Source organism: Hevea brasiliensis, chromosome 18, assembly GCF_030052815.1.
Source record: "Hevea brasiliensis isolate MT/VB/25A 57/8 chromosome 18, ASM3005281v1, whole genome shotgun sequence".
Lineage (NCBI taxonomy): Eukaryota > Viridiplantae > Streptophyta > Magnoliopsida > Malpighiales > Euphorbiaceae > Hevea > Hevea brasiliensis.
The window spans coordinates 34,370,565-34,442,653 of NC_079510.1; the positions used below are offsets into that span (position 1 = coordinate 34,370,565).

Genomic DNA, 72,089 nt, shown 5'->3' on the forward strand with positions numbered 1-72,089 from the left:
AGCTAAGCTCCCATTTGATCATACTGTGATTTGTGGATGATTGAGAGGGTGAGCTGAGCTACCCAATGGATTGGATTTTTGTGTTTACAGGTCGAGTGAGTCATATTATGGCCGAACTCTGTCCGGCTGTTTCCTTGAAATAGGGCTAAATATGGGTTTATGTTTGGGTTGAAAGGTAATTGGGCTTACTATGGGCTTTGGGGGCCTTATACTGACCCAAGTCCTAGTGCCGGTCCGACTCAAGAATTCAGGTCGTGACACCTCCTCTCATCAGGGTAGGGAGTATGCATAGTTTTTATGTTTTATGGTGTGGGTTTACAGGTTTACAATCTTTAAAGACAGGGTATTTATGAGTGACATTTTTTTTTTTGTTACTCTTTGTTTTGGGCTTGTTCTATCATTTAATTTATGCAAGTGTTGAGCTCAGGTGATGCATGCTATGAGGATGCTCATGGGGATTTGGCAACATAGATGGCCCAGAAGGCATAAAAGAGATGCTAAAGAACACCATCGCCATTTGTCCTCTATGCTTATTAGTTCTATTTGGTTGCATCTACTGGCATTTCTAGAGTTTCTTTCCTAGTTGGACTTCCTTGAGGCTATTGGGATAAAATTGTAGGCAAAGCTTTCTCAAAGCATGGACAGGCACAATGACCTTGTATGGTTTGCCATTTTTCTCTTAGTGAACTTCTCTGGTGCTTCTCTCTGTGTTTATAATAGTCCCAATGGCTGAAGGACTAACTAATAGTAATGCAATGCTGTGTTAGGGACTGCTAAGTTTTTTGCTACTATTCAGGGAGGTGTTCTCCAGGTTGAACACTCATTGCTTACCCTAGGGTCTTGCTAAGTGGGCTACAACCTTTCTCTTGTTGTGGGCTTTGGGTTGTTAGGTTTTCTGCTGGGTTGAAATCTTGTAATTGGCCATGAGCCTTGTACTCAATCCTTTTAATCAATGGAACTACATCTCTATCTTTATATAGAAAAAAAACTATGTTTTTTATTATTTATTTTTTATTTACCTATTTTAGTAATAAAATAAATAACATAATATAATCAAATAAAGTAATAATAATATATTTATTTTAATAATAAAGTAAATAATTTAAAAAATAATAATAAACTAAATGTTATAATTATTATAATAAATTAATAATTATATATTTTTCAATAATAATATAAATTATATGTATAATCTTATTAGTTATTTTACCTGTCAATATCAATAATTATATATAGTTTTACCAAATACTTAATATAAATTAGTTAGCATCAGCCATCAGTTATTAGCTATCAGTTGACAATAGCCCTATCAATTATCAACCATCAGCTACATCCAACTATTAAACCAAACAAACTTTTAATTTTTTCAACATTTTTGTTTTGTGTAATTTATGATGTGAGGTATCTACAAGTATACGAGCCATATCAAATAATAAGTAATAAGTCAAGTATCATTCCTATGAGGGTTTGTGTTTGAATACCAAATTATGAATGAAGAGATTATTTGGGCTATTGATAATGGAAGTAAAGTGCAAATGTAAATAAACTTAATGAAATTAATAAATCTAAGCAAAATAAGCAAATAGCATAGCAAATAAACTCTTAAACTAGATGAAACTAAACTAAATTAACAATGAGTAATTAAAATCAAGGACTAATTAATAGTAAAAGTGATTCCATAGTTAGGGTGGTTTATGCATAAATTAATTGAAATTTGTCTTGATTCATCTAATTTTAAGAGAAAATAGAGTTTGAAGGTGATTGATTCTAAAATCTTTTGATATCTTTTTTAAGTAAATCAAATAGTATTTTAAAAAACTAAATCTACTTTCGTGCGATATTTTATTCTCTTAAAACTTATTAAGTTTTGTAATCAATCATGAATCCTCTTAAATTCCTAATTTATTTCTAAATCTAGGTATTTTTAAGTTCAAATCCTTTATTGTCTATCAATAATTTTCATATTTCAATCCTTCAATCCAAAATTAAAATAATACCCAATGGGTACCAACATTAGGCAAGTAAAATAGGCATACAAGGAGAAGAATCAAAACTCATATTTGTATAAAATCTAGAATAAAGCAGTCTAAATCCACAAATTAATCTAAAACATAGTCCCAACTCTCTAAAATCTAAAGATTCTACTCACTCATGGTAATATTTACAAGAAAAAATAATGAAGAAGAAGAGAGAAACATGAAAATAGGCTAAAAACAGAAAAATTCAAGTGGAAGAATCCAAGATTTCTAAATTTTGCAGCTCCAGACATCTCCAACAACCACACTTGCTCAGAAAATTAATGTCGTCCTTCTTTCCTTTTCTTTTCTTGTGATTTTTTTCTTTCTTTCTTCTTAGGGTAAAAACTAGAAAAAGATGTTTTTATATTTTCTTCAAAGTTGCCTTAAAGTAAGCCTAAAAGGGTTAAGAATCACTGAATGCACAGAAGATGAGATGTAAAAATTTCGAAGTCAGTGTGTATTTTCACACTTCTAAGGTGCCCGTTGACAAAGTTGCTTTACCCTAAGCAACATCTTAAGCAAGGTTCCAAGCACTGCACTGCCTAGCAGCACAGAGGTAAGCAAGTCCTTCAACAAATCTCGTCAAGTTTTATGTTACAATGAATTTTTTGCTATGCTTGACTTTCAGCTTAACCTATGTCACATCTTCAGCACCGCGACATGCCATAAGTAAGATTTTAAGCAACTTCTTAAACAATTCTCGACAAGTTTATGTTGGAAATTTTGAAGATGCTAAAATTTAGTTGCGCTTAACTTATGACTTAACCAACGTCATAGGCTAAGCAATGTGACATTCCATAAGTAACATCTCAAGTAATATCTTAAGCAAATCTCAGCAAGCTTGATTTCTAAAACTTCATTTCTTCAACTTTTTCCATTCTTCAAGATTTCAAATCTCTTTAAATTTGTCACACCTTACCCCTCTGTAAGGCATAACATGATCCCGTAGTATACCTAATGAATTATCGACTTCGTCTACCGATAACCCATAAAATATACTACAAGGGAATTTAAAACAATTTCCTTACTTTTTGAAAGTGGTGAGCATTTATAGCAGGCATTAAAAACATTTAATTGAAGTTTAAAAATTATGTAAAACTTTTGTCCATTTTTATTTTTCCGTAAATTTTAAAAAATTTCTGCAAAGTGCCGGCTGTTATTGAGAAAAACCAAAAATTTTACCTGTAAAAAATACTTCCAATATAACACTTCATCAAATCACAACTACCATTATAACTCAAATCAGCACAATTTCCTCCAAACTTCACAATTCAATCAATATTTCACAACTCAAAATTTCAATTCAATTATTTCCAAAAATAATAATAATTCATCTCAATTGCATTTCATTGAAGAAAAGTTTATTTACATTTATCAGTCTAAATTTACATCAGAAAACCCAAAATAATATTATTACAGAATCTGTACAACTGCTCATAACTAATTTATAAATGTACATACAGTTACATACATCAAAATAAATATGTACAATCAGGGTATAAAATTATACCCGTCAAAAGGTCCAAAAGTAGCACTGAAATCCTCAGCAGCTCACTCTGCTGCTCTACTAGTCTCTCTATCTGCAACAGCAATAAACAATCATTGCTGAGTACTATGACTCAGTGGTGCACAACATACTAAAATAAAATCCTATGCATAAATCAAATAACATTTATTCCAATATGGTACTGAAAATGAAAACAAATACAAAACACAATTTATAATTTTAGCCAAAACAGTCTCATTTCGGAAGTCCCAAAACAGATTTTATAAAACACACAGTTATATCATACCATCAGCACAATGTTCATCTCAATAGCCGGAGGCTTATGAGAAATCTCAAGGCTAGCTAGCTCAAACTATGGGTACCCATTCAACTTCTTCCTCTACTGGCACACACCTCAACACTTTAGCCAGAGAGGAAATTCAAAATTCAAAACTAATTCCTCCCACTAGGCATGCTAGTGAGGCATTCAGATATATGGTCATGACACTGTGGTTTCAAAACTATCTTAACATTTTACTAAATATTTATTGACAATTCAAACACATGCAATTAAATTTCCAATAATTTAAGTCAAAAGCATAATATTCATTTCATTCACAAATTTTCAATAAAAATAAATTACAATTTATTCATCAAAACAAATTGTCAAGAGAATTTACAGAAAAATTTTATGTTGTGCACAAACCTTGTGCGAGTCGCCTCTAGGCCTTAACTCGATGTCTCGGGTTCTTTTTCGGTATTCTTTTTAACTGAAATACACAATTTTACAGTGTTTCAGTATCATAATGTATAATAAATTCAATCATAAATTCACAATTACTTATGTTTAGTTCTAATATGCTTGATTTAACGTTCTTTGAATTTTGCATTTCGATGTTTACTATTCACGATACTATTCAAGTCAAATTGTTGACTTTTTATATTTAATAGGTATGAGAATTTCAATTTCACCCACATACCACATTTTGGTTGCTTAATTTATTGATTTTGGTTGCCCCTTCAATTTTTAGGTATTCTAGGCACAATTTCAAATTTTCAGATTTTGTGTCCTGTTTTGCATTGTTCCATTGATCAAGTTGCTGTGGAAATTTGACAAAGTGTTCTTCATAAAAGTTGTTCCTTATTTTCTTATCTTTAATTTCCTTTTTGAATTACTCTATTTTGAGTTTTGTAGCCCAATATATGGCCATTTGAACATGGCTGGCCGAATTGGCCTAACCCAAATTTATGGGCATCTACTTTGGTTCTGGCAGTTTTGAGTCTCTAATTTTGGGTAGCAAAATGACTTAATTATGGGCAGAATTTGGGTTAGTGTTCTTCATGAAAGTTGTAGTGCTATGTCATACCTTTCCAATTCCACAAAAATCAGGTTATTTGGACCTGTATAACCCAAGTTATGGCCAAATGAACAAACACTATTCATTTGGTCATTTTGGTATAGTGGCAGTGCATAACACCCGGGTTTGACCTAATTGTTCACTATGTTAATGTCATTTTCTAGGCATGATTTCTAAATGAAAAATGTGCCATTATGTGTCTGATTTTATTCACAATTGGCCTCACACTAATTAAGTTGGTAAATTTTCAATTTTAGTCCCTGAAAGGGACCTAGGTCAAGCTGCTAGAATAGTGACCCTAACCAATCCCAATTGCAATTTCATTCTAACAATTCAAACACACCACAAATGGTCCCAATTGACCATTTTCAACCTCAATTAAGGTCATTTGCATCATTTTACCATTTCCTCAAATTTTCAAGAGGGTTAAGAATGCTAATTTTTTAATTTGTTCAATTCACCTCAAATTCACTAAATAAATCACTTAATCCACCTTAATTAAGCTTAATTTCATGCCTAATTTAACTTGAGCATACCAAACCCTAGGGATCTTAACTTGATCGAAATTGGTGGGGGTTTTTAACATGGTATTTTTGTTTCAATTTCCACAATTAACTACTAAATCAAAGTACCTAATTATGAGTTTAAAGATAGAAAAAAAAGAAATCAAACTAACCTTTTGGTAGCTCTTTCACTCTTTCAATTTCAACTTTCTTTTTGAATTTTTCTTCCTCCACTCCTCTTGCCAAAGCTTGATTAGAGATTTTAACTAAGAAATTTAGGGATTTATGGGTTAATTTTTGGATTACTCAAGCTCAAAATTGAGCTTTACTGGAGGTTTTAGAGTGAGGAGAGAGAGATGGGAGGTGGACAGCATATGGGATGGGAGAAGAAGAAATGAAATTCTTTTAATTTTTTTATGTTTTTAAGTGTTTATTAATTGTATTTGACTTAGTCAAAAATTGAGAAAATTAAAATTGAATTATATGTTACATGTGAGGTAAGTGATGATGTAATAAAACTAATTTTCCTTTCTTTTTCTTTTTCCTTAATTTTTCAATAGTTATTTAATTTAATTCTCAATTCCGAAATTTTTATTTTTCCAATTTTATTAGACAGTTAGGTCAGGAGTAAGCTCTAGGGGATGAATTGACTAATTTGCCCCTCGCCGATTTGATTCGGTTTGTTAGTTATTCAATATTTCTTCCAGATCACTGACCTAATTATTTGACCTGCTTAACAATTATTTTCTGTGATTTTCTCTTTTTCACTGTATTCGCAATAGTCCTAAGGACTGCAGCGTCACATTTTCTAGTTCAGAATTAGGGTTATTATGGCCTTCGCAGTCACTTCCCGGGAAGATCACCCACCGCTGTGACTCTCGGCTCATTTAACCTTTTATGTTCTGTTTTTCTTATTTATATTTAACTATTTGGCAATTACTAATTATTTGTATTCAGAGTTTATCTAGGTGTCTTAGATATGGTTCTAATTCTCTTAATTGTCCGGACCGACACCTGTCACCGGAACAGTGAAATATACCAGGCTATGTATATAGGGGTGTTACAAAATCACCTCCTAATGCATCATTAACCTTCAATTCACCATAAAACCTATTAAAAATATCAAAATTTCAAAAATCAAATTTAAAGTTACTAAAATTAACAATTAAGCTAAAATAAAAACTAAAAACATAAAAAGTACTCAATTATAAGGGCAAAATGGATACAAAATTACCCTCAAATATCTATATGAAATGAGTGAAATAATTTACAAGTAAGTCTTTGAGGTATAGCAAAATTTACAAATTAGTTTCTAAAATATTTTTGTATGATAATTTAGTCCTCAAAGTTTCATTTTGTTAATAAATTAGTCACTGGCATTATCTATATTTCCATTTGAAACAAATTAATTCCTAAATTTTTATTTTATTCACAAATTAAAATAGTCCCTACATCAAAATTTATATTTAAGTAATTATTTATATTTGTAATTATTTATTTAAGTTATTCCCCCTCCCTCTTCATATCTAAATGAGAACGTTATTTTCTTGGGATATCTAGCTTTGGTCTTTTTACTATAAAGGATCTGTTCGGTAATATAAGCTACTCTAGTAATTGTTAGTTGTTCCAATAACTATCAGCTGTTTTACTAACTGTTAGCTATTAAATATTAGCTGTTAGTAAGTAGCTATTTACATAATAATTTAAAGCATAAATGTTCAGTAACAACAGATATTGGATTATTTGTTAAATGTAAAAATAGTGGTATTATCTTTTTGAACCTAGTTAAAACACTAAACACTATCTTAAAAATTAAGAGGGGTAATGTTTAATGATCCACTCCCTTAACCTTTAAACACTAGTATAAATATGTATACCAATGAATACTATGAATAAGAAATGTGTTTTAACTCTAGTCAAAATACTAAACACTGGCTTAACAGTTATTGCCGAATAGGGCCAAAGTCTGCTTATCACCAACTTATGAGCCACTTATAGAATGATAAAAGTTCTACTTGGAAGCTCGCATGGACTTAGAAATGTCCACAGGGGATATGTTTCTCCATTTGGTTCATGTTGCATGATAGACTACCCACCATTGTGGAAAGGAGGCATGCCACGTAATGTATCCCCTTTGCGTGATGCATGTGGAGACAATAATGCATGCAATGAGGGACTGCATTCATGCTAAAGTGATTTGAGGTAGCATTGTACCATCAGAACTATGGAATTACTTCTCTGTAGAGTACGTTTATATTGTTGTTTGGCTTTAGATTAGTTTAAGAAGTCTTCATATGGTTAGGGAAGACTTGTCGTGGCCTCTAGTGTTTGCGAGAGCCTATTGGAAAGTCTAGAAGAATAGAAATCAAATGGTCTTTGTGGAGGATTCACAAGTAACGAGTTTCATGGTGCAAGATGTTATAATAGCTTGTATGTTAGATGATTAAAGAAACATAGAATTCCTATATTTGTAAAATACTAGAAATTTAGTGAAATAAAACAGAAGAGAAGAAGTGAAGTGATAATTTAAATAAAATAGAAATTGGAGAGAAGAAATGAAGTGACAGTGAAAATTATAGAATTATATATATTTAAATAAATAATATAATTCTATGATGACACACATGTGTCTATTTGAATTTAAATAAACAGATATGCCTGTTTAGAAAGTTATTATGACCTTTCATTGTGTATAAATACATATGAATTATTCATTTCGTTTACACACTTCCTCTATTTCACACTTCCTCTATTTCTTCTTCTTGTCTTCTTATCTCCATAAATATTATTCATAAAATATTTTTAAGAGAAATCTTCAGAAATTGTTATCTATAGATTTCTTGTTTTATTGTATTCTAGAGATATATTATTATAATCTTATAATAATCTAGTAGGAGCAATTAATGCTTTAAAAAAGGTGATTTATCATACTTTAAAGTCTATTTTACGCTCACTGTCTTAACAGAGGAGATCTACAATGATGCTCGTGAGTTCTTGCATGCGTAATCCAACACAAAAAGAACTGTTGAAGCTTCACAGAAAGTTGAAGTCATGGTACAGTGGTCACTGTCTATTTATGGCTTCCTTAAGCTTAATACTGACGGCTCTCTAGTTGTGAAGGTAACTTGGCTTATGGAGAAGGACTACTTAGAGATGAAAGAGAGATTTGGTGCGGTGGTTTTACTGTTGGGATTGGCGTTTCTTTAGTGTTAGGAGCAGAGCTCTGATCAATTCTGGAGGGGCTTCGGCAAGCTTGGAGCAGAAAGTATTTATGTATCTTGATCAAATGCGCCTGTTGGTGGTAAATATTGTTAATGGTGCTCTTGGGACTCCTGGAGCCGTTTAGTCCCTAGTGTCACATATAAAATATTTCCTCAGCTGACTTGGGAAATTTGAGTTGTTCATGTTTACAAGGAAGCGAATTTCTATGCTGATTAGCTAGCTAGCTATACTGCTTTGTTGACTTTGGGTTTGCATTTCTTTAAGAAACCTCACAATGGCATTAATTCTAGGTTTTTACATGATTCTCATGGGTTAACTAACCTTCGTTGGTGTCTTAATTGTTTTCTTTGGATTCTTTCATTTATATTATTACAATAATAATAACAATTAAGTCTTAACTTCAAGTTAATTGAAATTTGCTACAGAAATCTTTTTTCGATATTTAACTTTGTTGAACATTAAACTCACATCAACATCTAAAACTTGTAAATCATTTGATACTATTTTTCTCTACATAGTCTTATGTTTTCATCTTTCCCTTTTCCTTCATCACCTACTAATTTATCACAGTTTCATACTGGAGCATTTGTTTCCTTATTATTTTATCTCTCTAAGTGTTACATATATTATTTAATGAATTTAGTCATTTTTAATTTTATTCATTTTCATGTTATCACATATTTATTTTAACATTTGCGTTTTTACCATACTCATCTTATGAGTATGTTATCTCTTAGATGTCTAATATTCACTTTCAAATAATATACCTAACCTTAATTATTTCTTTTTATGTAAACAAAATTACAAATTAATAAGTGATTTTTTTTAAGAAAAAAATCAAAATAATGCAAAATCCAATTTAGTAGAAGAGTATAAGAATTGCGGTGGCAGTGCAGTTATCACTCACGTGATTTTTTTTTTTCCTAATTAGGTAGTTATCTCCCATGTTACACGTGAGATCACATGCTACGCTATAGACACTTGTCAAAATTATCAATTACGGTGTTGGATTCAAAGCATGGGTCTTGAATTTGTTACTAATTTCAGCATAACTATTAAATCTTAATCAAAAAGAAATTATTTTTTTTAGAAAATTACTTTACTATTTTTATTAAATTTCAAAATATGTAAATTAAATTATTTTATGTGTTATTCTTAATTTAAATAAGAGATTTGGATATAAATTAATTTAATTTTTTTTTAAATTGACATAATATTGATTCATAAATATTAAATATTAGATTCGTGACTCATGATACTATTTAGAATTAGGAGAGACATTTTCTTAATTTAAATGAGAGAAATATAGAGGTTTATTTCTTTTCCTATAGTAGAATTCATATTATAATATTATAATTTTTAAACGAAGTCAGATTCTAATTAAATTAGAATTGAGGAGACAAACACTAGAAATAAGAGTTGTGGATAAATTATTTGGTTGTTACCTATTGAGGATAGTGTCTTTTGCATTACAATTGCATGAAGAAATAGTTATTTTAGTTTAAGATGAAGAAAGGATATAGAATTTAATATAAATAAATTCTTATATATTGATGAAGAGTTTTTGCTTATATAGTTCAAAACACTATTTGTAGTGTATAATATAGCTAAAATAGTAAATATATATTGAGTTATGAATTTTTCTTACTTAAATTGGGTCTACATGAATTCAAGACACATGATATATGGTGAGACCCACATATTAAATAGGTGGATTCCACATATTTGTGTCTTGAGTTCATAATAGACTAAGTTTAAGTAAAAATTTTTCATTAAATTATATATAGAGGAGATTGAAAGGAATTTATTGATTATTTTAGTAATGTTATTAGAAGAAAATATGTCCGTAAATATAGTGCTATATTAAAAGGGTGAACCACACATTTTGCAAGTTTAGTGGTATACAACATTAAATTTATAAATACAATTAAAAACAAATTTGAAGTTAATTAAAATAATATCTTCCTATGCAAGACATGTATATTAGAGTTGTGTATTATTCGGTTATAATCGAATAATCGAATCGAACCGATAAAATTCAGTTCTTTCGGTAAAAGTAAATTCAGTTCAGTTCGATTTTCGGTTGATAATAATAAAAATTTTTCAGTTTTCGGTTATTAGTTCGGTTATCTTTAATTTGGTAACCGAACTAATAAAATTTTAATTAATTAATATATTAATTATAATTTTATTAATATTATATTATTTATAATTATTATTTTTATAATTTTATAATAATATTTAACTTATAATTATTATCTTATTAATATTAAATTATATTTATTATTTTTTATAAATAAAAAGAATATAAATATATTTTTATTAATATTTTGTTAAATAACAAATAATATAAAATACTTTTTTTTTCAGTGAATTCAGTTGTAACCGATAACTGACCAAATATTTTTTATTTTGGTTCATTTTAATTTTCCCTCAATTTAGATTCGGTTCGGTTAATATTTTTAAAGTCAATTAATAATTCAATTGGTTAAAAATTCAGTTCAATTCGGTTAACCGAACGCTCACCCCTAAACATAAACACAACATCATTAGACCTTCTATAAGCTCTATTGATTGTTAAATAATTGCAAAATAATTGTTTTAAAAAATCAAAATATTTATCATTTCAGGCTTTGTTTGTTTCACAAACTTTTGAGAAAATTATTTTATGCGAATAATTAACTTTCTCCTATTTAGTTGTTATATTAAAAATAGAATAAATTTATTTTTAAAATTTTAGAGCTTAACATAAAATGTTAATTTTTTTAAAGGTTTGTATTATAAAAAATCATATTTTAATATTTCTTATTGTTTACTTTAAAAATAATTTTGGCTCTTCGAGCTTACTAAATACAGAGTATATTACTTAATTTACACTCCAACTTTTAAAATCAAATGACTGTAGAAATTGACTATACTATATGCAATTTTATTAATCTTATAAGTAATTAAACTAAAAAGGCTTAAAAATAATTAATAAATAAATTCATTATTTTGATTAAATAATTATTAAATATAAAAAATGTTGTCCCTTATTACAACTCAAGGAGATAAATTGTGTGTTAATTAAAAAATTTTAAAAATATATAAAAATTTTTAAGTGAGATATATAAAGAGAAAGAAGTAAAGAAAGAACATAATAGATTTTTTTGATATTAAAATATATATATATATATATATATATATATATATATATATATATATATATATATATATATATATATATATATATATGTTATTTCTGATTTGAACGTTAAGTTATAACTAAATTTTATTCAATATCGTACCATAGACATTTTTTAACTTTAATTTGTATTAAGAAAAATTTTAATATATAAATAAATAATTTTTAATACAAAATATATTCAATAATAATTTAAATTTGATATATTTATTTTGTTAATATAAGAAAGATAAATAAAAATTATATATAATACCAATCTACACAAAAAAGAAAATCATCCATGATTAATTAAAATTTGAATATCAGTAAAATAATAAATATTATAAAATTTTTCTTCTTATAAAATAAAATAAAAAAAATTAAGATAAATTAGCTGTGAATTATTTGGACATTAATCTAAAATCTAATTAACAAGTAATACAAATAAAAATGATAGTATTAATTTTTCTTTAAAAAAGTAATAATTACTTAATTTTTTAATAAGATAAATTAAATAAATAATTAATTACAAATTTTATAAAAAATATTAAACTATTTTTAAAAGTATAATTCTTATTTCAAATAAATCAAAATAAATAAAATCTTAAAATTTTACAAATTGTAAAAATTTGAAAGAAAAATTATATAATCATGATTTATGAGTTATTGTGAATATTCTTGTAAAAATTTTAAAAATAACTAAATTAAAGAAAAATTTAAAAATTTTTGCTATATAAATTAAAAATAAGAGACAATTATAATACATCCATTTGAATTAAAGAATAATAAATAAATTTTAATTATAAATTAATATGTAAATGGGTGATAACAAATCAAAGCACAGTGAAATTAACCCTTTTTCTTTCAGCAATGAAAAGTCTAACCTTTGAAAAAAAAAAGTTAATTGAATATAAAACATCAAATATTTGTGTGATTTTATAATTTTATTTAAATATTTGAATTTTATATTTTAAATTTCACTTTTGATGTAATTATGATCAAAATCTAAAATTAATTCAAAATTTTTAATTTTTTCCATCAAATTTATAATATAATAATCAAATATTTTAAACTTATAATTATGCTATATAAGTGCTCTAAAAAAATTTTATACATAAATAATTAAGTTGATTGATTATTTTAAAAAATTATGACTAGGTTAGCAAAAAAAAATTAGCTCATTTAAATATATATAGATAAATTTCTACATTTTTCAAGTATTATAATTATAAATTTAATAGATAAAATTTTAATTTTTTCAAATTAATTTTAAATTTTAACTATAATTATAATCAATATTAAAGATCAAAATACTTAAATCAAAATCAAAATTAAAATATTTAAATAAAATTACAAATTATGTAAGTACTTGATATCTTTTTATGTCCAATTGAAAAAACAAAAAGCAAATGAATATTTATTTATCTTCGGATTCCCAAGTTACGCACCCACAAGGTGACAGCGATATCTTGGAGAGTAGCAGTGCAGCAGCATATCATGTCATCAGTTTCCTTGCAAACTATACGATATTCTTCTCCGGTCTCCACTGCTCCATTTTCCAGGAATTTATTTAATCTTTTATGGGGTTTGCCCATTTCATTCCCAGGGCCTATTCTGCACCCTGCACTGCAAACTCCCTCCTTTGTCCCTCCTCCTTCTACCCAGGAAAATTATTATTATTTCTTCACAAAACCAATCCCTGTACCACTTCAGACTTTGGTTCACCCCCAAGTCTTTCTGTCATTATTTCAATTTTTTAGTTTAAGTGAGAAAACATATGAAATATTGTTTAGTTATAATTATAATTTAAATTTAAGAATTTATGAATTTGAAAATAATTTTGATATCCTCCCTTGATGGTCAATTAAACTTCATAATTTAATTAAATCCCATCAAACAAACAAGAGCTAAGAACTTAATGGATGGGCTAGGACTTCAACCCATATGACTTGCAGAAATAAAGACAGAGAGGGACCTATAATTCTTGTGCTTTTGTTTTTGTTTGATTAATGAATTATGAAATATGATGTTATTTTGTTCTGCATTGAAAGAATCCAAGAATCCATCCTTTCTGGATCCCTTATAAATTACAGCATTTTCCCCCTACAATTTCTACCTTTTTGGCTGGAGATGGACCTACAAGTTTGTTTATAACATGGAAAGCAAGGACCATCACAAGTTTATGCTTTGGATCAAGTGAATTTGACCACATCATCCTCAGATTTTTTTTTTATTTAAATTTGATCTACAGTAAAATTAGCATACAAAAGTTTCATTATATATTTCATATTTTAAATTTATAATAAAAGTAATTATTATATGTAATTTAATTTTATAAATATTTTCATAAAAATTACTAAATTTTAATTTTTTTCATAAAATTTATTGAAATTTTGATTTCATAAAAATTTAAATATTATTAATTATTTTATAAATAAAATTACCCAACTAGTGGTTACTGATAAAGAAAAAATAAAAAAGGAGAGGAGTTTGATGGCCAGAAATAATTTGGTACGTTTTGTGCAACTTTTTTTTAAGAAATTAATAAAATAAAATAATTTAATTTATAAAATAATTGACAAATCAACGAGTTAATTTAGAAAATTTATTTTGAGTCACAGTCATTTTTATAAAATTTAATTAAAATTTAATAAATTTTATGAAATAGAGTAAAATTTAGTTATTTTTATAAAAATACACATAAAATTAAATCATCTTATATAATATTTATAAAAATTATTAAATTTTAATTTTTTTTTAAATTCATTAAAGTTTAATTTAATTTCATAAAAATCTAAAAATTAGTAATTATTTTATAAATAAAATTACTTAACCAATTGTTATTAATAGATAAAAAAAAAAAAGAGGAGCTTGACAATGAGAAATAACTCGATGCATTTTATACAATTCATTTTTTAAAAAATTAATAAGATAAGATAAGATAATTTTATTTATAAAATAATTAATAAATCAATAAATTAACATAAAAATTTTATTTCGGATTACAATAATTTTTATAAAATTAAATTAAAATTTAATAAATTTTATAAAAAAAAATTAAATTTAATATTTTTTATAAAAAATACTCATAAAATCATGCCGCCGTGTATAATATTTACCCAAAAATTTTCCGTCATCATCATGATATGGCTTCAAGGTAGAGGGTGGGGCCAGCATGTTATCATTCCAGTATGTTATCATATCATCATTAGCATATTACTTTGAGTTAAAAGTTAAATCACTGCTATGATGATTTTATCCGTTTTCATTTGTTCTGTGTTCTTATCTTAGATGCTTCTCGTTTTGCTTGTGGATAAGAGAAATTATTATATAATTAGAATAATAGTAATTAATTAAGAAAAATACTAATTAGGTGATAGTAATGCATATCAAGAAATTGAATTCAACCAATACAAATGGGATAGCTTATTCATGGAATCCAATTTGTCTAATGCATAGAAAGTTGTTGGCTTTGTTTTAATTTCATTGCAAAAATAATCAAATTAAAATTTTTAGTGATTTTTTTGATAAATGTTCTAAAATAATTCCTCTTAAATATAAGAAAAAATATTTACAAGATTTGATTTTGAACTAAATTGAAAATAAAAAATAAAAAAAAATTAAATAATTTAATATGATTAACAAATCAAATCACCAATCATATAGAATTGAATCAAATTAAATAAAAATTTGTTATTCGATTCAATTTTTCAATTTTATTATGAGTACGAGCTTACTAGTTTAGGCTGGGTAATGAGCTTTTGGAAACGTTGGGCTTTCAAATGCTAAGCTTTAAGTTTAGACTAGCAGGCTAGACAAAAGAAAAGTTCTTTAAAAATTTAGTTTGATCTAATTGTTTTGATTAATTTGGTAAAATAATCGAACCGAGTTTAGTCAATCCATTAAGGGATTAACCGTTTTCAATGGATATCATCTTCATTTATAAAGATCGAACAATCAATCTCATTTTAAATATGAGAGTGTCGAATCACTCATACCAAACACTTATTATTATTTTTTATTCATTAACTCTACTTATAAGTATATTATTTTTAATTTTAGAAGGATAATTTAATTTTATTTGAGAGAATTATTAAAATTTAAAAATATAATTAAAAAAAGGTTCTTAAATTTTTTGCAAATGAAATGTAGATTCATTTTTTGTTTTTGTCTTAAATGCATTACAACAATTTGGTGGAGGAGACAATTTTTATATGGGCATTTAAAAGGAAGAGCTAATAGACATGAGGAATTATTAATATAATAGGAATGACTCACTTTCTATAAGAGAATTTTAATAATTAGCCGATCTCTGTTTTGTTGTCCATGAGAGTTGATATGGATCCAAAGGCCTAGGGAAAGCCGAGGAGATGCACATCATGTGTTAGAAGCCCAATGAAATCTATAATAATAATAATTGTCTAAAAAAAATCTATAATAATAAATAAATTTTCATTTACATGACTAGTTTTTATTTATTCATTATATAAACTTAAATTTTTAAATTTTTTTATATATAATTTTCTTTTAACTTTTCATATATAATATAATATTATTATAATATAATTATTTTTAATTGTCAATTAAATTTAATTATTAATTAATATAACTATAAATTATAAAAAAATAAAATTAATAAGTTATATTACTTTAATCAATTAAAATATTAAAAACAAAACACTTGAAATAAAATTTTTAATATATATTACTTTAATAATTAAAATATTATAAATAAAATATCATAAATATGATATGGGAATATAAATATTTTGATTTTATAAATTAAAATTTAATATTTACTAAAAATTATTTTCAATATAGTTTCAATTTTTTTAATTTTGTTAATAAAGTTATTATAATCTATTTAGAATAGAGATTATAAGGTAAAAAGTATGTGTTTTGTTGTTTGACTTTATATTAATGCAATAAAAATTTTAGAGCTAATATTTTTTTATAAATATGTTTTAATTTGGTATTTTTGTAAATAATAAAAAAATAATGGTTTTTTTAGAAATTCCAATGATCTCTCCTTTTCACTTTTTAAATTTTTATCAACTTTTTACTGTTACAGTCAATTTTTTAATTTTTGAGAATTTTAGCATAATTTTAAATATTTATTATTTTAATGAGCAGTTAAAATTGAAATAAATTGATGATTAATATTATGATATGTCGATTAATGTAAAGAGAGATCAATAACTATAATCATGTTAGCCAATTTAAATCAATTATAAATATAAATTAAAAAAAACTTTTAAAATATGCAAAAATCGTCAAAAAAATGATTATAATTATAAAAATTTGAAAAAAATTAATATTAAGCAGTTAAATTAAATATTATTATTTTCTATTAATAAAATTATTTATGAATTAGTATTTTTATTTATATAAGTATTTTTGAAATAAGATTTATAATAAAGCTAAAATTTTAATAAGTTAATTATTATTCACTATAAATTAAAAACTTATAAAAATAATTTGATCACAAAATTAAATAAAGTTAAATGATAAAAAAATAAAAATTTTTATATCAATTATCAATTTTAGTCAAAATTTTTAATTTTACTAATTTGATCATAAATCTTTTCAATTTTTTTTTACAATTTTAACAATAAATTTAATTAAAAATAAATAAACTCATAAATTGATAAAAATAATTCAAATTTTTTTTATTTATTATTAATTTTATCTGTTATTTCTAATTTTATTAATATATTCAATAATGTTAGTATTGATAAAAAAACATAATAAATGAATAATATATCCAATATTATTATTTTATATTTTAAATTTTTTTCTATTTGTCCTACTTATATTTTTAATTCACATCTTTCTTATCATTTTATTTTAAATTAAAAAAAAAGAAAAATCAAATATTTAAACATAAAATATAAATAAATAACATAACTAAAATAAATTTAATTATAATTTTCAAAATGACAGGTTAAAATAATATTTTTTATCAGTTTGAAAATAACTATTAAAATTGGTATAAAAATTAAGAGATTGATTAATATTAATAATATATGCAAATATTTGAATTGTTTTTATTGATAAATTAATTTAATTAAACTAATTGTTAAAACTAAAATTAATATGAAAATTTGAGATTAAATTAGTAAAATTTAAAAGTTTAACAAAAATTGAAAAAAATTATAAAATTTTTATTTTTTTAATTATTTAGCCATTAATTAATAATATAAAAATTATTTAAATAGATAAAAATTTAAAATAATTTAGATTTAAATTTGAGAAATTAAATCATTTCAATCTCACAAATATTTGATAGAGTTAACTATTAATTTAGATAATAATTAATTAATTAATTAATTAAAAATAAATTAATGATTAACTTATAAATTTTATTATAACTCACTAAGTTAATCATGTTTTATTTTTAATTATAACATAATTTAGAAGTCAAAAAATAAATTTCACACTAATTTGTGCACTTGCAGAGACCATATGAAAGTTGGGATCTGAACCTTTGACTTTCTTTTTCTTAATGCAAATCGCAGAGCCCATCATCTTCTTATGCAGAGTGAATGAATTCACACCCTGTTCACATTAACTTGTGCAGTTGCAGTCGCAGAGAGCTTCCGCCGCGTTATCATCTTCGACGGACCAACTTCTTCTTCCTCATCCAAGGAGGACATTGCTGCCCTGCAAATAGAGCCGGACAAGTGTTGTTACAGCAGCGCGCAAATCTAAATCAATCACAAAGTATAAAAAAATAAGAAAAATAACATAAAATTTAACATGATTCAATAATAAGAACTACGTCAACAAGATAAAAAATAAGAGAAAAAATTTTATTATAATTAAAAAATAAGTGGTCAGAACTCTCAAATCCTAATTTTAATGTATTTTTAAAATATTTAATAACTCTACCATAAATAGTAAAATATTATACTAATATATAAATTTTAATTTATTTTATTTAAATTTTTTTCTGACTTATTTACTATTACTTTATGATCATGACTACATGATTATGGGCCAATAACGGGAATTGAATCCACGCATGGTGAATTCACAATCCTCTGCCTTGATCCACTTGGCTACGTCCGCCCCTAATATTATACTCTATTTCAAAATTAAATAAAATATTAGAAGATACAAGAATTTTTAGTTCTAACATTTAATAATAAATTTTATCTTTCTATAAGATCTTATAAGATACAATTACAAAAATACAAAAGATAAAAATTAATATTACAATATTTATACAAGATCTCATTCGGATCAGGTCGTCCATAACAACGTATCCAAAATTCAAACCAACAAGTGTCATAACAGAGTACCTACGACCAGGAGCGCTGGTTTACCCCTGCTTCCTCCACCGCCGCCGCCGCCGCCTGTAAGATTCTATGTTTCACCTTCTCCTCTTTCTACCCAATTAGATGTTACATGGATCCTGCGAATGTTCAAGGTCGTGGACGAAGACGTTACTGGATTGTTTCCGAGGAATGTTAGTGTTTATGTTAGAGATGGGCAATTTGATACTAATAATTGGAGATTTGTTAGAACTCAAGAGAACAATAGGACATATTTAGTTGCCTTCTATGGAGGTGGATTTGGACAAGTTGAAGTTCATGGCAATATTGTTAATGTCCCGTATAACGGAGGAGTGGCATTACTTGCTGATGTATATTTCTTTGTGGCTCAAATTAGTGGGATTGGTTTCAGGTTTGCGTTTTTGTACTAACTGTTACTTGCTACTACTTCCAATTAAGAGTCTAGTTTCTTGCACTTCTACTTTTGCTATTTCTCAGCAGAAATTCTGATCTTGTGTGTTGATTTCTATAAAAATTGAAGAAGCAAAAGTTCTTTATTAACGATAATGTCCCATGAAACAGTGATATGGTTACATGTAGAATTCAAGACAGTGAGCTAATTACATGCTAAAATGAACAAATTAATAGAGAAATTATTCAGTTCTGATCATGTAAAATTATTATTATTATTATTATGGTCCAACAGAGGCGAGGGTTTGGATTCGATTGATTCAAGGGCAATCAACCTTTTTGCCATGGAGAATGACATAATCCCAGTTGTCGCACTTTTCCAGGTTACCAGAAGTTCCTGGAGGAACACATTTGCACTTGGCGCAGCATTCTGTGCATGCTCTCATGCAGGGCCTCTTCCTACGATGAGTCTTGCACCGCTTTTCGCAGAGATTGACGCAGCCTGCATAAAAACCATATGACGCATGTAAAGCAAGAAAATGTGGGTAATTATCTAATTGATATGGAAGAACTTTGGTTGTTCTTTCCATCGTAGGAGTGAGTAATTACCATGCTCCACTGGAGAAGGTGCCTTTGATGGGGAGGTACCGTAATGGACTGGGGGAACTTTGCTTGGGGAAGGAGCTGGAACCTTCTTTGAAGGCTGAGGAGCCTTCTCCGGGGCGTTAGACTTTTTTGGGGCTGGTGCTTTCTCTGGGGGATAAGGTGCCTTTGATGGAGGACCAGTGTAATGGACTGGGGGAACTTTGCTTGGGGAAGGAGCTGGAACCTTCTTTGGGGGCTGAGGAGCCTTCTCTGGGGCATTAGACTTCGCTGGGGCTGGTGCTTTCTGTGGGGGATGATGAGAATTCTCCGGAGGATAAGGAGCCTTCTGTGGAGCATGGTGATCATAAGACTTCACTGGGGCAGGGGCAGGGGCTTTCTAAGAATGCAAAAATCAAAGTTCAAAAGAATTTGTTGTCTGGTTAACTTGAATGCTTGGTAGACCTCATTTGGAACAACAATAAAGAGAAAACATGATCTATAGGCGAACTGATTTTAATTAATTACAATTATAATACAAAATTCTTCCAAGGCTTTGAATGGATTCAAAAGTCAGAATATGATGGCAATTATATATACTTCATCTTGTTAACAGTAAGCATGATGGATTAGTTTTGATAAGTCACATTTAGTCCTCAAAATTTCAGGATAAATACAGTGATTTTATCTCTTGATCATTACGGACCCGATCTAGATAAGAATTTCTAGCCAAATGTAATTTTCAAAAATGCTGCATTCATTATTAGCCAAAAAAAAAAAATGAAACCCGTATTCACAAATTACCTCTTGGAAGATTTCCTCCTCAGTGGAAATAACCTATGAAGCAAGAAATACACGGTTAGAAAGAAAACAATATTGCAAAAAAATTTGCAAGTAAAAAAGAAAGAGAAAGTGGAAGGAGGAAGAAGAGAAGCAATAGAATACCCTGGTAGTGACAAGAAGGAAACAAGCAAACAAGAAAAGCAAGTTAGCTTTGAAAGCCATTGCAATGCACAATGAGGTTTAGTAGCTTTTGCTCACGAGATAGTAAGGGCGCAGAGGGGATGGTATATATAGAGAAGCTGGCCAACTAAAGAAACAATGATTTGAAAGGTGGCAATGTTACAATTAAATCACCAAATCAACTTCCCCAGATGAACTGATCTAAGTACGATCTTAAGGTTTGAAGTCACTTGGCTCAGTGGCACAGTGTCTATTATAATAATGCACCGATGATCAAGATTTTCCATGTGCTAACAACTTGAATTCCAGCATATTCTGGGTCCTCGTTCAGGTTTATCCTGGCCTGGTTTGCACAATAGAAAAATAACCAGTAGTTCCAAAAATGATATTGTACTTGCAGAACCACCTTGTGATTGGCAAACCAACTGGCGTAGTTAATATTACCCTAGGTCAACTCGCTTAAAATTATTATAAGATTCATTTGGAAGCTCCGTTTATGGAAGCTTAGATCAAATCTTCACCTGTCAAGATATCACCTGATACACTGGTCTTCTGAGAGATAAGATCTGATAGGTCATGGGAGTTCAATTTGGCTATAAAGAATTCCTCGTTGCCTGAACTGAGGTTATTCATCTTTCCTTTCTCTGAATGAATATTGATTGTGCAATGCATCTCAGTGCTATAAAAAATTCACTTGCCAATTATGTCTTATCATAGATGCTCATTAGTGCATTAATGAAAGTTTTCCCCTTCTTTGTTCCCTTTTTTTTTTTTTTTTGGTAAATTGACTCTGACTAGAACTTGAACTCAAACCTTATAACGCTTGAGACTACTCAAGTACTACTGAGTTAAAACTCATTGGTTCTTTCTTTGTTTCTAATATTGCATAACTAATAGCAAAAAGAAGAAGGACTCGAGCAGAAACATACTAAACTTGAAATTTCCAGGAAATTGGAAAACAGTTTTAAACAGAATGACATCAATCAAAGTTAATTCAAGCACAGCCTAGAAGATGAAATGTTCAGTAATGGTATACAGTTTACTTCCAAGCATACACATCTAGAATACAAGGAATTTTGAGAAAATAGAATGTAGAAGGTACAAAAATTTATCTTTTTCCTGCTTATAAAAATTGCATGATCTATACAAAGGCATCCTCCTCATCCACAAAACTCAAATTCAAAGTCTGTAACTTGAAACCTGAACCCTGTATGAGCTCAACCAAACTAGAAGCCACTCCTGTAGCTTGTACAGTTGTTTGTTTTGTTAACTGAAAAGTAGGAAAAAGAAGAAGAAAACAATTAAGGTTATTTATATGCATCAGATATAGTGTTGACAACTCTAAATTGAGTATAGAGAGACCAGAGCAAACCAAAGTACATAAAACTAAACATTTACGTTAGATCTGGCAAACTATTCACTGTAAATAAACCCTCGAATGACTTAAGGGATAAAACAAAATACTGGATAATTGATTGACCAATTTCCGCATAAGCAAGGTCCATCAAAAAATAAACTTGTGCTTGGATGGAGGAATTTGAAATATGTGATTTGAATTTGATAAAAGTATATATATATATATATATATATATATATGGTTTGTTCAATTGAATAGAATCATGAATATATATTAGACTCATAAATATGGAGATCAAATGTAGATTTGAAATGATTTATAAAATGGTGTTATTTCAAATTCACTCTAAAAAGTTATAAACAAGTAAAATGGTGTTATTTGAAATTTACAATTTATCAATAATTTATACTAAAATTAAATCTAAATCCCTTATTTCAAGTGTTGGTATCCAAACATAGCATAAATTAATTCCTTGCACCTGAAAAGCCCTAGACCAGTCAAAACATCAAAATGTTACAGTAAACTAAACTGAACTGCACTGAAATTTATACTAAAAGATATAATAGGCAAAAAGAAGTTTATACACACCTCAACACTTGCAATACCCTCTAGGACTTGAACTTTCAAATTTGTAATATCATCAATCTCCTACATGAGAAATAAAGCAACATCAACTGCAAAAGTCAAAACTTAAAAAGTTAAAGCAAAACAATTAATCCCTAAGCTAGACAATAAATAAGCCTTCAACCTAAGAGTTTGCACATCTCTACTTGACACCAAGACCAACCATTGAAGACCAAGTCATAACAAAAGAGCAAACATGGCCACAACTCCAATTTTATATAGCTAGCATCCACTTCTTTGAGAAAATAGACATTCTATATCATTCATTAGAAAAGCCTATATGGCACTTCTTGAGAAAATTCCAGCCTCAAACTGAGCATTGATGTTATCTTTCACATATACTTGGGCATTTCCTTATCCTTTGGAATTCAACACTTACAAAAAATGCTAGCCCTAAATGTCCCCATGTACAATGTCAAGAAAAAGATTATCTATCAACAGTTACGAAAAATTTAGGCAAAGATGATATCAATTATTTTATTTCCAATAGTTACCTACCATTCATCTTTCGTCCTTTGATCTTTTGACATTTTCCAGTTTGCAGAAATGTATCCAACACAAGCCTTTAACCACACTCATTTAGTCAACAACGCTCATTTAGTCAATTGTTAGGATCTTCTTCCAACAAGATGAAATAGGTAGCCTACTTCATTACACATCTTAAACATTTTTGTCTATATTATACAAGCTTTAGAGTCAAATATAACTCTATTCAGTTATGATTTAATATTTAATGTAGGATGTGCAAGCTTCCAATTCAAACCTAGAAAGCAGTTCCAGTCAGCTTGAAGTCATCTAATTAATCTTCCTTCCCCTCCTCCAATCAACCCTTTAACATAATCTCATTGCAATCGATTGCATGCCATAATATCATATGAGACAAAGATTTTGCTGATTTCCCTCTACTCTCATGGTAATATTGTCCTCATCATAGAGACCATATTCTATCAGAGGAAGGCATTAATCAAAATGAGAATTCACATGGTAAAAATCCCCAGCATCCCCCATCCTTACGAACCCGAAACTCATTATTGCTCTGACTCAAACAAAAGAAGTAAAAGGTGATAGAAATTTCCATACCTCCAAGGCATTAGTCACTGTAGGAATAGCAGTTTCATTCATTGTTCCCTCTGCCTTCAAACATGCAAAAAAAGTAACATAATCAATGCCAGGAACATTTCAATACCCAATATGAATATAAGAAGCACTGAAGCAGAGTTATTGCTCCATCAGGTTTCAAAACGAGCTTTTTCTCTAAACCTAGTACTTAAACAAGGAAAAACGCAAGAAATCTTGAACCACCATGAATGTATTTAGTAGTGGCACACAGCACTATACTATATTCCATCATGCTCCATAAAAATTTACCAGACATTTGCATAAATGCATAGAAGGGCTTGCAAGTGGTAAAGCGCAGCTACATAGTTCACTTAATGCACCAAATGTGAAAGCGAAATTATACTCTGTTCTATTGAATTCAAGAAGTCTTCAACTCATCAATCATCATAACGACTATAAGTGCATATAATCAATAAGGGGGGAAAACAGTACATGGGTTAGGCATCATCTACACAGAGACATAAAAACAAAGCCAATCAGAAAAGCTCGAGACTCATAATAAGAGTAGAGAGAGCAATAGCAGACAATAAAAATTGCAAGTACCTGAAAGAACATGGTAAGAGTGTCAGAAGGAGAGACAGGGACAGACACAGTTTGCTGTTCAGGTCCTTCTTGTACTGGTTCTTGCTCTTGTTCTTGAGGTTGCGGTTGTTCTTCTTCTGGTATTTGAGTTTCCTCTTCAACTGACCTTAATTTCGTAACATGTGAAAAAGAAATCTTACTCTTGGCGGTTTTCTTCAATGTCAAGTGCCTGAAAGAATTGGGAAATCCATGGGATTGGAAATGAAGGCTTGGAAGGGGAAGGGGAAGGGGAAGAAAATGAGAGGGAACTCTGAGAGAATTGGGTGTGGAAATAGAGAGGGATGAGAGTGTGGCCATATCTGTTTGATAGGCGAGAGAGAGACTGCTGAGAGCTTTTAGTTTACTGTTTTCCTTCCTCCCTCCCTCCCTCCCTATCTAAACAGCCGAGAGGGTTTGCCTAGTATGGTGATGCTCGGACCGTATTAATTCTACAACCAATTAATTCTACAACCAATCAGAGCCATCGCAAATTTATTAATTTTAATTTTATTAATTCTATAACATTCTTGCAAATTATTAATTTTTAATCAATTCTTAAATTTTACAAATATATTAAAATAATGCAGATTTTTTTCTATAAAAATGGGTGAAAACTCTGTAAAATATTAAATAATGCATCATAAATTCCATAGCAAAAATAAGTTTTATATTGCATTATTAAGAAAAGGGGGAATTATAAAAAAAATTATCATGTGATTTTGAGTATTTTTAATTAGGGTTTTTGAGGTTAATTTTTTATGTTCGATGAAAAGGTTTATCGAGGTGATTCACAATTAGTAAAGAGGAGAAATTATCTAAATATTATTAGGATAAATTATAATTTATTTTTTAAAATTTAATAAATATATATATGTATATATATTAATCTATGTATTTTTAAAATTTATCTTATTTTAATAAACTTACATATTTATTAATACCTAGATATATATAAACGCAAAAGTGTTCAAATTAGTTTTTTTAGTTATAAAATAGTATAATATAATAATAAATTTTCTAATTAAATTTTTTTAATTCAAATATATAATATAACTAGAATATTGATAAAATAAAATGATAATATTATAATTAAAATAATAAATATTATAAAATATGGAGACTATTTTATAATAAAATTTAGATTATAAATTATAATATTATTTTGATATTTTAAGTATAATTAATGATAAATTAGATGAATAAATTAATTTGTAGATTTATTTAAATGTCAAAAGCTAAATAGAATAGTTTTAAAAATATAAACACTAATATATAAATTTCACTAAATTTTAAAGATTAAATTGTATTATACTCTTAACTTTTTTAACAGCGCCTTGATGATTTTGTCTCTTTATTAATAGAACTAAAGTTTAAATTATCTCTTTGTCATAAACTTAACCTTATGATCTTATCTAACGAATGCTATGAATCATAGGATAGTAAATTATAATTTCTCCTTAAAATAATGTATAAATTATTTTACATATGTAATCAGGGATCAAATGGAAATAGGGGGAGGAGGGTATGCCATTTTGCTATAGTAGTTTGCTAATTTCATTTTATACATGTACAATCAATTAATGGTTAAGTGTTGGATGAGATATACATTTAAAATTTTAAATTATAAAGATATTTAATAAAAGAATTTTCTGAAAATAAAATATTATATCTAAAAAAAATACTCAATGTAAGGCTCCTCACGTTTATCGCTATAATCATAATATATGTATAATTACCAAATTTCAATGAAAAAAATAAGTTGTACTATTAGATTATTATTATTTTATTTGAAGTTTTCAGTTAAAAAAAATATTAATGATTTATATTGTATTTTGAACGGTCAAACAGTCCATCATAACTACATGAAACAAAAATAAAAATAAAACCCCAGCATAAAGAAATAGAACTTTCAATAATATGAGAATAAGACTCTAATATTTAGAAAAGAATCTTATATTTGTTCTTAATAGAAATAAATTTGAGAATATAAACTCAGATATATTTCAACAGACATAGATTTAGGAATTTATTTATTAAAAAAAAATAAAAAAAACCCTCAATCTAGAAGTAGCCACTGATGAGAAAACTCACTGTGATTGTCCAAAGAAGAAATCTAAAACGGAAAGAAAAAGAAAAGAAAATAATGAAGAAAAATGAAAAAAGGTAAAGTTTCTAATTATTAATGTACATAATCTTAACCTTGCTTTTGTAGAGTAACTTATCATTTAATTAAAACTGACTGCTTATTATTTTAAGTTAAAATTTTAAATTTATTTTAATTAAATTTATTTTAAATTTAAGGGCTTAATTATATTATCAAACCCCCTCTAAATAAATCTCAAGCTATTTGCGAAGTACGAATTTCACGTTTCACCAGTGCAATTTAGGTCCTCAACTATATAAATTGAAAGATGCATAGAACCCAATAGAAGAATGGACACTAAATACCCAAAACTCAACAAGATCAGGTGCTAAAGCTCATTGATGGTTATATATATATGTCAAATCTGAAGTCATCATAAAACCAACCAAAACTTCACAAAAGAGTTGCCACTTAACGTTCCATCTGATATGGTATTCATAGTTTCATCATTCGATACATAACCGTGCATGCAGACAAGTGAAATTATGTCTACTACTATAAATCGTCACCAGAATGTCTTCTTCCATGCTCAGGGCAGTTTAGCTGATCTAAATATACTTCATTTTCAGTTACTGAGTAATCAAAAGATTCTATTCCAAACCACTAAGTTTCAAAATCTACAGCACTGATATTACTATCTACAATTTAGCAATATATGTCTCAGCTGGCTCCTAAGATTCAAGTTACTTTCTGGCGCAATCCTCCTCAATTTGCCCATCTGCATATAAAAAACGGGTATAGTCTGTTATGCTGGAGCAAAGACATGAAACACAACAAACCTTTAAGCCATAAAAACAAATACAGCCTGAAGATCCTTACCCTTGAGATTAACAGCCAGGTTTGCTTGCGTATCAGCTTCAGAGTTCAACTCCTATAGAAAGAAAAGGATGTCATTAGCAAACAAGCCAGTATAGCATAATACAAGACTTTCAAATAGACAAATCATAGGCACCAGGACTACATACAAGCAGCCTATTCAAATAAATCTGCTACTACTAAAGAGTCATTGATCACAGACAATTAAAATATAGTACATATACAGGTCATCCCCAGTGAAGCAACAGGTGCACTTGAGTTTGATAAGCCACATGGGCACACAGTTCAAAAAAATCAAAATACTGACTGCATGATTCATTATTGGGATAGATCTTTCAGAAAACTATAGGTAACAATCCTTGCAAAGTCCAAAATGCAGCATGGTTACTAAAGTAACTGCCAAATGCATAAAAGGACAGCAGAACCAATTATCTGTAGATGCGAGTCATGCATTGAACACATAGATCCTTCTGCCAACAAAACAAAAAAAAAACAAAAAAAACCAACAGCAGAAATAAACATGAGGAGAAGAGTATAAACTGACATGCATTTGTTTTTCAAAATGAATATAAGTTTGATAACACAATAGCGAAAAGAGAAATCAGGGATAATCAGCTATTTTAATCAAAGAACCTACAACCATTAGGAGAAAAGGAGGAAAAATAAAGCTAAGACATTTTAAGGAATGCTGATATCTGCATATCTAAAACAACTTATTTGTATTTTGTAAATATATACAAGACGTGTTATCTGCACCTACCCTGAGAACATGTTCAATATGAAATGATATAAATTTATTCTTGAGCTCATTAGCCTCTTTACACAAGCCAGCCAGATTCTGGTTTTTGATTTTCCATAGACCCTGAATCTGTATCCAAGCATGAGCACAAGTATAAGAACAAGAATAACAAAAAACAAAGAAACATTTACTGGTGAAGTAAACTACTGAGAAAGTTACATACATAATCAAATAGTAAACTGAGAGTGAATTATTCAATCAGAAATTTTTATAAACAAAATAAGCATTGCAATGACTTTGTTGCCGTATATTAATAACATGCTCAAGCTGTAAACAAATGAGCATAAATAACCATTAACTATCATGTTTCTACTCAAGCCTTAGTTGCAGAATTTGACCTTTCAGCTGTTTGAATGAATAAATAATAAGGGAACTCCCACAATTGATTGACAATAAACCCTATAAGAACCAATTGAAATTGGGTATCTCAGTGTAATAGAATTGAAAGACTCTGTAGCATCATTTCTCATTCTTTCAATTTTTGTTTATCTTAATTGCTTATTCACTTTTTCACACACAATCAATTGATTCTTGTTTTTACTTTTACAATTCTTTTTGAAAACATGCACAAACAAGAAATAATTTCACAAGGGCAAGCTCATATTTTTCTCTGCTTTTGAAAACATAAATCACATATCCTCAAGTATAATTTCAATATATTTTTTAAAGAAAGCCAGTATTACAGGATTAAAACATCAAACCTGCATGCAGACAAGATTTGAGTCTCCTCGGACACGAATATGTTTGAACCCTTTCCTAAGTGCATGCTTCAGTCCTAAAATGACAGCTCGATATTCAGCAACATTATTTGTTGCAGTGCCCAATCCCTCACGAAGTCGACAGACCTACCCAAAGTCAGAGTTAGAAAGATGTATAATTTGAATATTTTAGGGCAACCTTAGAAGTTGAAATCTAATTCAAGTAACTGCATACCATGCTTCCATCTTCAGCATGCAAAACAGCTCCAGCACCAGCTGGGCCAGGATTTCCTTTTGAAGCACCATCAAACGCAAGAATGCAGGAGGACTAGGCATAGAAATGTTTGAGCTTTAATTTCACCATAGGCATTCAAGAATAATATCCCATTCAATAAACATGACTTGAACAAAAACTAGATACATCACTGTGCATCAAAATTGAGATAAATGGCTAACTGCATTCATGCTAGAAGTATACTATATACCATCATGCACATCAGTTGTCCAACAAAATTTATTCCATGGAAAAATTTCATACCCATAGCCAATAAGCCAGTCATATTATTGACACATTTGGCACTTGTCTGCATCCTTTGGCATGATTGAAAGCTATCTATGGTAATTTATTTTCAAATGTTCAGGACTGCAAAATGACGCATCTAATGGAAGATGTAAGTGTATTAGCACAAAAAAATCTAAGAATAAAAAAAGCACTTGCGATGAATTTAACAGACATTACCATGGGTAAATCACAAAAATTAGTGCCAAAAAAAAAAAGAATTTTTGATATTTTTTCCATAAAGAACATGAATTGACTAAACAAACCACAACATCACACATCAGATTCTAGGGAACTGAGTGCACAGAATGCCCTTCATGGCTTCATCAATCATTGGCAAAGCTAGAAAATTCTTTTCTTGGGTCAACATATAAAAAATAAATAACAAATTATTACTAAAAAATATCAAAAACATAATACTCATATTTTACTATCGGAATCAACAAGGTCTAAGGCCTTGAAAACAATTAAGAATTAAATCATTATTAATGCTATCAAATACATCTCTCTTTATATAAATAACTAAACAGTCATTCATCAATTGATCTTATAGGCAATTGTGCATTTTGTGTTAAAAAGTTCGTTCCATAGTTGCCAACAAGTAGAATAAGTACTAGTTTTAGAAGTAAATAAACATGTGAATACACAACATATTTTTTCATTTCACTAGTTTTAACTTTTATCAAAAAGTGGGTTCAATAATTGAATTCATTATTCGGTTGATTCATACACACACATAATAAAAAACAAGGTCAATTGACCCCCCATTTTACAAGCTACATCTGCCACTGTCATCAGTACATTATAAGGTTTCTAAAAGCATAAACCAAGAATAGAAGAAAACTATCATCTCATAAATACTGGAAAAGAGGTCATCTAAAAGACTAAGATATGCTCCAGATGGAAAACAAATATTTAGGCATCTTTCACAAATATATGAAATAAAAATCTTATATGATACAAGCTCATGAAAGGACAAACATGTAATAGGCAATTAGATTAAGAAATACAGCTAAATATGCAATTATAAAATTAAATATTTTATGTATCTAGATAGTACAAGAGAGAACACTTCATTGGAACATTAACTTACACAAATAGAAGACATCACTTTAGTTTCAAGATGATTATCAAATTTCAGATGCAATTTCTGAGGAGTTGTTGAAATTGAAGCTGATCCAATCACTTCCTGCAAAACAATAAGAGGTATACAGCAAATCAAGCAGCTAACACTACAGTGTCAAATGCTCCAGATAATCCCTCCAAAACTATACAAATAGATATCTTAAGACAACAAGTCATACAACTAGAAGAAATCACTTAGTTTCAACAGAATCATCCAATTTCAAATGCCTCTGCGAATCTGTTGAGTTAAAGTTTATTCAACTAGTTCCTCCAAAACAATAAGATGTAAAAATAAAACAATTTGTTACAGCATATAAAAAACAGAAGTACAAGTCTCCAAATCTCAGTGTCAGCAAAAAAATGAAAAGAAAAGAAAAGAAAAAAAAAGAAAAGAAAAAAGAAAGAGAGAACATCCCCCAAAGATTTCACATGCATCATATACCAAATCTAACCACTTTTAAAGAAATGAAAAAAAGGCGAGGAACAGGAAATAAAAATCCAAATCTTCAACAAGTTATTAAGCTACAAATGATGATCAAATTGATAGTTTACGATTTGGGTTTGTAAAGAGAGAAATGAAAAGGCTGAAACCAAAACTTATGATATCAAAAGAAGATGAAAAGCCAAAACTGAGAAATTGAATGTAACATCCATCTCTTAAGTTTTAGTTTAAATACCAAAATCCAAAACTAATAATATCAAATTTAGATCATTTCATTTCAATCGCCTGCCCATCCATTCTAAATGCAACCTTAAGTTAAAAGGTCATCGCAGTAGTAAAATTACTACACCCCAATAAACTGAGAATCCATTTTTTTCTAGTTTAAGATTTAACTTCAATCTGCCTCCAAGTTCCGACTGCAGTACTATGTATTATGTTTGCATAGCCTTTTATTTCATTCAACCAGTAATTCAAAATGATTCAAATGTAAAGTTTAAACTTACCACTGAACCCCGCACTTCTTGAAATCTCTTTGGCTGAGAAACCTTGTGCACTGCTTTTCCTCCAGAAGAAGCTGGTTGCTGAAAGCATAAAAATAGCACCAAATATTTAATAGTTAGTGAACTCATTTATAAAACAAAGCAGACAGCTCAGTGCACTTGCACAAATTAAAGAAAAAAAAATTGTGTGGCATAATCTCAATGGCAACAAGTAGATGTACAATAAGAGAATGGATGTACTCTAAAAAAGCATAGGCAAATCACAGAGTCATAATAAAGTTCAAAAATTACACAATTATGAAGCATGTTGTAAATAAAAATTTTAGTCAATACATTGATCTGACAACCTTTGCTATGTGCACTCACAGGAGAATTGAATTCGCTTTCATAGACCATGACAATGCAATGTCTTTCACTTCTTTTTCTTTTTTTTTTTTTTTTTTGGGGAAAGGGGAGGAGGTGTGGGGGGGAGGCTGTGGGAGAAACACAAGGGAGACCTAATATGAAGTTAAATTAACCTGAAAAGGGCAAGGAACAAGTTTTCCAAAAAGATCACTTTGAACATCAGTAGCATAGATAGAATAGGTAGCATTCTTAAGCCCTTGAGAGACTAGATACTCCTCAGCTTCCTTAGGCAAACCATACCCCTTGAACACACTAACAGAAGGATTGCACACCTAAAAGCAAAACAAAAATACGCACATTGATTATCATAAAAGGAAAATGCACATAGTGAATAAATGATAGAGCATTAGCATGGCTGAACAAAAGAGGCAGACAATATAAACTCATTGCCAATGAAACAAATAAAGCAATATATTGGTATGATAAGAATTAGAAAAAGTGGTGCCCAGTACAGACACAACAGCAGTGGAAACAAAATATAGCTGGAATATTTTTAAGCAATTGACCAAAATCTGCAAGGCATTAACTCGGTAAGTAAACTTTAAAAAGAGATGTTTCAAGATGATCAACTATCCTCAATTCAAACAAAGCCAGAACTTTATTTAATGAGCCACAAAATTAAGCAAAGTACTGAATGTAGCAGTTTTACAGACGAGATCTTCTATATTCAAATTACACAAATAAGTTAAGGCCCCATTACCCATTCCATTAGAAATTGAATGTAACAAAGGGTTTATTTTTCCAACTGGAGAAAATCCAAATAATCAATCATTTTGAATAATCGATTAAACAATTAAAATCCACACATAAAATAGCAAACCAGAATTGAAAAAGAAAGAAAATAATTACAGAAGATCCAGCTTGAGCTTGGCAGTCCTTTAAGTTCTTATATATGCCAACAACATCACCTTTCCTTACAACGTAAAAAGCATCTTTCTCTTCCTCCATGTTAGAGAGCTGCAAACACTAAGAACCCATTAGGGTTTTTGAACTACATAAATACAATGCATTTGGGGTAAAAATCATAAACAGAACGAAACCAAGATTAGTGTGAGATAGACACCCTAATAAACAGAAAAGGGTAGACCTTTAGCTCGATATAGACGTATAAGCGTAGGAGATACGGAAGGATAACCTGTAGCCTCTGTGTAGTGTAGTATCTATCAAATCTATTCAAAGAAGAAGTGGAAAAGACATCAATTGTTTGGGCTTTGGCGGGAAAGGTAGAGCGCGATGCAGAAGAAGCACCTCTCGATATCACGCTGCCTACTGCCTACTGGACTTGGGCCAAATAATTAGGAGCCCTTGTCTCTCGCCCATGGAAGTTTGGAGTCGAAGCGGGCGAGTTTTCTCACTGGGCATTTTTTTTTTACATTTATTATAATATAATAAAAAATTATTTTTAAATTTTAATAATATACTTATATTTTATTTCTTAAAAATATAATATTTAATATATAAATACATAAAAATAAATTATTTTTAATAAAAAAATAATAAAATATTATAATAGGATGAATTATAGGAGTAAGGACATAAAGAAAATTTTCTCATTCTCATCTGGCATAATATTAAATTTAGAATTGATTCAAGATATTTAATATAAATTTAATCTCATATAAAAATAAATTTAATAATTATTAAATTAAATATTTATATTAAAATATATATAAACTTAATCAAAGTGTATATATAAAATATATAAATTTATATGCATATATATAATTTTAATTTTATTTTAATATGTTATATATAATTTTAAAATATTTATAAATTAAAAAAATAACGAATCGCATGCAACGTGTATATCCCAAAAAAAAAAATACTAAGAAGTATTACCTAAGGCTTAAATATTTTTTAAATTGAAAAGCATGTAGATTTATTATAGTACTAATTGAAGAAAGATAAAATTAATTATTAACAGACAATTTGAAAATTTCAAATGTTTGAAAATAGGGTTTTTCAATAAAAATAATTAATCATTATGATCAATGAACAATTTGTTTTAATATTTAAAATTTTAATTACAGGTTAATTGGGGCCATAATTAAGTTAATTAGTCAATTCAAATAATTGCGCCTTTAACTTAAAACAAGGATCAATTATTATTTCTAATGGAAAGTAATTTCATATTAAGGCTTTATTGATTTTTTAAAAAATAATTTATATATAAAAATATTTTTTCATGAAAGATATTTTTTTAAAAATATATTTTTTATGATAATATTTTTCTTTATTTAGTAACAATATTAAATTGATAATATATATTTATATCATGCATGTATAAGTGTTTTCATATTTTAATATAATTATCAAAGCTTAAAAATAAAAAATAATTTACTCTTTTTAAAAGAATAAATCATTTTGTTGATCATTTTTTTCAGTGTCTCAAACACTAAAAAATATAAAAAATAATTTCATAAAAAATATTTTTTATGAAACAAATGGAGCTTAAATGTCTCAAATTATTGGAAAATTAAAAGTTGGAGTGCAAAAGTATTTATTATATTCCATTTATGTACATTTTTCTGGTAGATAATGAAATTCATGAAAGAAAGAGGAAAAAGAAACATAAGATATTTGCAATTCGTTTGATGAGTCTGGTTCAGTAGCTAAAGGCATAATTACTAGCTTGGAGTCCCACTCTCTCAATTTCCCATTAAATAAAAAAAAAAAAAAAAAATTGCTTGATAAAAAGACTTGGCTTGGAGGTTGGAAGATATTGCATGGGTGTGTTATTCAGGCAAACATTTCATCCCGCCAACTTTTATTTTCAAATGGGTGTGTTAAATTTTCACTATGTTTATTATTTATGTTTTCTGTACTTATGTTTGGGGATATCTTTAAACTTGCTTTTGCGTATTGAAATTAAGCGTCTGTTTGGTATTGCATTTTGAGGTCTGAAATTATTTTTTTAAATAAAAAATTTATTTTAGATGCTATTAAAAAAATAATTTAAAAAAAATTATTTTGTTTATTTTAGTATTATTATGATTAAAATTTATCAAATTTAATTTTAAATTATTTTTTAATATTCTCTAACTAGTATATATAAAAAGGTAACTTTTTCAATAATAGTTCCAATAATAATACAAAATAGGCGCTAAATATTTTTATAAGATTTTAAAGGGTCATTTTCTCATATCAACCTAAAGCATTTAAAATAAATAATTTTAAAGTTCTTCCCAATGAAGTTGAATTTTAGTTTATAACAAAAAGGAGCTCAAGTGAGTTATGCTATATATATATATATATATTTGTATATAATAACTCATTAGGGAAGATAACGAGTAGGTTTTCGGTAAAAATTATAATATTTGAATTCAAACCTAATTAATATTTTCAAAATATAAATCTAATTAAATTTTATTATTAATTATTTAAACTCATCCCAAACTTAATTATTATTACTCAAAGAATACTTGAACTCATTTAGTTTTATATATTTTAATTAATAATCTATGTAAAAAATATTTTTTATTAATAATTAATATTTCAAAATTTAATAATTTCATAAAATATTTAAATTCTATTTTATTTAAAATAAAAATGCAAAATTTATAAGTATTATTATAAAAATATATATATATTTTATATTTAATTAAATATTTATATAAATATATTCGAGTAATAAATACTTAATATGCAAAATTCAAAACTGACTTGAAACTCGTCACGAACATTATTTTTTGAATTTGAATTCAATTATATACTATATAAATTCATTTTATTAGGGTTCAATTGAATTAAGTACTCGTAAAAATTTGACCATTACCCGTTGTCATCCCTGATCGCATCTGCAAAATAATCTCCCATAGAGAAGGAGCTAAAGGACAGAAATATATATACATACACCAATATATATGTTATACTGGAGATCGAGCAAGTAGGTTTCAAATGTGGAGTGTTGAAATATATAAATGAAAGCAAGTTGGTGCCTTAACAAAATAGAAAATAGTTTCAATGTTAGATGGCAGTCTCTGTATGCAGGTAAACGAATTAGGGTTTTAATCGTCAAGTTGGCCCAGTGGCATTATTCAATTTTAGCTACGTTTCCATATTTATTGTAAATTCCAGATCCACACACATATGTATCATCAATACTCTTAGGCCTATTATTTTTAAATTAATAAAATCGAATTATCATTAACAAAACTTAATTAATAAATAAAGAAATACATGTGATTTTTTAAATTCTCTTTAATATCCAATACTCAACAAAAATTATGCTAAAAAAATATATTTTTTTCCAGTTTTTTTTATTTCTTTTAATCCACCGTTGACAGGACAATAACTTCACTATTACGCATTATTATTTTATAATATGAAAACTTTTATTTTCCCAACATACATATTATTAATTATTTTTTAATTGCATTATTAATTAGTAATTAATTAACTATATTAGGTATGCAACTTGAGATTCTAAAAATGAGGAATCTTGACGTGTCTCTCTTCACTATCCACCATCGTTGACTCTCAAATGAAATTTCAATTTTATAGATCTTTCGAGTTTATAAAAAAATGGTTAGATTTAGGCCACATTTGAGATAACTTTTAAGGTAGATGTAACACCTTAAAATTTTAATATAATTATTTTATATATAAATATTAATATTTTATTATATAAAGTATTATGGAAATTTATTTGAAATTTTTTGAATTTGTAAAATTGAATTTGATTTTCAAAGATAATAAACTTTGTTGATTTTTAAAAAAATTAATTTAAAAATCACATGACAAAATTAAAAATATATTTGGACTCCAAAAATTTTTTTGAATTTTCTGAAAATTTTTTAATATTTTTGGGCCTCGCTTTTGATCTTAAGGCAGAGTAAAAATTTAATTTTGGATATCCTAAATTGAACCGGCTAAATCAATTAGGACTGGATCGGACCGATCGAATCAAACCGGCCCCTTTCTTTTTCTTTTCTCTTCTCCTTCGGCCCCTCGACAGTCCCTCTTTGGCTCCTCATTTCTCTCTCCTCTCTCCTCCCATCGTCGACCAGCAGCAAACCCCTCCTCCCCAGCTTGTCGGAGTGCCACCTGAACACCTCCCCTCATCCGGGCGCCTCTCCAAGATGCAGAAAAATCACGCCAAAGTTCCCCCTTTGGGTAGAGCGACCGTTCATCTTCCTGGTGTGATTTTAGCCGATTCAACCACCGATTGTATCGGGTCCAGTCTCAAACCTCATATACACATCGAGAGTTTTTCATAGACATTAAGATCATAAATTTTTATAGAATGGATTGTCCAATTTTTGCCTGAAAATTTTAGCCTACTTCGATTTTTGAGCTAAATTTCTCACAAACCGGGAGCTCCATGAAGATTCTGAGAGTACCGGCGTGCTCCACTCAACGAGAGTTTCATATTAATATAAATTTCAAAATTTTTCAATACTGAAAATTCGGTGGGTCTCACGGAATTTGCAGTGTTTTTTCGAGTTTCAAATGAGTTTATTTAATTTTGTAACAATTTTATTCTAACCCCTAATGTTGTGGGTTTCGCATAGGTACTTTCATTTCACAGAAATTTGACTGTCACCGAGATCTGCAATTTCGAGCCAGACAGACAAGCTACTAGAGTCGCTTCAGAATTGGGTTGAACTTATAGCATACCCCACCGTTTTTAGACACCTCGAACGCGTTTCAAGTGTCAGAATTAGCGTAGGTAAACTCAAACTCTAAAGATTTAGAATAAAAATCTATAAAATATTCATGGGTAGTCATAAAATTTCAATTCTTTTTGCATTATCTTTATAATATTGTTAACAACCGCGGGACAAAATTTTAGAAATTTTAGAGCTCATTTGAATAATTTTTTTATAAAATGTTAGTTTTAGGGACTAAAATGTAATTTTTTAATTTTGTGAGTATTGCCTATTTTGGAGGGCTCAGAAGGGGCTATATGATGTTGATAAGATGTGAATATGGAAGATGTGATTTACAAGTGTTACTTGGATCATTTTGCAGGTTGAGTAGGTCCTAGGTATAGAGGGAACTCTGTCGAAGTTTTGGCAAAATTTAGGATGTCCTTTAATTCTTTAAAGTTTTGCTTTAAATAAATATTGATAAATTTGTGATATAATTTTTTGGTGAGCTAGGTCAGCCTTCCTCCTCCGCCTAGTCGCTGTAGTGACTTTTGATTAATTGGTGAGTAGATATTGATTTTATTTATAATTTCAATATTATTATATATTCAAGGCATGTCCATGCATTACTTATAAATATATGTGCATAGTTATTTGCTAGGCACCCCTTGTATTGCATTTATATTGATGAAATTACTGTGGTTGTTACTTTATGGCAATCTGGAGCTGCGTGTGTGAGTTGGTATGCATGTGGTGTGTGTATGGATATGGGTAGGACGGGTAAATGAGGCTAGAGCTTGACTCGTTGGGACTCAATCCTTATTATGGATAAGTCGAGGTACGCACTACTCAAGTTGATCTCACTGGCCCTCACATTTGGATATTAAGAGAAAGTCCGATTTTGAGTTGATCTCGCTGACAGAGGTTGAAGCTAAGAGAGCTGTGTAGGGGATCAGCTCCCATATATATATGTGTGTGAGTATGGATTTGATATATGGGTGTGTGAGTGCTCCATATTGCCTTTGGTGTGAATATGACTTGACTCGTTTAAATTGTGTAAAAATGTTGTGTTTCATTCATAGAAATGTACTAGACTTGGATAATTATAGAAATTGTATGTAAAATCAATATCTTACTCTATGAATAAAACGCTCACTCCTGTTCACTATTTTTTTTTTCTAGGCTACAGGAGGGATTTTTTTTGTGACTTACCTGCTTTTTTCCTCGCAAGTCTACTAGGCGGTGTATTTATATTTATATTATGTTATTGATTTAAACTCTAAAACTCCACATGCTAGAAATATTTTATTGATTTGAGGCTGTAAAAGATTATTAATTAAGGTTGTAAACTTAATATTATGCATGTATGGTTGAATGAGATGGACATATGTGTTAGATGAGGGAGTTGAGCTCCCATTTGATTAAACTAAATGATTGTAGATTGTGAGGAAGAGCCGAACTCCCCATATATATATAATGGAATCACAGGTCCGGCGAACTAAAAACTTTCCATTGGATAGTCCAGTTTATAGCCGGACTCTATCCAGTTAATTTCTTAAAAATGGGCTTGGATATGAGCTTTAAGGTTGGGCTAGAGAATAGTTAGGCTTACTACAGGCTTTGGAGACCTTACGCTAACTCAAATCTTAATGCCGGTCCGGCCCAGAATTTAAGTCGTGATGGTAGTATTTAGTATTTTAACTACTTCTCTTATTTATACTATTTGGTAGCATAATATAAAATTTATATATTTCTTATTTATACTATTTAGTAGCATAATATTTATATTAGTATTTAGAGATTAAGGAGTGGTTCATGAAAAGCTAAGACTCATAACTTTTAGAGGTTAAGGGACTGTTTTGACTAAACCAATAAGATTATATTACTGTTTTTACATTTAATAGCTAATCCAACATTTATTTTTACTAAAAACTTCTACTTTAATAACTATATAAATAGCTAACAACTAATAGCTAATAAAATAACTTACAATTATTAAAATAACTAACATTTATTAAAACAGCTAATATTGTCCAACAAGGCCTTAGTATAAAAATTTTTTACTGCCAAACATATAAAATTTATTGTTATAAGTTTATGGTAATAATATATGAATTGCTACATGTCGCTGTTATAAAATTTTAGTCATGGATAATTTGCAATAAAATTGCGGTTGATGCACAAAAAAAAAATTGACGAGAATAATTATTGATGTGAAAAATTTATAATGGTAACAATAATTTCTATCATATTTTTTTTATGTACCATTAATAGCAATTATTTATATTTACTATATGTTAATTTTATTTTAAAAAAAAGTTAATGTCTTTGCAAAATTTTTTTTACTGCTCATTCTAATATTTATTGTTGGGACAATAAATACAAATTTACTTGGAAAAAGGTAAGTAAATCTGATTATTATTGGTATAAAGCCGAGCAAAACTAAAACATCTAAAATAGAAAAAGAGATGGGAACTATCATGTGTAAAATTTAATCAGTAACTGCTTAAAAAAAAAAAAAAAAAGAAAGAAAAGAAAAGGCCAGAAGGGTGAGTGAAGAGAGGGAATGGAAGAGGAAGAAAAGAAATGAGAAAAATCCAGCTTTTTAAGATCAAATGTAGATTATATATAAGTATTTAAGAAATGAGTAAAAAGAAATTTGTCAACTTGAAGGAAGTGGAGCATTATCGTTGCAACCACCTCAAGAGAGACCACAAATGTCTAAATTTAAAGAGATTCAGTTTTTATAAAATTATAGTGATCTTCACCTTCTCTTTTATTATTATTTTTTTAGAAATTCTTGTCCATAATTTTTTTTACAAAATAAAAAAACTTCATTAAATGGAGACAATATAAATTTAAAGTATAAAATTTAATACTATTATAATTTTATATAAAAAATAAAGATAAACTAATTATACAAAATATAATAATAATTATTTTGTTTGAATGACCTTATCGTGTTAACAAAGCATTTGAATTGACTATTTGACAGGAGGTATACAGCACTAGGTGGTAATCTATCAATATTCTACTTTAATATACTCGTAAAGAGTAAATTTATATTTCATATAATTACACTCAACTAAATAATAATGATAAACACGTGAAAATATACTTTTGCATTGGATCTGAAATAATAAATTTTCACAAAGAAATAAATATCAAATTTTCATAAAAGAGGAGATAATAAAAATCCTCTTAAAGGAAGAGATAAACTCCGTATGAACCGATAACAAATATAAATTTATTTTAAAAAAATATAAACTTAAAGAATATTAAAAAAACATAAATAAATATAATAAAAAATGTAAAAAGTAAAAAAAAAAAAAAGGAGAACTATCAATGAAAAATACTTACCGTTGATCATTCTAGAAATCTCACAAAATAATTAAGGAGAGAAAATCTTAGTAATCTCTCAGGCAAATAATTTTTCTCGTGATTTTATATTGAGTTTCTTGCTTGTAGTTTGCACCAAAAATCTCAATAATCTTTCATAGTTAGGAGTGAAAAAATTCGATTGGTTTTTGCTAAAGACCTAACTTGAGCCAACCATATCAAATACTGTATTTGATAATACAATGAAGACATTTGCGTCATTAGCTCCAACAAGTCTTTCTTTTTCTTGACCATGACCAACTCTGTTTTTTAAATTCATCCTTCCCTAGCTATAGTTTATTTGTTTGCTAGTATGGGATTATTTTTTTCATAATTTTTTTTCTTAGATTCAATTTACCGTAAACTTGAGATATAAAATATATGTTATGAGGTTTACTTATTAAATACATAAGTATTATATATTTATATTTTAAATTTATAATGAACTAAGAAAAATATTTTAAATTTTTTATGCCTAATCTCGATCTGTCATAAATATAAAACATAAAATATACACTAAGACTCATTTATTTATAATTTAATTAAAATTTAAACTCAAAACTTTAAAGTTTTAAACTACTTCAATACCATTAAAATAAAATTCATTGATTTCTTATTATTATTTTTTTTATTTGAGCCATCAATTTTAACCAAGAATCCACTTTATTATAAAGTAAATTTAAATAAAATTCAGATTAATCCTCGTCATTATCTTTTAAAGAATTAGTATGCAGTAAAATACAATAATACTTTAATTATTTCTTATCATGAATTTATTTTGCAAAATTATTTTAAATATTTTTTTTTAATTTTCATCTGAAAAGAAAGTTTTTGTACTTTCTGGACCACCACATATTTCTTAAAGAAAGACTTTCAGAACTTAATATACGGGGAAACAAACAAAGAAGAAAGATTCCTTAACTCGGTATACAGTAACTGCAACATTATAATATAAATAAAGCTTACAAAAGTTTTGTTTTCATATGAAACTTCTTAACACAACCCACAAAGCCACCTTCTCCTGTAGAACATCCATGGAGAACAAGAAGGAGGACAAAACTGCTACAAATGATGAGCCTGCAGAAGAAGTCATCAATTACTCAGGAATTAAAGCCATGCCTTATATCATTGGTAAGTAATCATGTTCTATATATATTATCACTGCGTGTGTGCATGTGTATAAAAGTTTGCGGTAACTTGTAGGGAATGAGACGTTTGAGAAGCTTGGCACCGTGGGCTCTTACACCAACCTGGTGGTGTATCTGACCACAGTTTTCAACATGAAGAGCGTCACAGCCACCACCTTTCTCAACCTCTTCAATGGAACTGCTAGTATAGCTACTTTGGCTGGAGCTTTCCTCTCTGATACCTATTTTGGACGTTACAAGTCTTTGGCTTTTGCTTCTGTAGCCTCTTTCTTGGTACTTTTTGGCTTTTATTACTTGCTCTTGCTAGTTATTGACTTTTCATCAGTTCTTCCAGTCCATGCATCAAGTAAACAATAATTTGACATTAACCCATTTCCATACACTCAAGATATATATACAAATTGCAATCTTATAGGGATTACAGTAAAGTTCACCGATCACCCACCAAGAGAGATGATTGATAAGATTTGAACTCTAAAAAATTGCAACAACCATTTCTAAATAATTACATCTGTGAATCGGATTGAATTATAAATATTAGATCAATAATTATGCTGTTGTTAAAGTAGATCTATGCTAGAAATGCTGGAGAATGTGTGCTTTTATTGATGTTGTTGCAACAGGATAGCAAATTGCATATTAATATATACAAAATAATATTTTAAGAAAAATCTATATAATTTATAGAACAGAAATTATTTGGAAAACGCATGAGCTCAAGGCAAGCATTCTCTTATCAGATGCAAGGAAAGCTCATGCATGTATTCGCAATATCACATTAAAAAATATATATGAATAATTAACCAGTCTCACTAAATTAGTTTTTGTTTTCAAAATGGGAAACCATTTTTATCTACCCTGGTAATTAATTGTCCTGTGTGTTCAGGGGATGTTGGTGTTAATGTTAACAGCAGCAATTTCCAATCTGCATCCGCCAAATTGTGCACCAGGAGAGAGTAGCAAGTGTGTGGGGCCAACAGCTTGGCAATTTGCTTTCCTGCTAAGTGCTTTTGGATTCTTAGTCATTGGAGCTGGTGGCATCAGACCCTGCAACCTAGCCTTTGGTGCTGACCAATTCAATCCCAACACTGAATCTGGCAAGAAGGGCATCAGTAGTTTCTTCAATTGGTACTACCTCACCTACACGTTTGCAGTGATGGTATCTGTGACTGTTATTGTCTTTGTGCAATCAGATGTTAGTTGGGCTATTGGGTTGGCCATTCCTGCATTTCTAATGTTCCTTTCTTGTGTTCTCTTCTTTTTGGGAACAAAAATTTATGTTATAGTGAAACCTCAGGGTAGTCCTTTAACCAGTGTAGCTCAAGTACTTGTGGCTTCTGTAAAGAAGAGAGGGCTGAAGCTTCCTGAAAATCCAGCTTTTGCTCTTTTCAACTATTTTCCTCCTAAATTTACCAACTCCAAGCTTCCTCATACCAGTCAATTTAGGTGAGAATAATCTCATTATCACTCGTATTTTTGTACCATATCAGCCAAGTGTGAGTCTAATATTTTGTTTACAACTTCAGGTTCCTTGACAAGGCAGCAATCATTACCAGCGAAAACGAAATAAACTCGGATGGATCAGCTACCGATCCGTGGAGGCTCTGTAGCATCCAACAAGTTGAAGAAGTCAAATGTTGGGTGAGGGTAGTTCCCATATGGGCTTCAGCCATAACATTTAATATTCCTATGATCCAACAACAAACTTATGTAGTTCTCCAAGCCCTTCAGCTGGACAGAAGTCTAGGTACTGGTGGTTTTAAGGTGCCTGCAGCTACATATATAATATTTACTATGCTAACCCTCACCATTTGGATTCCCATCTATGACCGAATTCTGGTTCCATATCTTCGAAATCTCACTGGTAAAGAAGGAGGATTCACATTACTCCAAAGAATGGGGATTGGAATTGTTCTTTCAATTCTTTGTATGCTGGTTTCTGGATTGGTTGAAGAACACAGAAAGAAACTTGCATTTACTAGACCAGCCGTTGGAATTGCACCAAAAGGAGGCTCTATATCATCAATGTCTAGTTTGTGGCTAGTGCCTCAGCTTGCACTTGCAGGACTAGCTGAGGGTTTCTGTTATGTTGCCCAGACTGAGTTTTACTACAAGCAATTCCCAGAAAATATGAGGAGTATTGCTCAGTCATTCTTCTTTGCCAACTTTGCAGTCTCAAGTTATCTAAGTGGTTTCCTTGTGTCTATAGTCCACCATATTACTTCCGGTACAAAAACTGGAGATTGGTTGGCTGAGGATCTTAACAAGGGGAAATTGGATTACTTTTATTACATGATTTGTGGAATGGGGATTCTTAACTTCGTGTATTTTCTAGTCTGTGCTAAGTGGTATAAATACAGAGGTGCTGAGGATGACACAGAAGAAAAGGAACCCCTGAAGCATAGAGCGTGAATCGGAAAGCCTGAAAGGATTTGCAGTCACTTGTAATCATTTGTAGGATAAACAAGTCCAAGGTTGGCTGGAAAGAAAACTAGCTACTCTATTTAAGAATTGGAATAAATATATTCTTAAAAGTCAGATGGATCTGAAACCTTTCATGATAAACTTTCTAGTTTCCTTTTTAGTTGAACAAAAGTGCTACTTTTAGTAAGTCGTAATGCAATATAATTAAATTTTATATTGAATTTAAATAGAAAAATTGATTGTATCATATTTTATTATGCTCTACAATGAACTTTAAGTAAGTAGTATTGAAATAGTTTTTAAAATTATGAGATCTTAAATTCAAATCTCGCTTAGAGCCAATTGTAACAAAAATTTAAAAAAAAAAAACAACTTATGAAAGTTTAAAAAGAATTTGTGCTGGCATACCTTCTCCCAAGATTTACATGGAACAGAGAAGGGAAGAAAAGACTGCTACTTCTTTTGGGATATAACAGAGTACTTCACACAACAAAATGTGATTAGGAAAACGCAAACAGGTGTTTCACCAAACATCATTGATGCAGCCAGTAAAAATATTTTTCTCCTGGCATGCCCACAAGTACAGACTCATGCGCACTATAAACGACTTGGAATTATTCTACCGACCTAACTGGGTGCTTTTGTTGCTGGGAGATGTAATAAGTTTTGATATGATGCCATACACCCAGCGATGCCAGTCACTAAACATTCACAAATGATCATCACTAGCAGCATTGGCCATTCCAAAAGGCCTCTATGAGCCTGTGTCACTGACAAGAAAAATAGCACATCTTCCCAAGGATTAACTCGCCAATGAGCTGCAATACATGGGTTCCCAAGAGACTCAACAGGTTTGAATGGTGCGCAAGAAGTTGTGAACCAAAAGTGCTCCTGTATAATGGATAACAAATCCACTAAGAAACAACAGGTTCAAAGATTGTTTCATGCATTCTGAAAAGCAGAGCACAGTTTCAAATGAACTTTTGACTATACATTTGATCTTAAAGTTGTGGTTGTGGAATGCCCATCAAAGATCCCTGTTAGCTGGTACAATCTTCACTAACTTGGCAAGGTCATATGACTTGAAGTCTTTTCCATAACATAAGCAAAGATCCAGGGGTGTCATTCCATCCTGAATGTGTGTAAAGTCAACAGTATCAGTTTCCCAACTATAACTTCACGGTCCATTGCACAGTTATATATGTTTACCTTATTTCGTCTGTTCTTATCTGCACCATTCACTAACAAAACTTTAACTATATCTCTGTTTCTACTTTGCACTGCAATGTGCAACGGTGTCCAGCCTTCCTGTAAGAAAGTTCAAGGACATGTTCAAAACTAAGCATAGCAGCAGAACAAAGAGATTAAAACAGCTTTGGAACTATACATACATTATCTGCAACATTTACATCAACCTTGTATTTGACCAATAACTTCACAGTTTGCATAGCAGCAACTTGAACCGCATAATGCAGAGGGCTAGCACCATCCTGTTACTAGGATAAATGGACAAGCACTTAGATATACCAACAACCAATAAAAAGAGAGGAAAGCAAGCTTGTTATCTGAAATTTCATCCTCACCGGATCTCTGACATGAGGGCTTGCACCTTTTCTTAAAAGATGACTAATTACAGACTCCTTTTTACCGATAATTGCTTTATGCAGGGCCGTAAGACCGTCCTATTTGAGAATTTCAACTTAATATTTATTGCTCAAGATGAATAAGTAGCACATATAAAGATAGAGCATGAATACTAGTAGTGATAAAATTCACCTTATCAACACTGTCAATACTGAGTCCATCTTCTAGAAGCTTGTCCATAGAGTGTATCTGTCCAGATAGAGCAAGGGTCTGGAGTGGCTTCCATTTTTCCTGAATAATGGAGGTATAAGAACATAATAATCAAGAAAATCAGCACTTTGGCAAGTCCAAAAAAGGCATGCATGCCTTTTTCACAGCTAATAAGCTGGCCAAGTCAAATTTCAATAATAGTGTTCCTTTTAGTAAAAAACTGAACTGCTAAAAGCACAATCCAGCAAGAAAGCCAACATTATAATACATCCATGGATTAAAAGATGAGGCCTCACATTAGAGATAAAGAAGCTTCTTAAAGTTCTCACAACTTACTGTTGATATTTTGTCCAGGTTGTAAGTTGCATTCTGCCGCAAAATTGCTCTTTCTTCTGGTCCTAAAAGCTGTTCAACCTCTGCAGGAAAAAAAACATCAACTTTATTGCTCTGGTGGTGAGCAATTATATAAGTGAAATTGCTAGCAGTAAAACTAGGTGCCAATGTTAATCCATGTCAATGTGAAAACTTAATCCACACTAAGTTTAACATATTCCACTTTAGTGTGGAAATCTAACTAACAATTGATCACTTGGGTTAGTTGGTACTCATGTTTCTAATGAACTTGATCAAATCCTGAAATAGAACTTAGAAGAGCTCAAAAAAAGCCAAGTCTGATTTAGCCCACAAGAAGAAATTGTGAATAATACTTGTCCACGAGAAGGGCAACTAGACATAATGGACATAATCCTATCCAGCTGACAAGCAATTATCAGGTCAGATCATCAATCATGTGAGCCATTTTTAAGCAGCATTGCACAGGCTGACTTATCCATATTTTTCTTCCATTTATCTAATTTTAACCTACCTGCTCATGCATTTTTTTTTCTTTGGGAACAAATGAGTACCTAATGTTGTGACTCATAGTTAGAGATTCAAGTCATTGATTATAATGATACTGATAAATTTGTAACTAATGATCATGGACACTATAGTAAAAGAATTTAAACATCAAATAAGCCTGAGTCAACTAAATGAATGTGAATGTATAGACACTAGTAAGAGAATTTAGTATCATAAGATCATCTTAAATTCATGTTCCTTTTTCTTCTCTCCATTTTTTGATGATTGATTAAAGGAATAAATTTAGAAAACGGGAAAATAAGATAATGAAAAGGAACAAAGGATAAAAGGGGCACCCTTCACAAGATCCTCCTCATAACTGTTTTCTGTGGAATTATCGACTGAGCTAGTAGTAGATGTGGCAGCTGTTTCTTGCTCCCAATCACTCTCATAATCCAAGTCATTTTCTTCCTCTTCTTCATCTTCTTCATCATAATCACTGTCACTGCCATCATCAGGATCTTCCCAAACTCCCTGTAATTTTTCTGAGGCTGAGGCCCAATTTGACTCAATCACACAGGTACAACGTTTTGAGCGTTTCTTAGCAAGAGAGAAAGCAAATCTTCCTGTTCTAAGGGTATTTGATGCTTTGAAGAGATTTGAGCGAAAAATTAAACTTGGGGCAGCGGAATTAGCTGCAGCTGAAAATTGAGGAAGCAAATAATTGAAAGAAGTGGTAACACCTGTCAACAACATCAGCTCCTGTTCAACAGCAATCAAACTGCAGTATCAAAAACTAACATCATAATATTGTCAAAGAAGCAGATTAATTACAGCACACAAGTTACATCATAATAATTACAAAAATAAGAAGAACCTCATTGACAGGAACTTATTCTTCTAACAAATATCAACCTTTAAAACACATAATTTCCAATACAATTAGATCAAATTCAAAGCATAAAGAACACAAAAATCTTGTGGGCTTGTGGGTATATATGATACCATCCAAATCTTACAACCATCTTCCAACACATTACTACAAGGAGATCAAATTCAAAGCACAAAGTGGACAAAAACCTTGTGGGCTTGTGGGTATATATGATACCTCACCCAAATCTTACAACCATCTTCCAACACATTACTACAAGGAGATCAAATTCAAAGCACAAAGTGGACAAAAACCTTGTGGGCTTGTGGGTATATATGATACCTCACCCAAATCTTACAATCAATAAAATAAATGCAATCTAGCAGCCATCAAAATGGGAAGAGATTATGTAATGAAAAGTGGGTAACATAGCTTACATAGTAATGAAATACTAAAATTGGGTATCAAGCATAAAATACTGGGCTTTCTTTAGAAGATCAATTAAACAAATAAGCAAGAATTCATCAAATAACTGACCACCATTCCACTTGCTCGGAGCAAGAAGATCAAACAAAACAGCAAAAAGACATGTAAGGGAAGGAAATGAAAATTTTCAACCAAATAAATCAAATACCTCTACTTAATTGGCCTTGGGGTGGTATAAAAAAAGTATGAAATTAATTGTTTGAGCGCTGAAAATTGGACTTGTCATAAACCGCAACCCAACTGTTTCCCTAGCTGCAGACTTACAGTTCATCCAAGATATGACTCTTAGATTTTTGTTTATAAACGATGCCGTATGGCTATCACCCCGTTTTCCGAACTTGCAGCGTTACGATGGGAAAGGATAAGATAATCACAGAAATTACTTTCCTCCAATTTAAATTTATAAAAATTACTATTTAATTTTTATATTTTATAAAATTAATTATTTAATTATATATTTAAATAAAATTTATATTGGCGTTGTATTTTACTTTTTTATATATTTAATTTCTTTATCAAATTTTATATTAGCCATTCAATTTTGATGTAAATTGAATTATTATTTAATTTTTTTATTTTAATAAAACTAATGAGTTAGTTAAATTAATGAGTTAGTTTTTATATTTTAAAAAAATTTTACTATCTAATTCTTTTATTTTAGTGAATACAGAGAAGATAGATTGAATCTAATTTTACCCAAAACCTCTTTCCTTTGAGCTACCTTTAGTATCAAACCAATTCAATTTTAATATTGGGCCACTCATAAATATGTTTGCCTGTAATTTTTAAGTTTTAAATGTTCATACCAGGACATAAGGAATATATTGTCCTACATTAATTTAGATGAAGTGTTCAAACTATATATAAAACTTGGATAAATCTTTTCCTCTTGAACTTATTTTGAGTTGAGTTAGATTTTATCTGTTTTTTAAAAAATGAAACTAATTAGTAGGTCTTAAATTTTGAAAAACACATTATTTTAAAAAATATATTATTGAATGAAAATGAAAATGAAAAATTTATTATATTGAGATTAAATATGAATTTGTATTTTTTAAAAATTATTCATATATTTTCATTAGATTTCTTGAATATCAATTGTGTTTTCACTATTGGAAAATAAATTTTTTTTTAATTATAACATTGAATAAAAGAGGGTAAAAAACGCAAGAAGAAAAATAAGAGAGGATAAAAAAAAATAAATAAGAGAAGGTCAAGACAATTTGAGTATAAAAAAATTATAAAAATTAAAAAGTTAATAAAACTAAATCATACTGACTAATTAATATGTTTTTGAAAATATATGAACTAATTAATTAATTTCTCTAAAATAAAAAAAGTAATAACTTTGAATTTAAATCAAATTAAAATCTAGATCTTAAAGATTTGAGTTCAATAACTCCTTAATAATTATGATTTTATTTATAAATTAAAAAAATTATTTAAAATAATCATATTTATTTACTTATTTTAAATTTTAAATTTACTCTTCAGCAAGTAAAAAGACTATTATCGTAATGATTCATCCTTTCTTTACCAACTATCTATGCCAACAACTTAAATGAGCTTAATACTCATTTTGAAAGTAAGGTATAATTTTTAAAGTAATAAGTCTAAAACTCTTTTTTTACCCATCAAATTATTGAATTTATGCAATTTTAATGCTTTATTTTTTATTACTTTATTTAAAAAATAAAATTTGCTGACACTCCTCTAAATAAAATATAAAAAATAATACAATTTTTAAAAAAATTATATTTAATATAAATTCAAATTAACATAAAACATGAACTTAAAAATCTTTATATTAAGATTTGCGTAAAATAAATTAAGATGTATATATAATTAAAATAAAAAAAAAAACATACGAATCTCAATTTGAATATTTCATTTATTATTTTATTCCAAAATAATTAAAAAAAAATGAAAATATAGTCTTTATATTGGCTCCTCGTTAATTATTCATACATGGTAACATACATGGATATTGTACAAACTAACTCTTCTCAACCTTAACTTTTGCCAAGTAATTCCAGTAGCATTATATCAACGTCTCCTATCTGTGATGTAAACCAGCTCCAGCGAAAGTTGTTTGCTTGATCACTGGATTTTTTTTTTTTTTTGGCTTCTGATTCTTTATAAACACCCAAATGATTTAGCTTCAGGCTTAATCTGGGAAATCGTGTGTGCTAGCTACTTCTCAGCTTACCTGCTCACCAATCAAGTCCAAGCCAACAACTAGAAAAGATAAACCTTGGAACAGCAAGTAGTAGAAATGAACTCCATGGGCAGATAACAGGCTTCTTGCTGCTGCAGTTAGCAGAAGAAAAGCAAGTGCAAGTTCCTTCCTGTAAAGCCTATTTCTCTTTTTTACACGAGGTGCTTCTTGTTCATGGAGTTTACTTAGCAATTCCAAACCAGACTCTGAGTGCCTCCTAAGGATTTTCTCTTCGTTTGAAGATTTTGATTCCCTCTCAGCCAAAGCTAATAAATCAGATTCTGATGATCTTCCCGTCTTCTTTGTCACAACCCATTCATAAGCGCTTCCAAGCTGAAATAGTCCAGATACCATGGCATTGAACTTTGTTACGGACATAGTGTTCTCAAAGAGCAGGTATGGAACCAAGAAAGGGAAGGATTTTGGGGCAGGAAGAATGTTCAAGAAGGACATGAAAATGGGTATATAACAAATCACCCAAAGAGGTAGCTCTGCCTCTGGTATGAACATGGTCAATGGAAGTATGATACAGAACAGTGTGAATGAGTAAAAGGGAAGTATGAGTTTCCTCAAAAGAAAGAAAAGAAATATAAGATTTGCCTTCTTCCACTTTGATATCTGCAAAGAACATAAAATAATCAAAATCAATTGTCTAAAATTTGCAAATGTAGAGCCAATTAAAGCAATTGTTTGATCAGGAAATCATGCAAACCTTGGAAGTGATTATAGCAGGAAGGCACAAGCGGAACAGTTGCATAGGACCAGAATGCCAGCGATGCTGCTGTTTCTTGTAAGCTTCATAAGATTCAGGCAACTCACAGAGCACTTTCACATCATTGAGGAAGATGAATTTCCATCCATTTAAGTGTGCTCGAACAGCAATGTCCATATCCTCAACGGTTGTTCTCTCAAGCCACCCTCCTGAATCCTCTAAAGCCTTAATTCTCCACACACCTGCTGTTCCATTGAACCCAAAGAAATTGAGAAAAGCACCATTTACTTGTTGTTCCACTTCAAAATGGAAGCAAAGATTGATGTTTTGGAGCCTTGTGAGCAAGTTCTCATCCTTGTTCACGAATGACCAGCGGGCCTGAACTAGACCCAAGTCAGGATTCCCCTGTCATACATCATCACAATATAGTTATGAGATTCACTGTCTTTAAGATCATTAGGAATGAATTCTGACTTTTGATTGTACACTAGATGTTACCTTGAAGTGAGGAATTGTTTGCTTGAGAAAATCTGGATTGGGCTGGAAGTCTGCATCAAATATGGCGACGAATTCATAGTCCTGGACATAGTCACATCCCATTGCTGACTTAAGATTGCCCGCTTTATATCCTGTTCTGATTAATCTATGTCTGTAGATTATATTGATTCCTTTCTGACGCCAGGAAGAAACTTCGTCTTTGATTAGGAGCTGCACATTTCCATCATCAGAATCATCTAGGACTTGAATTAACAATCTGTCCCTTGGCCAATCAAGCTGACAGGCTGCAGAAATGGATTGTGCATACACCTAAAAACAATGCGAATTTCCAATATCAGATCGAGAAAGCAATAAGCTAAAGTCTGTGAGCAAGTTTTAGTTTAGTTTTTTATTTACCTCTCTCTCATTGCACATTGGAATCTGAACGAGAACCATTGGAAAAGTTGAAGGATCCTCAATGTCATAAGCCTCATCATTTATCTCAGGCTTCAACTTCTTGTACTTAATCCAGAAGCATCCAAGACACAGAACTAGCCGGTCCAGAGATTGAATCAGGAATAGCACAGTACAGAATTTGGAAAGTGTTATCACCAAAGGAGCAATGTAATCAACTCTAAATGACAACCAAGCCATGTAAGACCATTGCACCAGACCCTGAATCTCCCATGGATTTATCAGATTCAAGCTCCATTTCTTAAAATGTGCAATAACTTCTATGACCAAAGCTACTATTGATATAGCAAGAAATGCTTTGATAAATCTATACAACCTTCCTCTGCTTCTAGGCTCCTCTTCGCTCATTTCAGATGAAGCAATGCGTTTCTTGATTGAAATAAAAATGGATTTAAAAGCCATAGCAAACCATGAAACGCAAGTAAGAACTTTATAAGCTTTGAGGAGAAGAACCCATGTGAATTGCTTGGCACTTGCAGCCTTTCGTTTCTCAGGAAACAAAGATGGATCTGAAGCATTGATTTGCACTATAGAGAAGTCTTTAGGCTTCTCCATGGTGACAACAACCGAGTTTGGAGCCATTTTCTTTTAGCTGGAGCTCAAAATTCCACAGCAGAACAGAGGAAACCAAGCAAAACTTGACACCTATATCAAGATTTAGAAACAGAACCAATACTTTGAATTGGGAATTCAGTTACGAGAGACATACATGATTGTAGATGAGAAAGAAAAACTTTGATAAAACAAAACCAAGGAATAATCTGTTTTATATAGTTTCGACTTCACTCTGGATCTGTGGAAGCAGAGTGGAAACAGAATCCAAGATTTCAGCTTGACACGAGATTTCAAATCAAAGGGTAATACAAATGCAATACACACAGAGAATACTCGTTTTCATATGCTTTCTGTGAACAACTAGCAATAAAGAAGTAGAATAGTATAATTTCTTGTGTCTGTGGTCAGAGTTGAAAAATCCAGCTCATATACATATATAATTATATATAATTCCTTTATTTGGTGAAGTCTTTTTAAGGGGGAAAACTTACCGAGTCCTGTCTCACTTATTTTATATGTGTTATTTAACTAACAATGAGATTCAATCAAGCCTAGTAATATGCCCATAATTGATGATCTTAATTAAAATCAAATGCTAAAATTAATTTATTTGAGACATTGATGTACTGACAAGAAACCAAAGCTCAGAAGACCAAGCATGAGCAAGTGTGATAAATGGCCAAGAAGCAGCATAGGGAGTGACAACTGGGCACAGCCAAAATTGCAGATCACCACCCCACAAAAAATTCTTCCTGTCTGATGAACTGGACGCCATGGGAGAATTGAAAGCAGGCCCTTGTGCTTTGTTTTTGGCAAATAAACTAGTTTGCTTTGTCATTTCTTACCCAATCCAAGAAGTTTCTGAATGTGGGTTATGGAATTTTGGTTACTTTATTGAGCTTGTGTTAATTATAGAACGCGGTGTCATTATGAAAACTCTGCTTAGAATACTATTATAATAATTAGTCCTTTCTTGATTGTTGTATCTCATGAATTAACAATATTGGACTTTGTTGCAGTCAAACTTGTTTATTTTCCACTTTCCAGCAACCTTGCTTGTAGATCTTACTTACCCCGACTGGTTTGTTGGAGCAGACGGGTAAATCCAAAGCAGTCACAATCACATAAGTATAGAAAAGAAAAAAAAAATTACCATAAGATTTACCTTCATGATTAAGACAATAGATAATGTAAGGTCTACTATAATTAAAGATAAAGATATAATCACTTAAAATTCTCAAATTCTAATATCTTAATATCACTACAAACTTCATTTTTTATTCTAATTAAGTGTATAATGCAAAATTTTTAAATTAGGTTACAATTTGAATCCATAAAAATATATTTAAAATTCATACAACATAAAATAATATGTTATCATTCTATCTTTATGATTCAAAGATTTTTTAAGATCACTAAACTAAAACTCATTAATTTATCTATCTCTTTATTACCAATTATGTAATGACTATTTTTTTTTTTAACTTTTCACTATGGTATGATATTATTATGATAAAATTTTCATGTTTAATTATATTTCATCTTTAATTAAAATCATTAATCATTGTTCTAAAAGGCACTCATTAGAAAACTTTTTATTTATTTCTTAATTTTTTAAGCATAAAATAGCATTTTTTTTTCAAAGATTGATAGGATTGATATTAAATTCCAAATTAAGGATAAATATACTTAATAAGTTATGAATAAGTTTTGATTTAATTGTAATAGAATTGCGTTTAAAATAATGAGTTATAGAGTTTAAATTTAATTGTAATCATAGTTGATTAAGTATTTATACCTAAAAAGAAGAAAAAAAAAATAAAAGGAGATAACTATGTCTTATTGTGTAGTCCATCAATCATTATTTGATCATCAAACTTTATTGAATTAAAAAAAATTGAAAAAGTTGCCAAAGGAACTAGAGAGAAGTAAAAAGAAAGAAAAGTTCACTTTTGACATGAGACACCAAGAAGTAGAACATGTGATCAAAGAGGATAAGAGCTTTTGATTAAAAAATTTAGCTAAAAAAAATAACAAACTTTTCCTAAAGGTTACAACTCTGTTAATTGTCTCTCATTTTTCTTTATTCTTATCACTAGGCAAGGGAAGGCCACCCTTCCCCTGATCCGATGTGGGTTCCCTCCCGGCCTTGATTTTGGGTTGTAAATATGTATTTTTGGCTTGGGTTTGCAGCTAGTTCGCTTAACATTGAGGGTTTATGAGTTGCTTTGTGTTTCTATGTCTTTTCTATATTGTGTTAGTTGTGTATTGCATATCTCTAAATTTTCAAGCTTTAATACATTTCTCTTAGGTTAAATGGCGAGAGGAGTACTTCTTTAGAGATGATGGTTTCTTGCCAAGTTTGCTGTTGACTTGTAAGGCATGAGTGGATCGCCATTAAGCTATACTACCTCCTTCCTTCGTCAGATCTATGAAGCTTTGAAGAGTCTTATTTCCTTTAGCCTGAACATAGATTGTTTGCTTGATACCATGAAGATCCAAAAAGACATCAGTTAAGCGGATTCCCTTGTTTTTCGGTCAGTATCTAAGCCATGTATGGTGATAAAATCTTAGGAGATCCTCTCTGTTTCTTACTATTGCAACAGTATCCTATTTTTGGACTTTATTCTAATTGGGTCATGTTATAGGGTCAAGTACCTATTACATATTAGGTTTTTTATGTTTAATCTTGAGCCTATCTTTAAGTGGATTTAATTAAGGCTATTTGTATTAAATCTTCTTCTGTAATGAATTTCAAGCCTTTTTTAAATAATGAAACATATATCTATCCACCGATAAAGAAAAAAAAATTAGCTAAGAAGATATATATGGATGAGATAGGTGAAACTGATATCTTTTTTCTCTTTTTACAGAAGTTTTCTCTCCTTAGGATCTGTTTGGATGAGGGTGAGGGATGGGTAAAAAAAGATAAAGAGGGGTAAGTAACTATTTTACCCTTATTTGAAAAGAGGTGAGTTAATGGAGGATAATGGTAAGTAAGGGTAAGTCTTACCCTCCCTTACCCCTCAAATCTTTTTTTTTTTTTACTCCCCAATTTGGGATGTAAGGAGGGGCAAGGAAGGAGAGATAAGAGTTATGAATATTTTTATTTATACACCCATTAAATTTACCCCTCATTTACCTCGTCCCAAACATAAATAATATACATTATTTCTTCTTGCCTTTTCATTAATTATCCCCTTTACAACCCTCCTTACTTTTTTTATTATTATTACAATCCTCCTTACTTTTCTTTTTCCTTACCTTTTCTTACCCTTCCCTCACCCTTCCATTATTTAGGGTTCTAAGACTTCGTTCTCTATTGGACCTCCGACAGCCTCCCTCTGCCCCTCTGGGCAAGGGGAGGGTATCTATTACTCCCTAACTAGTGTATGGGTTCCCTCCCCCCCTTGGTGGGTTGTAGAATTTTTTTTTTTTTTTTTTTTTTTTTTGTGAATAGCAGAGCTTAAATGTTAAGGGAATTTGTGTGGCTGTTGTGGTAGAGCTCTTGTTATCCTCTATTTCTATGTTTTTCTTGCATTTATGTCATGTTGTTTTATACGGTATTTTCATGGCTATGTCTTCTTTTCTTATTTGGTTTTGGTTTGTGCTTTTACACCCCTTTTAGCCATTGGTTCTGGGAGATAATTGAGCCTTGATGGATCTATCTATTGAAGTAGCGTATGGAACAGAAGTTGGTGGTTTCTCGAAAGGTCGACACCAATGGTATGGTCAGCATGGAAGGCGCGATTGGGATGCCAAATAGCACCTCCACTTTATCCCTTCACTGATCGTAGTGGCATTGGTTATCCTTAGCTTGCTGGTTCTTTGGTCCATGGGTCTTTCATCTTTCTTAGCGTGGTAGCAAGACATAACCTTAGCTCAAAGGTTTTACTGCACAGTATGTATCCTAATTGTTTTGTTGTAAAGAGCAGAGGTCGATAATATTTTTCAAGTGGTGCGGAATCCATTAGAAGTGCCTCTTAGATGGTGTTGCACTGTGTGTTACTGCTGGTCAGGTTGTCCTTTTTTTCGGGTTAAGACTCGGTTCATTTAGGGTTAGTGTGGCTTTAGCTCTAGGCTTTGAACCTTGGGCTTAGGGTATAGTTTTGCTGGGGGCTACTATTGTATCTCTTCGAGCTTTGAACCTTGTTTTTATCTTGCATATAATTTTATATGTTTAGCATTGCTAATGAAATACTATTTACCTTCAGAAAAAAAAAAAAAAAAAAAAGAGATAGAGTGTCCCATTAAAAGTCAAATTTTAACACTTTATAATACAATACAGGATAGGAGTGAGCATTATTCGATTCAAATAAAATAAACTGACCTGAACAGCCTTAATTTGGTAATTTGATTCGGTTTTTAAAATAATTTGATTTGGTTTTATATTATAAAAATTTTGATTATTTCGATTCGATTCGGTTTTAAAGAGAAAAAATCCGTTAAACCAAACCGAATCAAATAGTTTAATTGATTTTTTAATTGACTTATTTTTATGGATAATTGATGAATTATATATAATCTTTTATATATAAATTATTTAATTTCATTGATTAATGGTTATTAAGTTCAAACCAATATTAAAATTATACCAAATAACTTGAAAATCAAGTTTAAATTAAAAAATCAATCAAAAATAAAACTGATCAGTTTAAATTGAATCAAACCAAAATAGAGATATTCGATTCGATTTGATTTTTCATCCATTTTAATTCGGTTTCTAAAATATATTATTTGATTTTCATGATTTAATTCGATTCGATTTAATTTGATTCGATTTAAACCGAATGATCATCCCTAAAACAGAACACCATAATTGATCTATCTCAATAACACAAAGAATGCAATCAGTGTCTGTGGCACAAAAAACCAGAGAAATAAAGAATCTCGTGACACAACTTATTCTTCCTCCACCAAACTTTTGTCATTTTTAAAGTTGCTATGAACTCCCAAATTTGGGCCAATAAATGGATCTCTTTATAAATATAATCCACATAATCAATCATTATATCTTTAATAACATCTATAAAATAATATCATCACTTATTTATCTCACAAGTTAAATACTCAATAGGCTTTTTTCTAATGAAAATAAGTTTAAATAAATCAGTTAACTTTTCATTGAAGTTCAAATAAATTCAATTTGATATTTTTATAAAATTTTGCATTTAAGTTTAAATAAATCTTAATGTTATAAAATTTGTTTAATAATAATTTTTTTTTTGCAATATTTTAAATATTAAAAATTACATATTTTTTAATAAAAATAAAAATTAAATAATAAAAAAACCAATAACACAATTATCAAACTGGGAAATTAACAACTATCAAGCCTAGAAATTTATAACCATTAAACCAAAAAATTCACAAATTCAAGCCCAGAAATTGAAACACAAACTCAACTCCTTCTCCTTCATAACCGCATATCAACTCCTCGAAGCCCATTACCCGCCGTAAATCTTGCCTTGTAGTCTTTTCTCCTTCATATAATTGCTACATTTTTAGGTGTTATTTTATTTTTTAAAAAGATTACTGTTTTTAATATTTTTATATTTCTTTAGCCTTTACACTTTATGTAGATTTTATTCACATTTTTTATATCATTTAATTTTGATATCATAATATTTTATATTATTATTTGAATTTCTATATTTTTATCAAAATTTCATTTAACTTCTTTTCATTTTTTTATTTTTAGCCTTCAAATATAAATTTCTAATTCCGTCCCCAAAGGTCATCTAGAGTATGCATCCATTCAGAATTAAATGCCTTGGTTTTCAAAATAAAAAGGCAGCACCTGATGGGGTGCGCGCTCACAAAATTTTCTTTTATTGTGAATCCATCCCATGTGACAGTGGGGAACTTCAATTGATTATTAAAGGCACCTTTTAATATTATTATTAAATTAAAATTTATTAATAATTTTAAATTTTCACTAAATATTTATTTCGATAATTTTACAATAAAAATAATAATTTGCTTGAAAAGAAACTAAAAATTACTTAATTTGATTTGATTTAATAGTTAAAAACATGTTATTTATTCAATAGACACTAAAAATTTGAGTCTCTGTTCCTTCAATTTCATTATTAAAAAAAAAAAAACTAAGAAAGTTGTCTTATTGAGTCAATATAAAAATTTTTTGTTAGATCTTTATAAAAATTTAATTTTTCTAAGTCATGAACAGAGTAATTTTACTATTACATCAAAAATCATTATCTAATAATTGAAATAGTATTAAAAAAAAAAAAGACAAATTTGTTATGTTTTTAAATGATAAATATCTAATCCAAAACAGAAATGGGGAAGCAGCTTAATGTGATGAGAAAGGTGTTGTATCCTAGCAACCAAGCAGTGCAGCTCAAAGCCTGATCCAGCCAAAGCCCCACTGGGAAAAAAAAAAAAAAAAGCCATCAATTTACATGGGAGAGATTTTTGCATCCCCAGTCCATTCATGAATTTGTCTTATTTTAGGCAGCTGCACATGTGAAAATGCTGTCTTTTGCTTCCACTTCCATGTGATGGGCTACCCTGTAATATCTACATTTTTCTTTATTTAATTAACCATGAAAGAAGATTGGACCTTCTTATGTGTTTCTTCTTATATATTATAGTATTTGATCTAAATCTTGAACAAAGTTCAAACCTATTACAGTATAGCAGACCAATGAATGCCAGTGTGGAAATGCTCAACAAATGAAGTTTAATCCTCCATTATTAGAGAAAAAGATTCCATATTAAAAATATAATTATGAATCCCTTAAGTAATATCGAGTGTTCATCATTATAAACGTAGAAATTACTTATTGGTAGCATTTTAACTTTATAACGGACCTCTTTGACGCGAGCTGGCCTAACCCAGCGAACTAGGAGATATTTGTGATTTACTAAAAAAAATATAATTATGTAAGTTTTGGATTTTATCACCTAGATTTTAAAATTATATATAATATTTATTATTTATGGTAACTATAAACGGCTCTAATTACAACAATAATAACAACTATATTTTAATTTCAAATTAGTTGGAATCGTTTATATGAATTTTTTTTTTGTCATTCAATTTTACTATACACTACAGCCGCTTTAATATCTAAAACTTATAAATCATGTAATATTACCTCTATTCATATCATCTTAGACCTCTTATTATCTGTATCGTACACAAATAACTCGAAGACTCAGATTAAACGGTTAGACTAGAATGTAAAAGAGCTACCTTAACTAAAACATGAGCTACTCCATGTATTCTTAAAAATAAAAATTTTAAGAACAAAATCATTTGCAGAGGTACAACATAGAATAGTGGGAGCTGGGAGGGACTAGTTGTTGAGACTTGCAGGGCCATAACCCCACCTGGTCCCAACAGAGTTCCGACCTCTGCATTAAAATTTAGTAGCATCATTTATTGACGAGGCTAACCAAATGGTTTAATGAGAGTCCCTATGTACTAAGATATGGACCACTTTAATTTCAGAATATAAACTGATTTACCCAACCAAATGCTACTACAAATTCTCACGCCACAACAAATAGAGGTGAGTACTATTTGGTTTAAATCGAATTACCTTAATTTAGTAATTTGGTTCGGTTTTTGATATAATTCGGTTTGGTTCGATTTTGTATTTTAAAAATTTTAGTTATTTTGGTTCGATTTTGGAGGAAAAAAAAGTTTGAATTGAACCGAACCGAACCGAATACCATTTTTTATTTTTGAATTAATTTATTTTTATGAGAAATTTATGAATTATATGTAATTATATATATATATAAATTGCTTAATTTCTTTGATTAATGGTTATTAGGTTCAAGTTAAGGTTAAAATCAAATCAAATAACTTGAAAATTAAGTCTAAATTAAAAAATCAAGTAAAATTTAGAACTGATCGGTTTGAACTAAACCGAACTGAAATAAAGCGGTTTAGTTCGATTCAATTTTTCATTTGTTTTGGTTCGATTTGATTCTAAAATATAGTAATTCAGTTTTGATAATCTAATTTTATTTCGATTCGATTCAATTCGATTCGGTTTGAACTGAATGTTCGGTTCAGTTTGGTTCGCTTTGAATTGAATGTTCATCCCTAACAACAAGTGTTGAAGAAAACAAACCAATAGCTAATCTCGGTTGACATCAATGAATAAGATTTTTCTAATGAGTCCAACATTGCAAATATGGAAAATAATCTTTTTAATTTAATGATTTCAAATTATATGAATCAATGAATTGATTTTTTAAAAATCGAGTGATTAATTTATAAATAAAGATAATATCTAGCTAGAGATTAACTAATGCTGTCATTAGTTTTCTGTCTTTGATCTTTTAGATCTACAAAAGGCAAAGATGGTGAGATTGGTGGCATATGACTAGCCACTATGATACTCAACTTAGATTACAATTGAGAGAGTGATTGCGCAGTTGAAAGCAGAGTGTTTAGTGAAATAAAGTAAGTATATATATAGACTAATAGTGACTCCTTGAATCTGTTATCTAGATCCTGTGATAATCGACCTACGTGGAATTCTTATCCCAGGATTCTGCTCGTGGTTGTCTCAAACTTTGGTGAGTGAGTCCTTATCCAATGTCTTTACCTGAGTTATATCCATTCTGAGGCATTGAGTATTCATTCCGAGCTATCATTTTGTCGTCACTTCTACTCCAAGCCATTTGATTTCGAAGCATGTGCCTACATTGGAGCACCTTACTGTTAATTGAATCCTTTTGACTTTTTGACCGAGCCTTATGAATCTTTTACTAAGCCATTTGACTATTTGACTGAGTCTTTTTACCAGGGTTATTTGGGTCAGTTATATCACTAAATAATAACTCTACCCATATGTAATTAACATGTGCTGTGTGCACGTTTAGCATTTATAAAATGGAAAAATTACCAAAAAAATCCTATACTTTCAAAAAATTTTTAATTATGCCCCATTTTTAAAAATTACTAATTAAACTTTATACTTTGAAAAATTACACAATTGTATCCTACCATTACTCAATCCGTTAAGTGACTAATAGAAATACCACCTCACAACAATGATAGGGTAAAACTGTGCAATATTCAAAAGTATATAATTTAATTGATAATTTTAAAATGTAGGGTATAATTAAAAAAATATTAAAAGTACAAGTTTTTTTTTGAAAGTTGTCCTAAAATTATTAAATTTTAAAATATAAATGATTAATTATAAATATATATTTATTTAGATTATTAATTAAGATATATAAATTTAAATGGGTTCGAGTATTATTTAGGTAATATAATTGGGTTTGAAACGGATTTGGGTATTTAAAATATTAATTAGATTTGGATAAGATAAATTTTACAGATATTTTATACATTGTCATCCCTAACATAATTTAAAGACAAAAAAAAATTCCTTAAATATTTACCATAAAAATTATATATAATTAATTAAAGTATATATAATAATAATAATTAAGTCTTCCTAACTGGTTAAAGTTGGCTATATGGATATTTTTCCCATCCATTTATATTATAAATCAATTCTGTATTAATATTCAAATATTATAAATATTTTGATATTACTTTCCTTTACGTTATTTCTTCTTTTTCAATTTCATTTCTTTAACTAATAATTTACCATATTTTCTTATTGAATGGTCAATTAGAATAATTCAAATTGAATTATTAAACTCTCAATATTAAAAGTATTTTGAAATTTTATATAAATTAAAATGGAATATGAGTAATTTTGGGAGAGATTATTAAAAAAATATTTATAATTTTTTTTATAATTATGCTCTATACTTTAAAAATTACTAATTAAATCATATATTTTTAAATATTACACAATTCTTTCTTACCATTAATATAATGTGGCATATGATATGGCATGACATGACATTTGGCATGATATTTTCGTTAGTTACTCAAGGGACTAAGTAACTGTGAGGTATAATTGTATAATTTATAAAGTATAGAGTTTAATCGGTAATTTTTAAAATATAAAATATAACTAAAAAATTTGAAAATTATAGGATTTTTTTGTCAATTTTCCTTAGAAAAACTAATATGAACACAGTGTTAGTACAAGTGTCCCTTGACTAGAAGGCATGCAGGCCATTCCTACATATATAAAAGCCCCACCACCAGTGAGTTATTGCTGCTACAATGGTCAAGAAAAAGGTCGCAATTGGTTGATACGAGAAAGGGCAATAGCAACTATCAGAAAGAGTTATAAGAATGTGGCATTGTCGGAAGCCATTCTCCATTATTGCACTTAACTAATGTCTGTCTAGCAGTGACGAAGTTAGGATTTATTTTTAAAGAGGCCAACATAACATTTAGTGCCTGTTTGAAGCGTGGAAATTATTTTTTAATAAAAATATTATTTTAAATAATTTTAAAAAAATAATTTTATTATTTTAATATTTTTAATAAGCTATTTTGTAACAACCCAATTTTTCTAATAAAATATATTTTATTTTTCTTTTATTGACCTGATAATCTATTGATATTTTATTCATGAATTTAAATTAATATTTTCACAATGGTAATTTTTGTTAAATAGGTATCATTTTGTTTTTGATATATTATTATTATTATTATTATTATTATTATTATTATTATTATTATTATTATTATTATTATTATTATTTGTCACGACCCAACATATGGGCCGGACCGACACTAGGACCTGGGCCAGCCTAAAGCCCCCGAGGCCCGTAGTAAGCCTAACTATTCACTTAACTCAACTCTAAGGCCCATTTGGGCCCAATTTCAAGAAATCAACCGGACAGAGTCCGGCCATAAAATGGACCTACCAACGGGGAGTTTTTGACTCACCCGACCTGCAAACACGGTAAATACTCAATAGGGGAGCTCAACTCACCCTCCACATACTCATATCATCATAAAAACATATGGGAGCTCAACTCACCCTCCACATACTCATATCATCATAAAAACATATGGGAGCTCAGCTCCCTCATCCAGTCCATCAAACATGCATATTATTATACGTTTACAGGTCCAACATGGTAATAATATTACAGACCAAAATCAAATAAATACTTCTAACACATGCGAAAATTTTAGGAGTAAATAAAATTACACAAATATTGATAAACAACCTGCAAAGGAGAAAAGCAGGTTAACCACAATAAAATCCTCCTGTAACCTGAAAAAAATATTGAACAGGAGTGAGCGTTCGACTCAAAGAGTAAAATATCAATTTTAACCATAATCTCTATAACTATCTAAAACTAACGCACCATGTAGAGTGAAATGCAACACCAGCAATAATTTCACATCATAACATCAAAAAGGTAATTTGGAGCACTCACGCACCCGGTAATATCAATCATAATATATATGGGAGCTGATCCCCTATACAGCTCTCTTAATTCCAATTGTGCCAACGAAGAACTCAGCTCGGACTTCCACTTAATAACCAAATCGGGGTCCCAGCGAAGAACTCAAGCCGTGTCTACCCCGAAGGACCGGGTCCCAGTGAAGATCTCAAGCCGTGTCTACCCGTCCTATCCATAGTCCACATCACATCACACGCACGCCAACGCACGCACACTGCTCCAAATTACCACAACAACATACATGGCACTTTCACAGTTATGAATGCAACATAAATCGTGCCTAAAGTTTATCTACATAGATATATGCATATAAGTGATGCATGGGCATGCTTGAATATATAATAATAGTGAAATTACATTTAAAATTAATATTTTACTCACAGACTTGACAACGGTCACTGTGGCGGCTGGGCGGAGGAAAAAGGCTGTCCCGGCTCACCTGACAATTACATTACAATTATTTAATACAAATGATTCAATACAATTCAAGAAAAGACCAAATACGTCCTAAGTCGTGCCGAAAATCCGGCAGAGTCTCCCCTATACCTAGGACCTACCCAACCTGCAAAAGGGCTCAAAACACACTTATATATTCACAACCCATATATCCACAACTCAATCTCATCACACAGCCCCTCCTGGGCCCATCAAATCAATCATCCATCACAATATGTAAAATTTCAATTTAATCTTTATAATTGATCATTTTTGCAAAAACTACCCAAACAAGCTCTAAAAATTCTAAAACTTTGCCCCGTGGTCCTTAGCAATATTACTAGTCTATTGCAAAAAGAATCATAATTTTCTGAGCTATCACGAATATTTTATGGATTTTTAATCCTATTTAAGCACTAGAAAATTACGAAAAAGCAAGGTTCGGGTTTACCTTTGCCGATTCTGACTTCGGGGACGTGCTTGAGACGTCTGACAATGGGGGGGTAGCCAAAACCTCTGTCCAATTCGGAGACTTTTCCGGTAACGGGTCTGTCTGGTCGGAAATTCACAGACCTGGTCAACTGTCGAATTTCCGTGAATTGAGGATACCTACACGAAGCCCACAATACGGGGGTTAGTACATAATTTTTTCAGAATTTTCTAAGCTCATTTAATGCTCGAAAAGACACTGCGAAGTTTCGTGGGACCCACCGAAAAACGGTGTCGAAAAATTTTAAAATTTATATCCCTGCGAAGCTCTCGACGAGTGGAGCGCTCTGGTACTCTCGGTTTTCTCGTGGGATTCACGGTTTGCGAGAAATCTAGCCCGAAAGTCAAAATGGGCTAAAACTTCCCGGGCAAAAATTGGACAAACCGCTAGATAGATTTCGGTGTTCTTAGTGTCTATGGAAAGCTCTCGACGAGTAGATGATGTTAGACACAAGACCCGGTCCAATTGGTGGCCGGATCGACCGGATTTTGGCCGGGAAGCCGAGGAGTCGCGCGTGCACTGCGCGTTGTTTCGGGCCGGCCGTGGGGAGGCTGAGGCGCACGGCGAGGTGGAAAGGCAGGGGAGGTGGCAGCGCGGCAAGAGGAGGAGGGAGGAGAGAGAAAAGAGAGAGAAAAGAGAGAGAGAAGGGGAGGAGGTCGGGACGCGCGGAAGAAAAGAGAAGAAGAAAAAGGAGCCGGTCCGATTCGACCGGTCCAATCCGGTCAGGTTCGATTCGGCCGGTTCGATTCGGAATACAAAATTTTGAATTTTTACTCTGTCTCGGGACCGAAAACGAGGTCCAAAAATTTCGAAAAATTTTCAGAAAACTCAGAAAAATACGTAGATTCCAAATATATTTTTAGTTTTGCCACGTGGTCTTTAAATTAATTTTTAAAAATCATCAAAGTTTATATTTTCAGAAAATCGAACCCGATTTTTAAAATCCAAAAAATCTCAAAAAAATTCCTAAAATTTAAATAAAATTAAAATACCAAAAATGCTCATAAAATAATAAAATTTAAAATTTTGGGGTGTTACATTCTTCCCCCCTTACAGAAAATTCGTCCTCGAATTTTACACAAGGCATAATAAAGTACATGATTATACATTGAACAGATAAGGGTACTTGCTATGCATGTCCCGTTCTGACTCCCAGGTGTACTCTTCCACTGACTGGCTCCTCCACAAGACCTTAACCATAGGGATCTGTTTTGATCTTAGCTGTCTCACTTGGTAGTCCACTATGGCTACAAGTTGCTCCTCAAATGTTAAATTCTCCTTTAGCTCTATTACCTCCGGCTGTAGTACATGAGAAGGATCTGGAATGTATTTCCTGAGCATGGAGATGTGAAATACGGGATGAACGTGAGAAAGGTTGGGTGGTAGCTCCAACCGGTAGGCAACTGCTCCAACTCTATCAGTAACCTCAAAAGGTCCAATATACCGAGGTGCCAACTTGCCATTCTTTCCAAATCTCATCACTCCCTTCATCGGAGAAACCTTCAGGAATACATAGTCGCCTACTGCAAACTCCACATCCCTCCGTCTGGGGTCTGCATAACTCTTCTGCCTACTGAAAGCTGTTTTCAATCGTTCCCTGATTAAAGGAACTACTTCTGAAGTGTACTGTACTAGATCTACATTATGCACCTTCGCTTCTCCCATTTCCGTCTAACACAGAGGAGACCTACACTTTCTTCCATATAGTGCCTCATAGGGTGCCATCCCTATGCTGGAATGGTAACTGTTGTTGTAGGCAAACTCCACCAAAGCTAGCTGATCATCCCATTGACCTCCAAAATCCAAAACACTCATGCGAAGCATGTCATCCAATGTTTGGATTGTCCTTTCGGACTGTCCGTCTGTCTGAGGGTGGAAAGCCGTACTAAAGTTCAACTGTGTGCCAAGTGCCTCCTGCAACTTCCTCCAAAACCGAGAAGTGAACTGGGGCCCTCTGTCAGATATTATGGAAGCCAGAACTCCATGCAATCTGACTATTTCTCGGATGTAGAGCCAGGCATACTGTGCCACAGAATATGTAGTCTTCACAGGCAAGAAGTGAGCTGATTTGGTTAAGCGGTCTATAATTACCCATATGGAATCATATCCTCGCATGGTACGAGGCAACCCAGTCACAAAATCCATAGTGATCATTTTCGACTTCCATTCTAGGATAGGGAGCTCCTGCAGCTTCCCAGACGGTCTCTGGTGTTCAAACTTCACCTTCTGACAAGTCAAGCACTTGGACACAAAGTTTGCTATGTCTCTCTTCATGCCATTCCACCAATAGCTATCCTTCACATCATGGCACATCTTGGTGGAGCCTAGGTGAACATTGTACAGTGTATAGTGTGCCTCTTGCATGATTTCATTTCTGAGATTGTCCACATCGGGCACACATATCCTAGAACCCTGCACTAGGGTGCCATCATTGGCAAATCCAAACTCACCACCTTCACCTTGCTGTACTTTTTCTATGATCCTCATCAATTGTTGGTCTCTGTGCTGGGAAACTCTAACTCTATCTCTCAAGTCTGGCCTCACTGAAAAATGAGCCAGCAATACCCCCTCATCTGAAAGATCTAGGATTAAACCTTGATCCATCAACTCATGTACCTCCTGAATTAACGGTCTATTCTCTGCTGAAATGTGCGTCAAACTGCCAGAAGATTTTCTGCTCAAAGCATCTGCTACTACATTGGCTTTCCCAGGGTGGTATTGGATGGTGCAATCATAGTCTTTCAGAAGCTCCATCCATCTCCTCTGTCTCAAGTTTAAATCCCTCTGTTGGAAGATGTACTTCAAACTCTTGTGGTCGGTGTATATCTCACACACTTCACCATACAGGTAGTGTCTCCAGATCTTTAGTACAAAGACTACAGCCGCCATTTCCAAATCATGGGTGGGGTAGTTCTGCTCATGCCTCTTTAGCTGTCTTGAAGCATAAGCCACTACCTTTCCATTCTGCATCAAAACACACCCTAGGCCAACTCTGGAGGCGTCACAGTACATGGTGTATTCTTCACCACTCATAGGTAGTGTCAACACAGGGGCGGTGGTTAGACACTCCTTAAGCTTCTGGAAGCTCTTCTCACAGTCATTTGTCCAAATGAATGGAACATTCTTCCGAGTTAACTTAGTTAGAGGAGCCGCTATCCTGGAAAAATCTTGCACAAAACGCTTATAGTAGCCAGCTAGACCCAGAAAACTTCGTACCTCAGTGACTGTTGTAGGCCTAAGCCAATCAGTTACAGCTTCAATTTTCTTGGGATCCACTTGAATGCCGTCACTAGAAACCACGTGTCCCAAAAAATGAGATGCTTTCTAGCCAAAATTCACATTTTGAAAATTTGGCATATAGCTGGTGCTCCCTCAAAGTCTGCAACACCATTCTCAAGTGCCACACGTGTTCCTCCTCGGTCCGAGAGCATACCAAAATGTCATCTATGAATACGATGACAAAACGGTCCAAAAATGGTTTGAACACCTTATTCATCAAGTCCATGAAGGCTGCTGGTGCATTAGTGAGTCCAAAAGACATCACCAACAACTCATAATGACCATATCTTGTCCTGAATGCCGTTTTGGACACGTCCTCATTCCTGATTCTCAACTGATGGTAGCCTGATCGCAGGTCTATCGTGGAAAAGAATCTTGCCCCTTGGAGCTGATCAAACAGATCATCGATCCGAAGAAGTGGATACTTGTTCTTCACAGTCACCTTGTTCAGCTGTCTATAGTCAATACACTATCTCAATGAACCATCTTTCTTTTTTACAAATTGAACAGGAGCACCCCAGAGTGAAGTGCTCGGACGTATGAAACCTTTGTCCAACAGCTCCTGTAGTTGCTCCTTTAACTCTTTCAATTCTGCTGGGGCCATCCTGTAAGGTGGCATTGATGTGGGGTTTGTATCCGGAACAAAATCAATGCAGAACTCTATTCCCCTTTCTGGTGGCAACCCTGGAAGCTCTTCAGGGAAGACATCCATAAATTCTCTGACAACAGGAACATTCTCCATGTTGACACCTTCTACAGATGTATCTCTCACCAATGCCAAATACCCTTGGCATCCACGCCTCAACATTTTTCTAGCACTAATTGCTGACACCAAGTTATATGGAGCCACGCTCCTGTCACCATCAAAGCTAAACTCTTCCACACCAGGTATGTGGAAATACACCTTTTTGTTCCTGCAGTCTAAGGTGGCATAATGAGTTGCCAACCAATCCATCCCCAAAATTATATCAAAATCCATTACTGGTAAAGGAACCAAGTCTGCTGGGAGGATCTTTCCATCCACTACTACTGGGCTACCCGGAAAAACCATATCTACATCTATGTTGTCACTAAGTGGGGTAGCTACCGACAAAGGGCATTCTAGAGTTGTAGGGTTTCTACCCAACCTATGGGTCGGACCGGCACTAGGACCTGGGCCAGCCTAAAGCCCCCGAGACCCGTAGTAAGCCTAACTATTCACTTAACTCAACTCTAAGGCCCATTTGGGCCCAATTTCAAGAAATCAACTGGACAGAGTCCGGCCATAAAATGGACCTACCAACGGGGAGTTTTTGACTCACCCGACCTGTAAACACGGTAAATACTCAATAGGGGAGCTCAGCTCACCCTCCACATACTCATATCATCATAAAAACATATGGGAGCTCAGCTCCCTCATCTAGTCCATCAAACATGCATATTATTATACGTTTACAGGTCCAACATGGTAATAATATTACAGACCAAAATCAAATAAATACTTCTAACACATGCGAAAATTTTAGGAGTAAATAAAATTACACAAATATTGATAAACAACCTGCGAAGGAGAAAAGCAGGTTAACCACAATAAAATCCTCCTGTAGCCTGAAAAAAATATTGAACAGGAGTGAGCGTTCGACTCAGAGAGCAAAATATCAATTTTAACCATAATCTCTATAACTATCTAAAACTAATGCACCATGTAGAGTAAAATGCAACACCAGCAATAATTTCACATCATAACATCAAAAAGGCAATTTGGAGCACTCACGCACCCGATAATATCAATCATAATATATATGGGAGCTGATCCCCTATACAGCTCTCTTAATTCCAACTGTGCCAGCGAAGAACTCAGCTCGGACTTCCACTTAATAACCAAATCGGGATCCCAGCGAAGAACTCAAGCCGTGTCTACCCCGAAGGACCGGGTCCCAGTGAAGATCTCAAGCCGTGTCTACCCGTCCTATCCATAGTCCACATCACTTATAATTTAGTTTGGGTAGTTTTTGCAAAAGGACTAGTTATGGGGGCTAAATTATAATTTTCCAAATTATGGATTATTGACTGTTTGGTGGGCCCAGGAGGGGCCTTGTGATGTGATTGAGTTGTGATTGTGTGATTAGCAGATATAAAAGTGTATTTTGAAGCCTTTTTTCAGGTTGGGTATGTCCCAGGTATAGGGAAAACTCTACTGGATTTTCGGCATAAATTAGGCTGTCTGTTACCTCTTAAGAGTTTTATTTTAACTTAGTACTAATAAATTTATAATTTAATTATTAGGTGATCGATGTCAGCTATTTTCCTCCATCCAGCAGCTACAATAATTCTCGGTGTACTGTGAGTAAAATATTAATTTTAATTGTAATTTCGATATTATTATATGTTCAAGCATGTCTATGCATCACTTATATGTATCTATGTAGTTAAATACTAGACACGTTTTACATTGCATTTATAAATGTTGAAGTGCCATAGATGTTGTTGTGGTAATTTGGAGCAGTGTGCGTGAGTTGGCGTGCGTGTGGTATGGTGTTGGCTATGGACAGGATGGGTAGACACGGCTTGAGATCTTCACTGAGACCCAGTCCTTCGGGATAGACACGGCTTGAGTTCTTCGCTAGGACCCCGATTTGATTTATTAAGCGAAAGTCCGGCTTGAGTTCTTCACTGGCACAGGTTGGATTAAGAGGGCTATATAGGGGATTAGTTTCCATATATGTATTGTTTGACAGTGTTGGGTGTGTGAGTGCTCCAAATTACCTTTTTGCTGTTATGACGTGAAAATATTGACGATGTTACATTTCTCTCTACAGGGTGCATTAACTTTAGATAGCTATAGAGATTACGGTTAAAATTGGTATTTTACTCTCTGAGTCGAACGTTCACTCCTATTCACCTATTTTTTTAGGTTACAGGAGGAGTTCTTTTACAGAGCAACCTGCTTTCTTTCTTGCAGGTTTAACGTCGATTATTTAATTGTTTTATTATTTTTCAAAATTTAAAATATAGAACTCCGCATGTGTTAGTAATAGTGTGGACCTTGTTAAAAATTACGTTAATTTAAATTTTTGAGATTAATAAATGAAGATTTGTATGGTATTCAAATAATTTGTAAGTGATGATAACAGAGTTGAGCGGGGTTCCCCTGACTTCATTTTTTGATGTTATCGGGTTGGGTTGATCCGAATAAAAATATTTTATTTTATTTAATTTTATTTACATATTGGGCCTAAGTTTTTGGGCATTGGTTATGGATTTGAGAATAGTGAGGCTTACTACAGGCCTTGGGACCTTTATGCCGGTCCAGGTCCTAGTGCCGGTCCGGTCCATAGGTTGGGTCGTGACATATTTAGAGTGTTAGCCTACTAAAGGTGTAAATTTCGTTTATGAGTAATAAAAATTAAATTTGGTTTGCATTAAATTCTAATGTTATAATATTTTTTATTTATTTTTCAATGATT

The 72,089-nt window shown here is 30.8% G+C and overlaps 6 protein-coding genes across 14 annotated transcripts; 1 reads left to right on the forward strand and 5 right to left on the reverse strand.

Moving 5' to 3' along the window:
- Positions 1-19,562: 19,562 nt before the first annotated feature.
- Positions 19,563-21,778, reverse strand: LOC110659194 (gibberellin-regulated protein 14). Of its 3 annotated transcripts, none has more exons than XM_058141011.1 (4): positions 20,966-21,778; positions 20,825-20,857; positions 20,048-20,366; positions 19,563-19,940 (listed from the first exon to the last, which is right to left on the reverse strand). In XM_058141011.1, exons 1-4 carry the CDS (start codon positions 21,023-21,025, stop codon positions 19,759-19,761), a joined length of 594 nt encoding a protein of 197 aa, XP_057996994.1. In that variant the 5' UTR covers positions 21,026-21,778; the 3' UTR covers positions 19,563-19,758. The 3 variants fall into 3 exon arrangements, with proteins under 3 accessions (XP_057996994.1, XP_057996993.1, XP_021672752.1); XM_058141010.1 differs by having other exon boundaries at positions 20,048-20,369; XM_021817060.2 differs by having other exon boundaries at positions 20,048-20,420.
- A 118-nt stretch (positions 21,779-21,896) lies between these two features.
- On the reverse strand, positions 21,897-25,049 carry LOC110659226 (uncharacterized). Its single transcript, XM_021817085.2, has 4 exons — positions 24,627-25,049; positions 24,045-24,098; positions 22,929-22,988; positions 21,897-22,253 (listed from the first exon to the last, which is right to left on the reverse strand). The coding sequence occupies exons 1-4, from the start codon at positions 24,960-24,962 to the stop codon at positions 22,125-22,127; spliced, it is 579 nt and encodes a 192-aa protein (XP_021672777.2). The 5' UTR covers positions 24,963-25,049; the 3' UTR covers positions 21,897-22,124.
- Positions 25,050-27,191: 2,142 nt separating this feature from the next.
- On the reverse strand, positions 27,192-33,469 carry LOC110659227 (uncharacterized). Of its 3 annotated transcripts, none has more exons than XM_021817089.2 (10): positions 33,219-33,469; positions 32,981-33,088; positions 32,245-32,403; positions 31,730-31,807; positions 30,753-30,848; positions 29,336-29,428; positions 29,104-29,247; positions 28,364-28,471; positions 27,607-27,658; positions 27,192-27,505 (listed from the first exon to the last, which is right to left on the reverse strand). In XM_021817089.2, the coding sequence occupies exons 2-10, from the start codon at positions 33,077-33,079 to the stop codon at positions 27,471-27,473; spliced, it is 864 nt and encodes a 287-aa protein (XP_021672781.2). In that variant the 5' UTR covers positions 33,080-33,088; positions 33,219-33,469; the 3' UTR covers positions 27,192-27,470. The 3 variants fall into 3 exon arrangements, with proteins under 3 accessions (XP_021672781.2, XP_021672778.2, XP_021672780.2); XM_021817086.2 differs by having other exon boundaries at positions 33,195-33,468; XM_021817088.2 differs by having other exon boundaries at positions 32,981-33,097; positions 33,195-33,468.
- An 8,597-nt stretch (positions 33,470-42,066) lies between these two features.
- LOC110659229 (protein NRT1/ PTR FAMILY 2.11) lies at positions 42,067-44,786 on the forward strand. Its single transcript, XM_021817093.2, has 4 exons — positions 42,067-42,231; positions 42,304-42,521; positions 43,135-43,694; positions 43,775-44,786. Exons 1-4 carry the CDS (start codon positions 42,084-42,086, stop codon positions 44,658-44,660), a joined length of 1,812 nt encoding a protein of 603 aa, XP_021672785.2. The 5' UTR covers positions 42,067-42,083; the 3' UTR covers positions 44,661-44,786.
- A 268-nt stretch (positions 44,787-45,054) lies between these two features.
- LOC110659228 (ankyrin repeat domain-containing protein EMB506, chloroplastic) lies at positions 45,055-48,908 on the reverse strand. 5 transcript variants are annotated; one of them, XM_021817091.2, is made up of 9 exons: positions 48,812-48,908; positions 47,663-48,087; positions 46,803-46,882; positions 46,449-46,547; positions 46,256-46,354; positions 46,064-46,162; positions 45,882-45,980; positions 45,666-45,804; positions 45,055-45,563 (listed from the first exon to the last, which is right to left on the reverse strand). In XM_021817091.2, the coding sequence occupies exons 2-8, from the start codon at positions 48,060-48,062 to the stop codon at positions 45,700-45,702; spliced, it is 981 nt and encodes a 326-aa protein (XP_021672783.2). In that variant the 5' UTR covers positions 48,063-48,087; positions 48,812-48,908; the 3' UTR covers positions 45,055-45,563; positions 45,666-45,699. The 5 variants fall into 5 exon arrangements, with proteins under 5 accessions (XP_021672783.2, XP_021672784.2, XP_057996828.1 ...); XM_021817092.2 differs by having other exon boundaries at positions 47,663-48,068; positions 48,812-48,869; XM_058140845.1 differs by having other exon boundaries at positions 48,715-48,812.
- A 1,668-nt stretch (positions 48,909-50,576) lies between these two features.
- LOC110659230 (xyloglucan glycosyltransferase 4) lies at positions 50,577-53,739 on the reverse strand. Its single transcript, XM_021817094.2, has 4 exons — positions 52,488-53,739; positions 52,092-52,400; positions 51,594-51,998; positions 50,577-51,499 (listed from the first exon to the last, which is right to left on the reverse strand). Exons 1-4 carry the CDS (start codon positions 53,124-53,126, stop codon positions 50,864-50,866), a joined length of 1,989 nt encoding a protein of 662 aa, XP_021672786.2. The 5' UTR covers positions 53,127-53,739; the 3' UTR covers positions 50,577-50,863.
- Between the last annotated feature and the right edge of the window lie 18,350 nt (positions 53,740-72,089).

Coding starts and splice junctions, on each gene's coding strand:
- LOC110659194 (XM_021817060.2), bottom strand. CDS start 21,025: ATGGCTTTCAAAGCTAACTTGCTTTTCTTGTTTGCTTGTTTCCTTCTT. Junction 20,858..20,965: donor TCCTTCTTGTCACTACCAGG/GTATTCTATTGC, acceptor CTTGCTTCATAG/GTTATTTCCACTGAGGAGGA. Junction 19,941..20,047: donor ACCTTCTCCAGTGGAGCATG/GTAATTACTCAC, acceptor GTTTTTATGCAG/GCTGCGTCAATCTCTGCGAA.
- LOC110659226 (XM_021817085.2), bottom strand. CDS start 24,962: ATGGCCACACTCTCATCCCTCTCTATTTCCACACCCAATTCTCTCAGA. Junction 24,099..24,626: donor CTCTTACCATGTTCTTTCAG/GTACTTGCAATT, acceptor GCATGTTTGAAG/GCAGAGGGAACAATGAATGA. Junction 22,989..24,044: donor CAGTGACTAATGCCTTGGAG/GTATGGAAATTT, acceptor TTTCTCATGTAG/GAGATTGATGATATTACAAA.
- LOC110659227 (XM_021817089.2), bottom strand. CDS start 33,079: ATGGAGGAAGAGAAAGATGCTTTTTACGTTGTAAGGAAAGGTGATGTT. Junction 30,849..31,729: donor AAGAAGTGCGGGGTTCAGTG/GTAAGTTTAAAC, acceptor ATTGTTTTGCAG/GAAGTGATTGGATCAGCTTC. Junction 28,472..29,103: donor CAAATCTTGTCTGCATGCAG/GTTTGATGTTTT, acceptor GCTTGGATACAG/ATTCAGGGTCTATGGAAAAT.
- LOC110659229 (XM_021817093.2), top strand. CDS start 42,084: ATGAAACTTCTTAACACAACCCACAAAGCCACCTTCTCCTGTAGAACA. Junction 42,522..43,134: donor CTTCTGTAGCCTCTTTCTTG/GTACTTTTTGGC, acceptor CTGTGTGTTCAG/GGGATGTTGGTGTTAATGTT. Junction 43,695..43,774: donor CCTCATACCAGTCAATTTAG/GTGAGAATAATC, acceptor TTACAACTTCAG/GTTCCTTGACAAGGCAGCAA.
- LOC110659228 (XM_058140844.1), bottom strand. Junction 45,981..46,063: donor ATGTAAATGTTGCAGATAAT/GTATGTATAGTT, acceptor ACTTTCTTACAG/GAAGGCTGGACACCGTTGCA. Junction 45,805..45,881: donor ATAAGAACAGACGAAATAAG/GTAAACATATAT, acceptor ACACACATTCAG/GATGGAATGACACCCCTGGA.
- LOC110659230 (XM_021817094.2), bottom strand. CDS start 53,126: ATGGCTCCAAACTCGGTTGTTGTCACCATGGAGAAGCCTAAAGACTTC. Junction 51,999..52,091: donor AAACAATTCCTCACTTCAAG/GTAACATCTAGT, acceptor GATGTATGACAG/GGGAATCCTGACTTGGGTCT. Junction 51,500..51,593: donor CTGCTATAATCACTTCCAAG/GTTTGCATGATT, acceptor TGTTCTTTGCAG/ATATCAAAGTGGAAGAAGGC.